At 31.7% G+C, this 72089-nt stretch overlaps 4 protein-coding genes and 1 non-coding gene across 5 annotated transcripts in view; 3 read left to right on the forward strand and 2 right to left on the reverse strand.

The window, feature by feature from the left end:
- LOC110671458 (proline-rich receptor-like protein kinase PERK2) overlaps nucleotides 1–627 on the forward strand; it is a 702-nt gene extending 75 nt beyond the window's left edge. Inside the window, exon 1 of the mRNA XM_021833931.2 lies at nucleotides 1–627. This exon is cut by the window's left edge and continues 75 nt beyond it. Coding sequence (XP_021689623.2) covers nucleotides 1–627 — 627 coding nt within the window.
- Nucleotides 628–8996: 8369 nt separating this feature from the next.
- On the reverse strand, nucleotides 8997–9103 carry LOC131169812 (small nucleolar RNA R71). The gene has a single exon (XR_009140722.1). It is a non-coding gene; the product is annotated as a small nucleolar RNA R71 (small nucleolar RNA).
- A 6083-nt stretch (nucleotides 9104–15186) lies between these two features.
- On the forward strand, nucleotides 15187–15939 carry LOC131183822 (anther-specific proline-rich protein APG-like). The gene is made up of 2 exons (XM_058154525.1): nucleotides 15187–15678; nucleotides 15865–15939. Exons 1-2 carry the CDS (start codon nucleotides 15187–15189, stop codon nucleotides 15937–15939), a joined length of 567 nt encoding a protein of 188 aa, XP_058010508.1.
- Nucleotides 15940–41881: 25942 nt separating this feature from the next.
- On the reverse strand, nucleotides 41882–48820 carry LOC110639641 (proline-rich receptor-like protein kinase PERK1). Its single transcript, XM_058149816.1, has 15 exons — nucleotides 48578–48820; nucleotides 48366–48436; nucleotides 48173–48254; nucleotides 47911–48026; nucleotides 47608–47823; nucleotides 46709–47054; nucleotides 46537–46623; nucleotides 46332–46402; nucleotides 46056–46132; nucleotides 45587–45713; nucleotides 44410–44565; nucleotides 44113–44158; nucleotides 43077–43526; nucleotides 42695–42848; nucleotides 41882–42543 (listed from the first exon to the last, which is right to left on the reverse strand). The coding sequence occupies exons 1-15, from the start codon at nucleotides 48627–48629 to the stop codon at nucleotides 42168–42170; spliced, it is 2427 nt and encodes an 808-aa protein (XP_058005799.1). The 5' UTR covers nucleotides 48630–48820; the 3' UTR covers nucleotides 41882–42167.
- A 6975-nt stretch (nucleotides 48821–55795) lies between these two features.
- On the forward strand, nucleotides 55796–60972 carry LOC110639644 (proline-rich receptor-like protein kinase PERK15). Its single transcript, XM_021790680.2, has 8 exons — nucleotides 55796–56319; nucleotides 57011–57532; nucleotides 58098–58184; nucleotides 58294–58364; nucleotides 58836–58912; nucleotides 59011–59158; nucleotides 59694–59855; nucleotides 60147–60972. Exons 1-8 carry the CDS (start codon nucleotides 55917–55919, stop codon nucleotides 60453–60455), a joined length of 1779 nt encoding a protein of 592 aa, XP_021646372.1. The 5' UTR covers nucleotides 55796–55916; the 3' UTR covers nucleotides 60456–60972.
- The last annotated feature ends 11117 nt before the right edge of the window (nucleotides 60973–72089 follow it).

Raw genomic sequence — 72089 nt, forward strand, 5'->3', positions numbered from 1 at the left:
CAAACGCCGCTACTACCTCAATCACCACCGCCTCAATCGCCACCACTACCTCCAGGCCAAACACCAACTCTCATTCCGCCGACCCCCCTCTCGCCACAAACTGAGCCGCAAAATGAGACACCCATTTTCGACACTCAGTCCCCAGAACCAATGCCTGAACCTGCGCCTACTCAAACGAAGTCTAAAGGTAAAACTAAAAAGGCTGCAGGTAGACCCAAGAAAACCCCTGTTGGAAAACGAAAAAGAGCACCCTCTGTTCCCTTCGACTTAAACTCTCCACCTCAACCTTCCTCTGAACCAGTCAACAAAAGGACTAGGTCCTCCTCGCAAATACCACCACCTGCGGTCGAAACCCCTGTATCTCAGTCACCCTTAAACTCTCCAGCAGCACCTGCGTCATCTGCCAATGATATAAAGGAGGTAATTTCTCCATTACCTTGGGCATTTAGAAACATGGATATGAAAAATGCTTATGACAGTTTAGTTTCTAAACCTATTTTGGCAAACAAATATATGGATGAGCAGATTTTAAAAGAGCTAGGCATTTTTGACTCTGTATTTGCCTATTTAGATGCTATCAGCTGGACTAAGTTTGCTAGGATTAGGGAACCAGTTACAAGGATTTGACCTTGGAATTTTTTAGTTCCTTAAGGCTGAATTTCAAACCAACAGTACCTGAGCATAAGGATGTGATATATTTTCGATGTGCTGGCATTGATAGGGAGTTAGACATGGATGCTATGAATGCAATTTTTGGTTTCCAGGATTCGGGCTATAAAAATATCGAGTGGCAGTAAACTGTTTATGAACCTGTTCAATTCTGGAAAGATATTGCACCTTTTGGGGGTTATTATAGACAGAGGACTACAAAAGCCTCTAGGATAGTTGATCATGTGTTGAAATACCTCCATAGGTTCATTTCTTACACTGTTTTAGGAAGGGGACACGATACTTGATATTGTGGGTGCTGGAGACTTATTTTTCTTGTGGTGCATGAAGGAGAGAAAACAAGTAAGCACAGCCCATTTCATAGCTACTCATTGGCACCAAATTGTCACAAAGCATAACAAAGGTAGTATAGTTTTTGAAGGATATATAACTGCCATAGCCAACTCATTTAGCTTTGATGCTAGTCTATATAAGCTGCTGCCAGTTTCTGGTGAATCATATATAGACAGCACAATGTTGCTGCACATGGATGTTTGTGAGAAAGTAGGCCATACCTATGCTTTGTTATAGCAGCATCCTAAAGCTAGTGGGGTCTGCAATCCTAAAGCTAGTGGTACTGCAGACCCCACTACCTTTGCACCAGCAGAACCCCAACCAACCACTGCCTCGCAGTTTTCAGCAGACATTTCGTCCCTCTTAAGATCCTTAGAATCCAAAATAGCAAGTTTCACTATCCCACCATCTGTTCCCTCATCTGACACCACAGATATCCTTGCTACCTTAAAGAGCTTAGAAGTCAAAATTGATACCATGGGTCAGCAGCAGGTCAACCAAAAGAAGAAGCTAGAAAAGAAATTTAAAAAGAGATTTTCATCTCTCAAGAAGAACCAAAAGCAGCAAAAACTTCAAATGTTGGAACTCTACAACAAATTGGCCCAATCTTATAACAATTTATACCACTGGGGCCAAGACATGCTTCAAGAAATGAAAGACCTCACAAAAAATTTGGAAAGCCTCAAGCTTGGACCACAATGAACCTCTTGCGGAACACAGGCGGACCACGATGCGACAACAAAGCCTTGACAGCAGAGCTTGAACAGTAGCAACAATTTAGTATTAGTTTTAATACAGTACCAATAGCAGTAACAGTACTAGTTTTTCAATTCAGTTTTAGTTTCTGTTTTAGGTTTGTTTTGTAATCTGTTTATTTTAATTTTCAAACTTTAGTAATAGTTGTAATACTTTGGTAATTAGTTTTGGTAATTATACTTGCATTTCTTTCCTTTAGTTTACTTTCTTTTATCTTATCTTCTGCTATGGACATAGTTATTCTGTGAATGCTTTTTGGTTTAATTCTTGATTTAACTGTTAGATCTTATTTCTTTACACTTTTTCATCTTCTTGCACATTAGTTTTGCACTTTATCTTTTTCTTCAATCCTAATTTTGTTGACATTGATGAGTTGCACAATTTTCTTTGAGCCGCATCTGTTTCACATCATTTGGAGGTAACAGCTTACCCTTTTACTATTTATGCTTATGGTATGTTGCCAATGCTTATGCTTTCGCTTTACCCTACGCAGCAGGTTAAGCAACATCTTAAGCAGTATAAATACATACATTTGGGATACTTTTCCACATTTTTCTCTCTAAAGCTTCATTGTTAATATCATTTTGAGCTAATTTTCAAATACTTGAGCTTATGTTGATTTAATCCCCAATTGTATATATCTCATTAATTGATTGGTTCAAACAATTTTGCCCATCTTTGCATTCATTTTAAACATTGAGGACAATGTTTCATTTGAGTTTGGGGATGAGGGCAAAATTTTTGCAAAATTTTTAAATTTTTCTTTAAAATTTTCATTCATTCATTTATTGCATTTCATTCATCCATATATAGATAATCTATACACTTATACATATACCACACACATGTCTATACTCATATACATATATTTGCATATAGTTTTCATATAGATTACACTTAGTTTTAATTTGATTTATGCATTCATTTCAGGATCACGCATATCATAAAAATAATTTTTTACCTTGTCCTTAGAGGATTGAGAATTGCTTTGAAGAGCAATTGAGCTTACTTTTAGAAGGGTTTGATGGATTGAAAGTTTTAGATAGGTGCAAAGTTATTAGATTCTTGCTTTAGTTTATATCTTCTTAGCCAAGGGCCACCCAATCAATTGCATTGACTTTGAGTGCCGAGAGAAAACTCTAGGGTGAGAAGTAGCTAATTGATGTCTCATCAATCCTAGAACAATCTTTCTAAACCTTTCAAGGCGAAATCATAGCATGCACTTGAGAAAGAAATGATCGAGGCATTCTTTGAATTTTAAACTCATATTTTAGCCTTAGCCAACCTCACTTTAAAATTTCCCTTTGGAACCAATTTGAGCCTACATTTATCCCTCTTATTTCTTTGGAACCCACATTAATGCCTAGCCATAAACCCAAACACTTACCTACCCTCCATGAGAATAATTCTTTGAGTGATAGATTCACTTAAAAAGAAATAAAAAATAAAAAATAAAAAGGCTAGCAAATTCAATTATGGTATGTAAAGTAATTCACTACCCAAGTACACAAAAAAAAATGAGTTTGGGGATGAATTGAAAAGGGACAATTGTAATTCAAAGTCAATGTTATTTATATAGTCCCTCCAAAAGCTTAAAAATTATATGCTAGCATTGGTGAATAGTTGTAAAGTTCCTTCTCCCATTTGATTATTATTAAAAAAAAAAAAAAAAAACAAAGAGAAAAAAAAATTTGTGTGTCTTGATCTTTTAATAATTTGATTATTCTCATATTTTGTTACCTTTATCCTTTCCTTGTTAGCCACATTATCACCCCCTTGGCCCCATTACAACCCTTGAAAGTCATTTTGATCTTTTGATGGTGTTTTGCTACATTAGTGGAGATTGGAATAGGAGAATTGCCTATGGGATTGGGATATCATTAATCTATTCATTTACTTCCATCATTATTTGAGACACTTTAGTTTATGGATTACCCTGTAGTCTATTTAGGCATTTGTGATTGATTGGTTTGGGCTTGATGATATGGATAATTGACCCAAAGGCTAAGCGGTGATAACTTTGGTGAGGATTAAACTCTTTGTATCTTGAAAGTGGATATATGGTTTGTTGGTGGCTAAAGGTAAGCTTGAGAGTTTGGATAAGTAATTTTCATAAATTTAAGGTAAGGTGCCCCAAATTGCATTAATTGTTTTAATTTGCTTGAGGACAAGCAAAGGTTTGAGTTTGGAGGAATTTGTTACACTCATTTTATATAGGCATTTTAGAGTAGTTTTACATTCATTTTGCCCTTATATTTTAGTATATTTTATGATTTTAGCTTTATTTTAGCTTATTTGTTAATTTTAGATACTTTATATTTGATTTTCGTAATTTTGTTGTTTTGGATAGGATTTTGTGGCAAATCGAAGATCAATGAGTGCAATAGGAAGTGATTTGAAGAGATTTGGAGTTCTTTAAGCATGGAGGAAAGTTGAAGAAATCAAGCCTTGAAAGAGCAAACCAGCCGAAATTTGCTTGAGACTTTGCTTAAGATCATGCTTAGGGTAAAGCGGCAGCGCTTAAGGTGCAGCACAAGTTAAGCATGAGCAGAAAAGTCTATTTTACTCTAAGTCTGCCGAGATTTGCTGAAGGTCTGCTTAACCTTAAGCGCGACGGTCGACGACTGAAATCTGCTAAAAAGCTGCTTAGGGTTAAGCCGAACCCTAAGCAGACTGCCCAGAACGTGAAAAATACTGCTAACTTGGATAATTTTATATCTCATTTTCTATTCACTCCTTGGCTCTTATTTACTTTTAGGGCAGCTTTTTAGGACCATATAAATTCATCATTTCCTAATTTTTTGCGAGAAGAGGAAAAGAGAGGAAAGACAAAAGGAAAGAAAATTTAATAGAGAGAGAGAGGAGACGCCATTTTTCTCTTGGGAAGGAGCTGCTGCACCAGTTTTTGAGCTCCAGAAACCAGAGATTTTAGTTCTTCTATCTGGGTTTTTCTATTTTAGTCCTTTTATCATGTTTTTCTTTACTTTTCCATCAATCTTTCTTGTAAATACCATCATGAGTGAGTAAACTCTTTAGATTTCAGAGTTGGAAAATATGTTTTAGATTAATTTGTGGATTTGGACTGGGTATTTCCTTATTTTACATAAATATGAGTTTTGATTACTTCCTTGTGTGCTTGATTTACTTGCCTAATATTGGTACCCATTGGGTATTGTGTTAATCTTTGATTGAAGGACCGAAAGGTGAAAGTCATTGATAGATAATCAAGGATTGGAACTTAAAATCACCAAGATTTAGAAATAAACTTGGGTTTTAAGAGGAATTAATGATTGGTTACAAAACTTAATAGGTTTTAAATTAATCAAATATCGTCCGAAAGTAGGTTTGGTTATTTTAGAACATACTTTGGTTTGCTTGAAAAAGAAATCAAAGGAATTTAGAATTAATCACCTTTAAACTCTATTTTTCCCTAAAAATTGGAATGCCCAAGACAAATCCCAATTATTTTATGCATAAATCCCCAACTCTGGAATCACTTTTAACATAATTAGACTGTTATTTAAATTACCCATTGTTAATTTAGTTTAATTGCGAACTAGAATTAGAATTTATTTGTTTGCTCTTTACCCATTTCAATTAGATTAATCAATTTACCTTGCTTATTTACATTTACCATTTATCCATTAATCGTTAGCCCAAATAATCGCTTCATTCATAGTTTGGTACTCAAACAGCAAATCCTCGTGGGAACAATACTTGATTCATCACTTTATTACTTGAGACGACCCGTATACTTGCGGATTCGCCACATCATGACCTGATTGGAAGTCTATTTGGTGTGTTTTGATGCTATGTTTGCTCAAAAAAATAGGATTTAAGGGTTAACCTAAGCATGCTATGTATATGAATGCAATACATGAATAGACCATTTTTTTCTTTTTTTTCTTTTTTTTTGACTTTACTTTTACAAAACCAAAACTGAACCATACCAATAGAACCAAAACCAGACCATATAAACTGAACTAAAATTGGACCAAAGACTGAATTAAAAAAAAAAAATCTCAAGAACTAAATCATCGCCTCCTTATACCTTCAACTCTCACATGCAGGGTAAGAAAAAATTCTATCATAGGCTACGGTACACTGGACACACCAACAGGGGGTGGTCCAGGACGATCTTCCCCTCACAAACAAATGATTTATATCCTTAAAGTTTAACCATATGTAAGCATCCTCATGCTTAACATGGGTTTTGAAATGGACTTGGGCCTATACATACATTGGGCCTATGCATAGGCCTAGGTTCATCTCAACTACCACTAGAACTTATGGTTTGAATAGTAAGGTTATAAATCTAGCACAATAAAAATCTATGGGGTACCTAGGATTGAAATCTATGGCTCATGGGCTTCATTGGGTAGGAAAATGGTCACCCATGCGAGAGCTTGTCCATTAAGCACAACGGCCGGAGCTGTGACTCTTTTATATACTCGAAGGTACGGGCATGGGGTGCTAGCATTCACCAATTCGTCATAGCTTGAGTGAAACTATGGTCTCCTTTGCAAGTACTAGCGGGGCTAAAAAGGGTAAGAGTGATCCGTGTGATAGTGTAGTGCAATGCAAAAAGTTTAACAAATGAATAATATTAGACTAATAGAAACATATTGGAGTAACTATCCATTTAGTCCCCAGTGGAGTCGCCAAACTGTAGGAAGGGGGGCGTGAGGTGAAATATCATCCATTAGAATTATATAAAATACACCAAGTAGTGCCCAGGAAAGATGGTGGAGTCACAATGGTCTCACTTAAGTACCACCTCCTTAGACAGCATTTCCTAGACATGCACTTCATGCAATCCTAATAGAATCAAACCACTGATAAGTACCATCTTCCCATAACACTACCACGGTACTAAGGATTTATGCCACGAAGGCATAGATAGACATGAGTCGCCACCCGGGTAATAACCGGGACATATTCAGTGTTTCTTCTGAGGGTTTGTTATACTCAATTCATATAGGCATTTTAGGATAGTTTTGCATCCATTTTGCCCTCATATTTTAGTATATTTTATGTTTTTAGCTTTATTTTATCTTATTTGTTAATTTTAGATACTTTATATTTGATTTTCGTAATTTTTGTTGTTTTGATAGGATTTTATGGCAAAATCGAAGATCAATGAGTGCAATAGGAAATAATTTGAAGAGATTTGAAGTTCTTTAAGCATGGAGGAAAGTTGAAGAAATCAAGCCTTGAAAGAGCAAACTAGCCGAAATTTGCTTGAGACTTTGCTTAAGGTCATGCTTAGGGTAAAGCGGCAGTACTTAAGGAGCAGCACAAGTCAAGCACCAGCAGAAGAGTCCATTCTACTCTAAGTCTGTCGAGATTTGCTGAAGGTCTGCTTAACCTTAAGCAGATAGTGCGACCAGAGGCTAAAATTTGCTAAGAAGCTGCTTAGGGTTAAGCTGAACCCTAAGCAGAATGCCCAGAACGTGAATAGTGCTGCTGACTTGGATAATTTTACACCTCATTTCCTATCCACTCCTTGTCTTTTATTTACTTTTAGGGCAACTTTTAGGGACCATATAAATTCATCATTTCCTTATTTTTACCACAAGAGGAAGGGAAGAGAAAGAAAAAAGGAAAGAAAAATAGAATAGAGAAAAGGGAGGAGACGCCATTTTCTTTTGGGGAGGAGCTACTGCACCAGTTTTGGAGCTCCAGAAACCAGAGACTTTGGTTCTTCCACTTGGGTTTTTCTATTTCAGTCCTCTTATCATGTTTTCCTTTATTTTTCCATCAATATTTCTTGTAAATACCATCATGAGTGAGTAATTTCTTTAGATTTCAGAGTTGGGAAATATGTCTTAGATTAATTTGTGGATTTGGACTGGGTATTTCCTTATTTTCTATGAATATGAGTTTTGATTCCTTCCTTGTGTGCTTGATTTACTTGCCTAATGTTGGTACCCATTGGGTCTTGTGTTAATCTTTGATTGAAGGACCGAAAGGTGAAAGTCATTGATGGGTAATCATGGATTGGAACTTAAAATCACCTAGATTTAGAAATAAACTAGGACTTTAAGAGGAATTAATTATTGGTTACAAAACTTAATGGGTTTTAAAGTAATCAAATACATACGAAAGTAGGTTTGGTTATTTCAAAATACACTTTGATTTGCTTGAAAAAGATATCAAAGGGATTTAGAATCAATTTCCTTCAAACTCTATTTTTCCCTAAAAATTGGAATGCCCAAGACAAATCCCAATTAATTTATGCATAAACCCCCAACTCTGGAATCACTTTTACCATAATTAGACTTTCGTTTAAATTACCCATTGTTAATTTTAGTTTAATTGCGAACTAGAATTAGAATTTATTTGTTTGCTCTTTACCCATTTCAATTAGATTAATCAATTTACCTTGCTCATTTACATTTACCATTTATTCATTAATCATTAGCCCAAATAATCGCTTCATTCATAGTTTAGTAATCAAACAGCAAATCCTCGTGGGAACGATACTTGATTCATCACTTTATTACTTGAGACGACCCGTATACTTGCGGATTTTCGTACACCAAGTTTTTGGCGCCGTTGCCGGGGATTTGATTTTTGTTTGATATTAAACGATTGTTTGTTTGGTTAATTTGGGCACTTTATTTTATTTTCTTTTTACCATTTTACTTTGAGAATTTGTTTATTTTTTTGTTTTTCAGGTGCTTTATTTTATGAGAAGGACGAAAAGTGAAGAAATCAATTTATTCTTTGACCCAGAAATAGAGAAGACAGCAAAAGCTTTAAGAGTAGAATCTAAGAGGAGAAAAGCTGAAATTAAAGCTCAACAACAACAAGAAAGAGCACAAGAGCAAGAGGAATTACAAGAAGAAATGGCCAACAACAACAATAACAACCGCTCTGTGAAAGATCATGCCTATCCTAACATTGGAGATTTCATGCCAAGTATCACAAGACCAAGGGTAGAAGCTAATAATTTTGAACTGAAGCCTGCACTCTGTCAGATGGTGCAAAAATCACAATTTGGAGGAAATCCAAGTGAAAGTCCACATGTGCATCTAGCACACTTTCTTGAGATCAGTGATATGTTGAAGATAAATGGAGTTTCTGATGATGCAATTCGACTCAGATTATTTCCTTTTTCTCTGAAGGACCGAGCTAGAGAGTGGTTACATTCTTTGCCACCGGGTTCTATCACAACATGGGATGAACTTTCTCAAGCATTTTTAGCTCAATATTTTCCACCAAGCAAGACAGCTAAGCTAAGAAATGAGCTGACTTCTTTTAAACCTAGAGATGATGAGAGCTTGTATGAAGCATGGGAGAGGTACAAGGATTTGCAAAGGAGATGTCCACATCATGGGATTCCTAAGTGGATGCTTGTTCAACACTTTTACAATGGAGTTTCACCAGCCATTAGAAGTACGATTGATGCATCTTCTGGAGGTGACCTTATGGAGAAATCTGAAGATGAAGCTTTTTCTGCTCTTGATAAAATTGCTTATAACAACTACCAATGGAGTTGTGAGAGGAATGAGATCAAGAAACCAGCTGGTATGTTTGATCTTGATGCCATGAATATGATTAATGCTAAGTTTGATGCTTTGACAAGGAAGATGGACAAGCTAAGCATGAAAGTAGATTCTTCAGCCGGAGGTTCTAGTAATTCAGTAGAAGTTGGAGCTGCAAATGTCAATTGTGCAGCAATTTTTCTGCACTTAATCAAGATTTTTCAAGTGAGCAAGTGGATTATGTGGGGAACTACAATCAAAGACCAGGTGGTAACTCATTTTCTTCAACTTATGATCCAGCATGGAGAAACCACCCAAATTTCTCTTGGGGAGGTAGACAAGGGCAAAATCAGAATTTTCAGCAACCTTCTGGGTATCAGCAAAATCAGAATTTTCAGCAGAATAGAGGTCCTCCTCCTGGAATTTCTAAACCTCAAAATGCACCTGCTCCACCTCTACCACAACAAGCACAACTAGACAAGACAGCTAGATTGGAATCTATGATTGAAACTCTACTTGTGAGCCATCAAAGTCAACAAGAAATGATTTCTCAATTAGCATCTAAAGTAGATCAAATGGCAACACACAACAAGATGTTAGAGAATCAAATAGCTCAACAAGCTAGCTCTTCAAGTAACAAAGCATTTGGGAAGCTCCCTAGCCAGCCAGAAAATTCAAGGGAGCATTGCAAGGCTATTACATTGAGAAGTGGAAAAATATTGGAGAATGGAGATAAAAAGATTGAAGAGAAAATTGAAGAAAAGAAAAGCAGAGAAGGAGATGAACAAACTGAAATTAGAATTGAAGCTGAGAAAGAAAATCCAGTGGAAGAAAAAGGAAGTAAGGAGAGGGAAAGCAAAGAAGAAGAACCTAAATATGTTGCACCTAAAGCCTACATGCCACCTTTACCATTCCCACAAAGGTTTCAGAAAGCAAAATTGGATAAGCAATTTGGGAAGTTCTTAGAGGTATTGAAGTCTTTGCATGTGACTATTCCTTTCACTGATGCCTTAGCACAAATGCCTTCATATGCTAAATTTTTGAAGGAGATTTTATCTAACAAGAAGAAATTGGAGGAATTTGAGACTGTAGCTCTCACGGAAGAAAGCAGTGCTATCTTGCAAAATAAGCTTCCACCCAAACTGAAGGATCCTGGAAGTTTCTCCATACCATGTCACATTGGGGATATCAGTATAGATAAGGCTTTATGTGATCTTGGAGCCAGTGTTAGTCTGATGCCATTGTCTATCTATGAGAAAGTGAAGATTGGAGAAATGAAGCCTACTACCATATCACTACAGTTAGCAGATAGGTCTATTAAATTTCCAATTGGGGTGATTGAGAATGTTCCTCTGAAAGTTGGAAAATTTTTCATACCAGTGGATTTTGTGGTATTGGAGATGGAGGAGGATGTACACATACCTATTATTCTTGGTAGACCTTTCCTTGCTACTGCTGGAGCTGTGATTGATGTAAAAAATGGGAGGCTTACATTAGAAGTTGGGGAAGAGAAAGTTGAATTTAATTTGTTTCAAGCAATGAAAAAGAAAGATGATTCAAACTCATGCTTGAGAGTTGATGTGATAGATGAAGAGGTTAGAGAAGTGCTTAAAAAGCAACATCCTAAAGATCCCTTAGAAGCTTGTTTGGTTCATAACATCAAAAAAGGAGATGAGATTGAAGAAGTTGCAGAATATGCTACAATTTTGGAAGGAAATCCACCATTGCCTATGGCTGATATTGAAAAGATTGGGAACTTGAAGCAAGAAACAACTTCATCATCAAAGCTTGAGAAAAGTGAAGCACCTAAGGTAGAGTTGAAACCTCTTCCAACAAATCTCAGGTATGCTTTTCTAGGTCAAAATTCTACATATCCTGTGATTGTTAGTGCTAAATTGACTGATTGTGAAGTTGAAAAATTATTGAGAGTTCTTAGGAAGCATAGAAGAATAATTGGTTATACCATTGATGATATTAAAGGAATACATCCTTCTGTGTGCATGCATAGAATTTTGTTGGAAAATGACCATAAAGCCTCTCGAGATTCACAAAGGAGATTGAATCCAAATATGAAAGAGGTTGTGAAAAAGGAGATCTTGAAATTGCTTGATGCATGTATTATTTACCCTGTTTCTGACAGCAATTGGGTAAGTCCAGTTCATGTTGTACCTAAGAAAGGGGGCATCACAGTAGTGAAAAATGAAAATGATGAACTAATACCTACAAGGATCAGAATCGGATGGAGAATGTGTATAGACTTTAGGAAATTGAATAATGCAACCAGAAAGGACCATTTTCCATTACCATTTATAGATCAAATGCTTGAGAGACTAGCTCATCATTCTTATTTTGCTATTTGGATGGCTATTCAGGGTTCTTTTAGATCCCTATTCACCCAGATGATCAGAATAAAACTACCTTCACATGTCCTTATGGTACCTTTGCATATCGAAGGATGCCATTTGGACTATGTAATGCCCCTGCTACATTTCAAAGATGTATGATGTCCATATTTTCTGACATGATTGAGGGTATTATGGAAGTGTTCATGGATGATTTTTCTGTATATGATAAATCTTTTGATGAATGCTTATCTAATTTGTCTAAGGTTTTGCAGATATGTGAAGAGTTCAATTTAGTTTTGAATTGGGAAAAGTGCCATTTTATGGTACAAGAAGGAATTGTTTTAGGACATCTTGTGTCAAATAGGGGTATTGAGGTGGATAAATCAAAGGTAGAAATTATTGAGAAAATGCCACCCCCAACATCTGTGAAGGGAGTGAGGAGTTTCTTGGGGCATGCTGGATTTTACAGGAGATTCATCAAGGATTTCTTTAAGATTTCTAAACCTCTTACCAATTTATTAAGTAAAGATGTGGAATTTAATTTTGATACTAATTGTATGAATGCTTTTTGCAGGATAAAGGAAGCTTTGATATCTGCTCCTATTATGCAGCCACTCGATTGGTCATTACCTTTTGAGTTAATGTGCGATGCTAGCGATTATGCCATTGGGGCTGTTTTGGGACAAAGGAGAGATAAGAAGGTGTACGCAATATACTATGCAAGTAGGACCTTGGATGATGCTCAAATAAATTACTCTACTACAGAGAAAGAGTTTTTGGCAGTAGTATTTGCAGTGGACAAATTCAGGTCCTATCTTGTGGGGTCAAAGGTAATAGTGTACACGGATCATGCAGCTATCAAGTATCTCCTTCAGAAAAAAGAGGCTAAACCTAGATTGATAAGGTGGGTGCTACTCCTTCAAGAGTTTGACTTGGAAATTAAAGATAAGAAAGGAGTAGAAAATGTGGTAGCGGATCATCTATCTAGATTGAGGCAAGAACAAGGAGATAATTTGGGAAAAGAGCCCCCAATAGATGATTATTTTCCTGATGAGCAACTGTTAGTAATCATGAATGCACAAGTCCCTTGGTATGCAGATTTTGTGAACTATCTAGTGTGTGGAATCCTTCCACCTGATCTAACATGGCAGCAAAAGAAGAAATTTCTTTTTGATGTGAAGGATTATGATTGGGAGGAGCCATTTTTGTTCAAGAGATGTGGAGATGGGCTGATTAGAAGATGTTTAGCTGATGAGGAGATAGGGAATGTTATTAAAGATTGCCATTCTTCACTTTATGGGGGTCATATGAGTGTGACAAAGACTGCAGAAAAAGTTCTTCAAGCAGGGTTCTTTTGGCCACACATGTTTAAGGATGTGAGAAAGTTTGTAAATGCATGTGATAGGTGTCAAAGGATGGGTGATATCTCAAAGAGAGATGAAATGCCCCTCCAAAATATATTGGAAGTGGAACTATTTGATGTGTGGGGCATTGATTTCATGGGACCTTTTCCATCGTCCTTGGGACACAAATACATTTTAGTTGGAGCAGATTATATGAGCAAATGGGTTGAAGCTATACCATCTCCAACTAATGATGTTAGAGTTGTGATTAAATTCCTTAAAAAGTTCATTTTTACAAGATTTGGAACTCCACGTGCCATTATAAGTGATGGAGGTTCTCATTTTTGCAACCATCAATTTGAAAGATTATTACAAAAATATGGAGTGAAGCATAAGATTGCAACACCCTACCATCCACAAACTAGTGGTCAAGTGGATATCTCCAATAGAGAGCTAAAAAGAATTCTTGAGAAAACAGTGAATAGTTCAAGGAAAGATTGGTCACTAAAGTTAGATGATGCTCTTTGGGCCTATAGAATAGCTTTTAAAACTCCTATTGGCACCACCCCATTTAGATTGGTTTATGGGAAAGCTTGTCATCTACCTTTAGAGTTGGAGCATAGAGCATATTGGGCCATAAAGACATTGAATTTTGACTTAAAAACTGCAGGAGAAAAAAGAATGCTGCAACTAAATGAACTTGAGGAACTTAGATTGGATGCTTATGAAAACGCCAAGCTTTACAAGGAAAGAACTAAGAGATGGCATGATAAGCATATTAGGAGGAAAGAATTTCAGGAAGGTGATGTTGTTCTTCTATACAACTCTAGGTTAAGGTTATTTCCAGGAAAATTAAAGTCAAGATGGTCAGGGCCCTACACTGTTATAAAAGTATACCCCTATGGAGCTGTTGAGATAGGCAATGAAACCTCAGGGACTTTCAAAGTTAATGGGCAGAGATTAAAGCATTATATTGTTGGAGAACCCACACAAAAGGTTGTAGAGATTTCATGGCTTAGTTCTCCAATCAGGGATACTTAGGTGAATTGGAGTGGAAGGTCAAGCTTAAGACCTTAAACAAGCGCTTCTTGGGAGGCAACCCAAGCGTATCCTTTTATAGTTCATTAATTTTCCATTTCATTTCATTTTCAGTTTTCACCCTCATTAATCTCAAAAGTGACATTTGTTTATCTTTTGTAGGTCATTCATGAAGATGGGGAAAATTAACACTTGTAGCAAAAAGAAAGAATTGAAGGGGGCAAGTATAAGAAAAATACTGCAATTTATCCAGTACCTGTGAACAGTAACACCTTTAAACCTGTGCTAAATTACTGATATTGCAATCTACTTGATAGCACATGTTTGATTTTGTGTTTTGTGTAAATTCTGTGAAATGCAACTTAGATGAGGATCAATTTTGATATTTAGGACTGATGTGAGCTTTATTGAAGTGCAAAAATAGTGTTTGTTGAGTTTCACCTTTTAGTGTATATATAATTTTGTAGTCTGATAGGAATTTGCATGTTTTTGTTTGAATTGCTGCTAGTTTTTGTAATCTGCAGATTTTGGTTACTGTTTATGCTACTGTTCATGCTGCTTAAAAGGTCAATTTCTATGTCTTTTCTGCAATTTTTGATTGATTGGAACTTATCTCAAATGCTGCTGAAAATGTGCTTTTGGTATAAGTTTAGAAAGAAGACCATTTCATTAAGTGTGCAAAAAGGTAATCATAATTAGTGCCTTAATTGAAAAATGCTTGCATGAGCTAAATGAAAATATATTGTGTTTGATGAGTTCTAAGAGATGATGAACTTAAATCCCTCAATTTTATGGTGTTTGTGTGTATTTGGTAATTGCTGAGGGTCATAATAGAATTCCATAGCTTTTGGACTGTTTTTGGTAAGCAAAACCACAATTTTTACCAAAACCTGTCGAAACTTGCTAATGACATTGCTTGTCAAGCAGAGTCTTAAGCAAATTCTGTTGAACCTTATGCTTAACCCCAAGCATGGCCCATATTACCACAAGTCTGCCCCACAGTTTAAAATAGCCCAAAATGTCCGCCAATTTTCTAAAAGCCTCGCCCACACTCCCGATAAACCTCGTCGACTCCTTTCCCACACCATTTTTTCCGGCAATCTTTATAGGAAGCCGAAAGGTTTCTTTCTTTTCATTAAAATAGTAAGAACTAAAATGTGGTCTTCCCACAAACCCAAACTCAGTAGATTTCGACATTCTGTCAAATCAAAAATGGGTATTCCATTTTCATTACCCACAAACCCTAACCCCAGCCCCAGTCCGTCGCTCCCTCAGTCACCGCCACCACAAACGCCGCCATTACCTCAATCGCCACCACCTCAGTCACCACCACTACCCCCAAGCCAAATACCACCTCTCATTCCGCCGACTCCCCTCTCGCCGCAAACCGAACCGCAAAATGAAACACCAATTCTCGACACCCATTCCCCAGAACCAGTGCCTGAGCCTGCACCTACTCAAACGAAAACCAAAGGCAAAACTAAAAGGGCTGCAGGTAGACCCAAGGAAACCCCTGTCGGAAAACGGAAACGAGTACCCTCTGTTCCTTTCGACCTAAATTCTCCACCTCAGCCGTCCTCTGAACCAGTCAGCAAAAGGACCAGGTCTTCCTTGCAAACTCCAGCCCCAGTGGTCCAAACACCAGTACCTCAGTCTCCCTTACACTCTCTAGCACCTGCGTCATCTACCGATAATATAGAGGAGGTAATTTCTCCATTACCTTGGGCTTTTTAGGGATATGGATATGAAAAATGCCTATGAGAAATTAGTTTCTAAACCTATTTTGGTAAACAAGTATATGGATGAGCAGATTTTGAAAGAATTAGGCATTTATGACTCTGTATTTGCCTATTTGGATGCTGTTAGCTGGACTGATTTTGCTAAAATTAGGGAACCAGTGTACAAGGATTTGACCCTGGAATTTCTGAGTTCCTTAAGGCTGAGTTTCAAACCAACAGTGCCTGAACATAAAGATATGATATATTTTCAATGTGCTGGAATTGATAGGGAGTTAGACATGGATGCTATGAATGCAATTTTTGGTTTTCAGGATTCGGGGTATAAAAATATTGAGTGGCAGCAAACTGTTTATGACCCTGTTCAATTCTGGAAGGATATTGCACCTTTTAGGGGTTATTATAGACAGAGGACTGCAAAAGCCTCTAGGATAGTTGATCATGTATTGAAATACCTCCATAGGTTCATTTCTTACACTGTTTTAAGAAGGGGACACAGTAACAGTATTGTGGGTGCTGGTGACTTGTTTCTCTTGTGGTGCATGAAGGAGAGAAAACAAGTAAGCACAGCCCATTTCATAGCTACTCATTGGCACCAAATTGTCACGAAGCATACTAAAGGTAGTATAGTTTTTGGCGGGTATATAACTGCTATAGCAAACTCATTTAGCTTTGATGCTAGCCTATATAAATTACTGCCAGTCTCTGGGGAATCATATATAGACAGCACAATGTTGCTGCATATGGATGTTTGTGAGAAAATAGGCCATACCTACACTCTGTTACAGCAGCATCCTGATACCACTGGTACTACAGACCCCATTACCTTTGCACCAGCAGAACCACAACCAACCACTACCCCACAGTTTTCAACAGACATTTTATCCCTCTTAAGATCCTTGGAATCCAGAATAGCAAGTTTTACTGTCCAACCATCTGTTCCCTCACCTGACACCACAGAAATCCTTGCTACCTTAAAGAGTTTAGAAATCAAAATTGAAACCATGGGTCAGCAGCAGGTTAACCAAAAGAAGAAGCTAGAAAAGAAACTTAAAAAGAGATTTTTATCTCTTAAAAAGAAACAGAAGCAACATCAACTTCAAATGTTGGAGCTTTACAACAAACTGGCCCAATCCTACAACAATTTATATCATTGGGGCCAAGCCATGTTTCAAGAAATGAAAGACCTCACAGAAAATTTGAACCGCTCAAGCTTGGATCACAATGAACCTCTGCAGAACTCGAAGCAAATCTGACGACACCAAAGCCTTGACAGCAGAGCTTGATCAGTAGCAATAGTTCTAATTTCTGTTTTAGGTTTATTTTGTAATATGTTTATTTTAATTTTCAAACTTTGGTAATAGTTGTAATACTTTGGTAATTAGTTTTTATGATTATACCTGCACTTCTTTCTTTTAGTTTACTCTATTTTATTTTCTGCTATGGACATAGTTACTCTGTGAATGCTTTTTGGTTTAATTTTTTTTATTTAAATGTTAGATTTTATTTCTTTACACTTTTTCATTTTCTTGCACATTATTTTTGCACTTTATCTTTTCTTCAATCCTAATTTTGCTGACATTGATGAGTTGCACAAATTTTCTTCGAGCCGCATCTGTTTCACATCATTTGGAGGTAATAAGTTACCCCTTTTACTATTTATGCTCATGGTATGTTGCCAGTGCTTATGCCAATGCTTATGCTTTCGCTTTACCCTACGCAACAGGTTAAGCAACATCTTAAGCAGTGTAAATTCATACATTTGGGATACCTTTTCACATTTTTCTCTCTAAAGCTTCATTGTTAATATCATTTTGAGCTAATTTTGAAATACTTGAGCTTATATTGATTTAATCCCCTATTGTATATATTTCATTAATTGATTAGTTCGCACAATTTTGCCCATCTTTGCATTCATTTTAGACATTAAGGACAATGCTTCATTTGAGTTTGGGGGTGAGGGCAAAATTTTTGCAAAATTTTTAAAATTTTCTTTCATTCATTTATTGCATTTCATTCATTCATATATAGATAATCCATACACTTATACATATACCACACACATGTCTATACCCATATACATACATTTGCATATAGTTTTCATATAGTTTTCATATAGATTACACTTAGTTTTAATTTGATTTATGCATTCATTTTAGGATCATACATATCATAAAAAATAATTTTTTTTACCTTGTCCTTAGAGGATTGAGAATTGCTTTGAAGAGCAATTAAGCTTACTTTTAGAAGGGTTTGATGGATTGAAAGTTCTAGATAGGTGCAAAGTTATTAGATTCTTGCTTTAGTTTATATCTTCTTAGTCAAGGGCCACCCAATCAATTGCATTAACTTTGAGTGCTTAGAGAAAACTCTAGGGTGAGAAGTAGCTAATTGATGTCTCACCAATCCTAGAACAATCTTCCTAAACCTTTTAAGGCGAAATCATAGCATGCACTTGAAAAAGAAATGATCTAGGCATTCTTTGAATTTTAAACCCACATTTTAGCCTTAGCCAACCTTACTTCAAAATTTCCTTTGAAACCAATTTGAGCCTACATTTATCCCTCTTATTTCTTTGGAACCCACACTAATGCCTAGCCATAAACCCAAACACTTACCTACCCTCCATGAGAATAATTCTTTGAATGATGGATACACTTAAAAAATAATAATAATTAGTTGGGAGTTTTGATTCAAAAAAAAAAAAAAAAAAGGAGAAAGCTAGCAAATTCAATTATGGTATGTAAAGTAATTCACCACCCAAGTACACAAAGAAATGAGTTTGGAGGTGAATTGAAAGGGACAATTATAATTCGAGTCAATGTTATTTATGTAGTCCCTCTAAAAGCTTCAAAATTATATGCTGGCATTGGTGAAAAGTTGTAAAGTTCCTCCTCCCAATTGATTTATAAAAAAAAAATAAATAAAAAAAAATAAAAAAAATTGTATCTTGATCTTTTAATAATTTGATTATTCTCATATTTTGTTACCTTTATCCTTTTCTTGTTAGCCACATTATCACCCCCTTAGCCCCATTACAACCCTTGAAAGTCATTTTGATCTTTTGATAGTGTTTTGCTACATGAGTGGAGATTGGAATAGGAGAATTGCCTATGAGATTGTGATATCACTAATACATTCATTTACTTCCATCATTATTTGGGACACTTTAGTTTATGGATTACCCTATAGTCTATTTAGGCATGATTATTCTTTGTGATTGATTGGTTTGGGTTTAATGATATGGATAATTGACCCAAGGCTAAGCGGTGATAACTTTGGTAAGGATTGAATTCTTTGCATCTTGAAAGTGGGTATATGGTGTGTTGGTGGCTAAAGGTAAGCTTGAGAGTTTGGATAAGTAATTTTCATAAATTTAAGGTAAGGTACCCCAAATTGCATTAATTGTTTTTAAATTGCTTGAGGACAAGCAAAGGTTTGAGTTTGGGGGAATTTGTTATACTCAATTCATATAGGCATTTTAGGGTAGTTTTGCATCCATTTAGCCCTCATATTTTAGTATATTTTATGTTTTTAGCTTTATTTTATCTTATTTGTTAATTTTAGATACTTTATATTTGATTTTCGTAATTTTTGTTGTTTTGATAGGATTTTGTGGCAAAATCCTATCAATGAGTGCAATAGGAAATAATTTGAAGATATTTGAAGTTCTTTAAGCATGGAGGAAAGTTGAAGAAATCAAACCTTGAAAGAGCAAACTAGTCGAAATTTGCTTGAGACTTTGCTTAAGGTCATGCTTAGGGTAAAGCGGCAGTACTTAAGGAGCAGCACAAGTCAAGCACCAGCAGAAGAGTCCATTCTACTCTAAGTCTGCCGAGATTTGCTGAAGGTCTGCTCAACCTTAAGCAGACAGTGCGACCAGAGGCTAAAATTTGCTAAGAAGCTGCTTAGAGTTAAGCTGAACCCTAAGCAGAATGCCCAGAACGTGAATAGTGCTGCTGACTTGGATAATTTTACACCTCATTTCCTATCCACTCCTTGTCTTTTATTTACTTTTAGGGCAACTTTTAGGGACCATATAAATTCATCATTTCCTTATTTTTGCCACAAGAGGAAGGGAAGAGAAAGAAAAAAAGGAAAGAAAAATAGAATAGAGAAAAGGGAGGAGACGCCATTTTCTTTTGGGGAGGAGCTACTGCACCAGTTTTGGAGCTCCAGAAACCAGAGACTTTGGTTCTTCCACCTGGGTTTTTCTATTTCAGTCCTCTTATCATGTTTTCCTTTACTTTTCCATCAATATTTCTTGTAAATACCATCATGAGTGAGTAATTTCTTTAGATTTCAGAGTTGGGAAATATGTCTTAGATTAATTTGTGGATTTGAACTGGGTATTTCCTTATTTTATATGAATATGAGTTTTGATTCCTTCCTTGTGTGCTTGATTTACTTGCCTAATGTTGGTACCCATTGGGTATTGTGTTAATCTTTGATTGAAGGACCGAAAGGTGAAAGTCATTGATGGGTAATCATGGATTGGAACTTAAAATCACCTAGATTTAGAAATAAACTAGGACTTTAAGAGGAATTAATTATTGGTTACAAAACTTAATGGGTTTTAAAGTAATCAAATACATACGAAAGTAGGTTTGGTTATTTTAGAATACACTTTGATTTGCTTGAAAAAGATATCAAAGGGATTTAGAATCAATTTCCTTCAAACTCTATTTTTCCCTAAAAATTGGAATGCCCAAGACAAATCCCAATTAATTTATGCATAAACCCCCAACTCTGGAATCACTTTTACCATAATTAGACTTTCGTTTAAATTACCCATTGTTAATTTTAGTTTAATTGCAAACTAGAATTAGAATTTATTTGTTTGCTCTTTACCCATTTCAATTAGATTAATCAATTTACCTTGCTCATTTACATTTACTATTTATTCATTAATCATTAGCCCAAATAATCGCTTCATTCATAGTTTAGTAATCAAACAGCAAATCCTCGTGGGAACGATACTTGATTCATCACTTTATTACTTGAGACGACCCGTATACTTGCGGATTTTCGTACACCAGGGTCATGGATGGCAACTTACTCCTTGCAGAGTTTCCACAACCGTAATTACCATAGCCCAATGTCTAGGTTCGGGATAGCGGGTACGTAAGGGGAAGGTGTTAGGCACCCCTTACGCCTGGTCTAACCTCGTTGATTCTAGTGCCAGTCCTCTACTAATGTTTCTAGAAGTCTTGTTTATTATTCCTTTATTAAACTTTATCCTAAAAAATGCAATTCTAATCCTACACACGCAAGTAATTCACAAAAGGGTTGTTGTTTACACATAATTTTCATGCACAAATAATTCTTATCTATGGGGTTGCTAATTATTTAAATGATATTTACCAGATAACTAAAATTAATTTATTATTGAGAATTTAATTTACAAACAGATTCAATTTTAAATAACCCTACGTTTCTATTTAACCTAATTAATTAATTTTCACCAAGTTACCCTAAGGAAAATTGAACTAAGTTAATTATGTACATGTGTAATTTATTCTAATATCACATAAGGCCCAAACAATCACAACCTAATAAAAATTTCTAACATGCAAATTTATTTTACAATTACCAAGTATTAAATTAAATTTATTTTACATGCTAATGTTAGTTTAATTTACAAACAAGATTAATTTTAATTTATAAAGTATTTATTTAAATTAATTACATGCAAAAGTCAGTTAAATTAAAAACAAAGTTAATTTTAATTTACCAAATAAAAAATTATATTATTACTACAATTTCATGCCAATGGTTATTCGAGGAGTTTAGAGCTACTTACTTGTTGGTAAATGCAGTTGCCATTGGGACAAGCTACCCTTAAAAAAGGGTCTACTCTTCTAGTATGGCAATGATATCCCTGGCTTACTCCCGTTTAGCTCCACATAAGTATGGCAATGATATCTCTGGCTTACTCCCGTTTAGCTCTACATAAGCTCAACGCAAATGCCCTCTTTGGTACTTAGCTTAGGGCTATTTAACAATTTTATTTGTAATAAAAAAATAAAGAAACTAAAGAAAATAAAAGAAATAAAGAAAATATTAATAACAATTTACATTGGATTCTAACTATAGTCTTCTAAAAGGTTAAAATTCCTAATTAGTTACAACTACCTAATAGTCTAAGTCTTCTAACATGATCCAAACACTTCATAACACTTCTTGAATTAAAAGAATATAAAAAAATAGATCAAATATCAATTAAAACCCAAGAAAATACAAGAATATACAATTTTCAAATTCTGGCAGATTAACGGTAGCAAGAAATCAGATTTTTTAAAAATAGTTAGACATGCCTAAAAATCATAACAAAATTACAGAAGATAGCATACATATCATAAAAGATCATAAAATTTATAAATCAAACAAAACCCTAGCCGAATGGTCTACATAAATCGTAACTTTTCTAAGTGACAGAATCGTACTACTTTTTTATAAAATTCATAACTCATTAACCACAACAGATATGAATGCAAAATCAATTGAAAAAGATTCATAAGATTTTGAAATTAATTTTAGACACTAGATTTACACAAAAATATTAAGAAACAAGGGAGATATGGGCTCCACAAGTTGGGTATCCTGCAAATCGGATTTTACAGGAACCCTAACTTCAAACAGCCATAACTTACAAAATATTAAAGCTTTTTTAGTGATTCTTGAGCCTAAAATTAATAGAATTTCGTATAGAATATAAATATAATTTTTACAAAATTTTTTGCAGATTCAGAAGATAACAAAAAATAATAAAAATACGAGAAACAGAAAACTGAACATGTGCAGAGTTGTGTATCCCCTCAAATTAAACATGATTACATGATTTATATGAACATATAAAATAAATTAAAAACAAAGAACATAGAATTAAACATTACATGGCATAGATCTTGAAAAGAAAATAAAAAAACTAACCTTTAAGAAATATCGCTAGGAAGAAAGAAGAACTAAAAGAATTTTGGCTATTCCTCTCTTTAATTTTTTTTGTCTTCTCCTGTCACACCTCACCCCTCTGTAAGGCATGACATGATCCCGTAGAATACCTAATAAACTACCGAACTTCACCTACCGATAATTCATTAAGTACACTACAAGGGATTTTAAAACCATTTTCTTACATTTTGAAAGTGGTGAGCGTTTTGGTAGGAATTAAAAATCATTTATTCAAAGTTTAAAAACTAGTAAAAATCTTTGTCTATTTTTATTTTACCACAAATTTTATAAAAATTTTGACAGAGTTCCGTTTGTATTTGGAGAAAACAGTTCTTCAAATACCTAAAAAAAACACTTCCAATAATTTTCTCAACTCTCAACCTTCAATTAATCTCAAATCAACTCAATTCAATTCACTTCAAAATAAATTCCACAATCCAATCAAGTTTATCATTTCAAAATATTTAACAACTCCATTCACAGTGCATAAAGTATGAAATTCACAAATATAAATCTTAATTTACAGAAGAAAATCCAAAAATAATATTATTACAATTTATTTTACAACTGCTCAACTTTACATTGATACATAAAACATTGCAATATTTACATCAAAATAACTACAAGGGTATAAAATAATACACGTACAAAAGATCAGTGTGGTCCTCAATTCAATAGCAGCTCACTCTGCTGCTTTTTCCTTACTCTTATCTGCGACAGCAAAATAAGCTATCGCTGAGTATAAAAATACTCAGTGGTGCACAATAAAAATTTAAAATATAATACATAAATCATTCATTGATAAAACACAATTTAAATATTTCTCAATCGCATTTCACAAATTATCAAAGCTCATAATAACACAATTTAGTCAAATAATTTAATAAACACAGTGTTGCCAAAATCATACACAACTTAAGCCATGACACAAAATTTCCGATCAATGCCGTGTTGTACACCACGACAAAGCAATCTACAACCCCATTAATCGAAATCAATGAGGGAGGTGGCTAGCTAGCTAATGAGTACTCATCCGATCTCAACCTCAACTGGCAAGCCAGAGAGGGAGGAAAATAAACGATCTTAACCCCATAAATGGAGGAGGAATAATGTGATACTGTCATACTAAGTGTGAACACAAAGTCAATTCAAAACAATTTATTCAAATAATTTGTGAGAAATCTGATCAATTTTCAAAGTTATATTTGCGATCATAAAATGGCAACACAATACATAATTAATCATAAAAGTCAAATTTTCGAGAATAAAATATTTAAACAAGAATTATTGTGCACAGACCTGACGTGAGTCACCTCTAGGCCTTGACTCAGTCTCTCAGAGCTTCCAAGCCTTTTTCAGCTGAAACACACAGTTTCACGGTGTCTCAGTACCATAACTTAGTATAAATCCAAAAATAAATTTAATTTCACTTTTACCTAGCTTTAATGTACTAAATTCGACGTTCTCGAAGTTTTTGTGTTTCGAGTTACTATTCACTACACTATTCAAGTCAAATTATTGACTTTTTAAGGCTTAATAGGTATGGGAACTCCAACTTCACCCACATACCACATTTTGGTCATTAAATTTGTTGGTTTTGGTCATTTTCTCAAAGCTTAAGTCCTTTAGGCAAAATTGTCAAATTTTCAGTTTTGGTGTCCCTAGTTGCACTGTTCCATTGGTCATTTTACTGTTGGAATTTGGCAAAACTTTCTTCATACAAAATGTTCCTTATTGTCTTAAGTTTATTCTCCTTTTTGAATCACCCCAATTGGAGTTTTTTAGCTCAAGTTATGGCCATTTGAACCATGGCTGCCGGATTAGACTCAACCCAGAATTCTGGGCAATTTTTGGTTCTGGCAGTTTTGGGTCACCAAATTTGGGTGGCCAAACGACTTGGTTAATGGCATAATTTAGGTTTGTGTTCTTCATGAAATTTTTAGGTCTATATCTCATCTAACTACTGGTAAAATTTTAGGTCATTTTGACCTGCCTAGCTCGAGTTATGACCAAATGAACAAACACTGTTCATTTGGTCGATTTATCTGAGGCGACTGCAATTTTTCAACTTTGGTCAATTTGTTCACTAGGTTTTAGTCACTTTTTGGGCATGCTTCCTAAATGAAAATTGTGTCATTTAGTGTCTATTTTCATCCCCAATTGGTCCCATACCAATTGGACTTGTAAAATTTCATTTTTGGTCCTTCAAATTTGACTTGGTCATGCTAATTGAATGAAAATTGTGTCATTTAGTGTCTATTTTCATCCCTAATTGGTCCCATACCAATTGGACTTGTAAAATTTCATTTTTGGTCCTTCAAATTTGACTTGGTCATGCTGCAAGCAGCATGACTACACTCCCTCCGAATTTAGCTTTAATTCCAATCATTCCAACACAACTCATTTGGTCAAAAATGACCATTTTTCACTTTACAATAGGTCAAAGACACCATTTACTCATTTCTCACATTTTTGGTCCATAAACCCTAAGTCCTGAAACCCTAACTTACTAAATTGTTGCATTTAACCACACTTAATGCTTTTAACTATAATCACTAAGCTAATTGGGATTCATATACTCATTCAAATCCATCAAACCATGCAAAACACACTCCCCATCATGCTGGCCGAATTTCAACTTAGTCCCTCAATTTTTTTTTTAAGCATACTACAAGCCAATTCCAACTAAAAACACAACAAATAATCTCAAACTTTCAAATTGATGTGCTTACCTCAACTTTGATATCCAATCTTTAATTTTTCTCCTCTTTTCTTCTTTCTTTCTTGTTAAATTGCTTTCTTAAGGGAAAGGAATAAGGTTTTATGGAGTAATTATGGAAAAAATTGGGATTTGGTAAGGGTTCAAAGCTTGAAGACAAGCTTTAATGGAGGTTTAACTATGGTGAGGGAGAGAGAGATGGGAGGCGGCAAGTTTAGGTAAGGAAGATGGCTTTATTTTTTTTTCTTTTCTTTTCTTTTATTTATTTTAGCTTATGGAAGACCCCAAAAAAAATCAATTTAATTAATTTATTAATTATAACATTTATGGCATCATGCATGATATCATGCATTATGTCATCTCCCTACACCTTTTTCATTTTCTTTCTTTTTTTTCTATTAGTTTTTTAATTTAATTCTCGATTCCAAAATTTTCTTTTCTCCGATTTTATTTGATAGTTAGGTCAGGAGTCAGCTCTCGGGGTCAATTGACCAAATTGTCCCTCGCCAGTTCATCCCGGTTTGCAAATAATTCAATATTTCTTTCGGCTCCCTGACCTAATTATTTGATTGACTTAATAGTTCATTTTTATGATTTTCTCTTTTCCACTGTGTTCATAAGGGTCCTAAGGACCGCAGCGTCACATTTTACAGTTCGAAATTTGAGTTTAAAACGACTTCGCAGTCCTTCTCGAGAAGGTCACCCATCGCTGTGACTCTCGGCTCGTTTAACTTCTTATATTCTGTTTTTCTTATTTATACTTAACTAATTGGCAATTACTAATTATTTGTATTTATGGCTTCTCTAGTTGTCTTAAGTGTGGTTCTAATCCCCTTAATTGTCCGGACCGACACCGGTCACTGAAACAGTGAAATATACCAGGCTATACAAATAGGGGTGTTACAATTCTCCCCCCCTTAAATAAATTTCGTCTTGAAATTTTAGCTGGTATCAATCTCTGAACAGCTGTGGGTGTTGTCTCCTCATGTCCTCCTCTCGTTCCCAAGTAGCCTCCTGGCCCGAATGATGGTTCCACAATACTTTTACCAACGGTATCTGCTTGTTCCATAGCTGCTTCACCCTCATAAGCCAGAATCTTTATGGGTTCTTCTTCATATGTGAGGTCTGGATTCACCTCAATTTCTTCCACTGGTAGTACATGAGATGGGTCTAATCGGTACCTCCTCAACATAGACACATGGAAGACATTATGTATCTTCTCCAACTCTGGAGGTAGTTTCAAACGATATGCCAAATGACCCACTCTTTCCAGAACCTCATATAGCCCAATGAAACGAGGACTCAGTTTCCCCTTTCTACCGAATCTCATAATCCTCTTCCAAAGAGAGACCTTGAGGAAAACTTTCTCACCCACTGCATACTCAATATCCCTTCTTTTCAAATCAATATAGGACTTCTGACGATCTGATGCAGTTTTAAGTCGATCTCTAATCACCCTGATTTTCTCTTCAGTCTGTTGAATAATTTCGGGTCCAATCATTTTTCTTTCACCCATGTCATCCCAACACAATGGGGTTCTACATTTTCTGCAATACAAAGCTTCATATGGGGGCATCCCAATGCTTGATTGGTAGCTGTTATTATAAGCAAACTCAATCAAAGGCAAGTGTGTATCCCAACTGCCCTCAAACTCAATCACATAAGCCCGTAGCATATCCTCCAAGATCTGAATTACCCTCTCAGACTAGCCATCTGTCTGTGGGTGGAATGCCGTACTGAAGTTCAATCTAGTTCCTAGGGCTCTCTGAAGACTACCCCAGAATCTAGAAGTGAACCTAGGATCTCTGTCTGATACGATAGATACTGGCACTCCATGCAGTCTCACAATCTCATCGATGTACAACCTGGCCAATCTGTCTAGAATGTAGTCCATTCGGACTGGCAGAAAATGAGCAAACTTAGTCAGTCTGTCGACAATGACCCATACTGCATCATGACTCTTCTGTGTCTTTGGAAGTCCCATCACAAAATCCATAGTTATTCTCTCCCATTTCCATTCTGGCACTGGTAGTGGATGTAACAACCCAGTGGGTACTTGATGCTCTGCCTTTACTTGCTGACAAGTTAGGCATTTGGATACAAACTCTGCCACATCTCTCTTCATACCCATCCACCAATAATGCTCCTTTAGCCCTCTATATATTTTTGTACCACCAAGGTGCATGGCAAAAGGAGACTCATGTGCATCCTTCAAAATGATCTGCCTCAAATCAACATCATTAGGAACACACATTCTGCCCTGGTGTAGCAATAGACCATCATCTCTTATTGAGAATTCTGGTTTCTTGCTCTGCTGGACTTTTTCCAATAATCTCTGATACTTCTGATCATTCTGAGCAGCCATTCTAATCTGATCAATCAACATTGGCTGTAACATACCATGCTACTGTTGTCTGCCCACCATCATTAATCTCTAAGCTGGCATGCAATAATCTTAACTCATGCACCATAGACAAAGGAGTAACCCGTAGATTTTCCATAGTCTTGCGACTTAAGGCGTCAGCCACAACATTAGCTTTCCCTGCCTGATAGTCTATTAGACAATCATAGTCTTTTATCAACTCTAACCATCTCCTCTATCTCAAATTCAACTCTTTCTGGGTGCCCAAATACTTCAAACTCTTATGATCTGTGTAGATGTAGCACTTCTCCCCATACAAATAATGTCTTAAGAGCAAACACAATAGCTGCAAGCTCCAAGTCATGTGTCGGATAATTCCTCTCATGCGGTTTTAGCTGGCGTGATGCATAGGCAATGACATTTCGATCTTGCATCAATACACAGCCTAACCCATTGTGAGAAGCATCACTATAAACTGTATATTCTTTACCGGTGTAGGTAAAGTCAGGACTGGAGCCTCAGTCAAACATCTCTTCAATTCATCAAAACTTTGCTGGCATTTGTCCGTCCACTGAAATTTCACATCCTTTCTAAGCAGCTTGGTCAATGGAGATGCCAACATGGAGAATCCCTTCACAAATTGACGGTAGTATCCAGCTAACCCCAGAAAACTACGAATCTCTGTGATATTTCTGGGTGGCTTCCAATTAAGGACAGCTTCTATCTTGCTAGGATCTACCTTAATACCCTCTGCTGATACTATGTGCCCTAAAAAGGATATCTCCTTCAGCCAAAATTCACATTTCGACAGTTTGGCATATAGCTGTTTCTCCCTCAAAGTCTGTAGTACAATCAGCAGATGTCTATCATGCTCTTCTGCATTCCTCAATAGACCAATATATCATCTATGAATACCACAACAAACTGATCGAGGTATGGTCTGAAGATAGTATTCATCAGATCCATAAAAGCAGCCGAAGCATTAGTTAACCCGAATGGCATGACCAAGAACTCATAATGGCCATAACGGGTTCTAAAGGCAGTTTTAGAAATACTCTGCTCTTGTACTCTCAGCTGATAATAACCTGATCTCAGGTCAATTTTGGAGAACACAGTTGCACCCCTCAACTGATCAAACAAATCATCAATACGGGGCAATGGATATCTATTCTTTATTGTCACCTTATTCAACTATCGATAGTCAACGCATAACCAGAGGGTGCCATCTTTCTTCTTTACAAACAACACTGGCGCTCCCCAATGTGACACACTAAGGCAGATAAAGCCCTTATCAAGCAACTCTTACAACTGTACTTTCAATTCTTTTAGTTCTGCTAGTGCCATTCTGTATGGCGTTATGGAGATTGGGTCCACACCAGGCATAACATCAATTTCAAACTGCACTTCTCTTTCTGGAGGTAATCACGGCAATTCATCGAAATACATCAGGAAAGTCACATCTGATAGGAATGTCCTCGATCTTTGGACGCCCCACTTGGGTTTCGATCACATGTGCCAAGTTCGCCTCACACACTTTCCTAATCATTTTTACGGCGGTCGGTGAAATGATGTTTGAAGGCAATAGCGCCTCTCCCCATGTATTACTTCATCACCATACCGAGGAAGACCAAAAGTGATCTTGATCTGATCCAATCATGGCGTGATGCCTGGCTAACCAATCCATGCCCAAGATAATGTCATAATCTCTGAAGGGCATTTCAATTAAATCAGATAGAAAAGTGTGTCCTTGGATCACCAAAGAACAGTCCCTATATAGCCTATTTACCCTGACCTCCTGGCCTAATAGACTAGTTACTAGCACATCATAGTCCATTGGTACACACTGAATAGCAGTAGAACACATCACACTAGCACTAACATACGAATGTGTGGAGCCAGGATCAAATAACACATGTACATCTTGGTCAAGGATGGAGAAAATACCAGCTGCTACGTCTGATGTTTCAGCTTCCTCCCTCTGACGCATGGTATATACTCTAACTGGTGCGCCACTGGATACTGGTTGGTTAACAGTGCTTTAACTTCCAGGAGTGTTACCAGGACCCCTACCTCTGCCTCTACCTCTAGCAGCTCACTGTGACCCTCTAGGTGCAGAGACTTGGGCTGATCCCTCAGATGTAGCAGAAGGTCCAGACCGGCACGGACTAGTGCAATCCTTAGCGAAATGTCCGCTCCCTCCACAATTAAAACATGCATCGGTAGCTTTGAAACAAACCCCACCATGAGTTCTACCATAAGTTTCACACTGCCGTACTGATAGAGCTCCTCGGGGTGCTTGCTGGGTCTGCTGACCAGACCGAGGTGGTCTTTGGCCAGAGAATCTGCCTCTGCCGGATCTACGGGAGCTGGATCCCCCAAACTGTTTCCTCTTTCCAGAACCACTCTCAGATGTTTGTCCCGTAGTCTTTTCAGTCTTCTCTTTCTCTTGTGTACCCTTCTTTACTACCCCTTCTGATTCTATCTTTTCCAGTTCTAGGGCCTGTGAGATCAACTCAGCGAAATTCTGATGTCGGAAACCCACAACTTGCATCCTCAAATTCGGCCTTAATCTGGACTCAAACCTCTTACATCTGTCTCTGGGGGTGGAGACTAAGCTTCCAGCATAGTGGCTTAGCCTTGAGAAGTCTCTCTCATATTCTGCTATGGTTCTGTCCCCTTGTTTCAAACTCAGGAATTCTTGTAACTTCATATCCACATATGCATCGAGAACCCACTTCTGTCGAAACTCCCTCAAAAAGTCTGACCAGGTTAACACAGGTGGCTCAACCAGGTTGTGGGGGATGGTCTTCCACTATTCATATGCATCCCCTTGGAGAAGAGATACTGAATACTCAAATTTTAATTCTTCAGTACACTGCAGCTTTCTGAAAACCCGTTCCATTCTTTCCAACTACTGTTCTGCCTCCAGTGGATCCACAGTGCCCTTAAACTAGGTGGCCCTAAATTTCATCAATTTTTCATATTGTCGAGCTGAGGGCTGTGGTTGTGCTACAAGTACTTGCATCTGAGCTTGGGGCGGCACATTTCCTACCATTCGCTGGAAAAACGCAGCCATCTGCTGTACAAACTGAGCAGGAAACTGCGGTGCTGGAGTAGGACCTGGAGTAGTTGACCCACTCACGTTCTGGAGTACTGAGGCTTCCCCTTGAACCTCAGTCTCAACAGATTGTTCTTCGGAATGATCTCCTCCTTCCATTCCGTTTTCTCAAATTTTCTACTTCCTGAGATCAAACACAAGGAGGTTGACCTCCGTTAGTGCATATTCATGATATAAATATGTCATATGTATCAATTAAAGACACTTGAGCAGTTGTACTTATCAAAGAAATATTCATACACATAGTCAAAATTTATTGAAAAACCATACTCTGATACCACTAAAACATGTCACACCTCACCCCTCTGTAAGGCATGACATGATCCCGTAGAATACCTAATGAACTACCGAACTTCACCTACCGATAATTCATTAAGTACACTACAAGGGATTTTAAAACCATTTTCTTACATTTTGAAAGTGGTGAGCGTCTTGGTAGGAATTAAAAATCATTTATTCAAAGTTTAAAAACTAGTAAAAATTTTTGTCTATTTTTATTTTGCCGCAAATTTTATAAAAATTTTGACAGAGTTCCGTTTGTATTTGGAGAAAACAGTTCTTCAAATACCTGAAAAAAACACTTCCAATAATTTTCTCAACTCCCAACCTTCAATTAATCTCAAATCAACTCAATTCAATTCACTTCAAAATAAATTCCACAATCCAATCAAGTTTATCATTTCAAAATATTTAACAACTCCATTCACAGTGCATAAAGTATGAAATTCACAAGTATAAATCTTAATTTATAGAAGAAAATCTAAAAATAATATTATTACAATTTATTTTACAACTGCTCAACTTTACATTGATACATAAAACATTGCAATATTTACATCAAAATAACTACAAGGGTATAAAATAATACCCGTACAAAAGATCAGTGTGGTCCTCAATTCAATAGCAGCTCACTCTGCTGCTTTTTCCTTGCTCTTATCTGCGACAGCAAAATAAGCTATCGCTGAGTATAAAAATACTCAGTGGTGCACAATAAAAATTTAAAATATAATACATAAATCATTCATTGATGAAACACAATTTAAATATTTCTCAATCGCATTTCACAAATTATCAAAGCTCATAATAACACAATTTAGTCAAATAATTTAATAAACACAGTGTTGCCAAAATCATACACAACTTAAGCCATGACACAAAATTTCCGATCAATGCCGTGTTGTACACCACGACAAAGCAATCTACAACCTCATTAATCGAAATCAATGAGGGAGGTGGCTAGCTAGCTAATGAGTACTCATCCGATCTCAACCTCAACTGGCAAGCCAGAGAGGGAGGAAAATAAATGATCTCAACCCCATAAATGGAGGAGGAATAATGTAATACTGTCACGCTAAGTGTGAACACAAAGTCAATTCAAAACAATTTATTCAAATAATTTGTGAGAAATCTGATCAATTTCCAAAGTCATATTTGCGATCATAAAATGGCAACACAATACATAATTAATCACAAAAGTCAAATTTTTGAGAATAAAATATTTAAACAAGAATTATTGTGCATAGACCTGACATGAGTCGCCTCTAGGCCTTGACTCAGTCTCTCAGAGCTTCCAAGCCTTTTTCAGCTGAAACACACAGTTTCACGGTGTTTTAGTACCATAACTTAGCATAAATCCAAAAATAAATTTAATTTCACTTTTACCTAGCTTTAATGTACTAAATTCGATGTTCTCGAAGTTTTTGTGTTTCGGGTTACTATTCACTACACTATTCAAGTCAAATTGTTGACTTTTTAAGGCTTAATAGGTATGGGAACTCCAACTTCACCCACATACCACATTTTGGTCATTAAATTTGTTGGTTTTGGTCATTTTCTCAAAGCTTAAGTCCTTTAGGCAAAATTGTCAAATTTTCAGTTTTGGTGTCCCTAGTTACACTGTTCCATTGGTCATTTTACTGTTGGAATTTGGAAAAACTTTCTTCATAGAAAATGTTCCTTATTGTCTTAAGTTTATTCTCCTTTTTGAATCACCCCAATTGGAGTTTTTTAGCTCAAGTTATGGCCATTTGAACCATGGCTGCCAGATTAGACTCAACCCAGAATTCTGGGCAATTTTTGGTTCTGGCAGTTTTGGGTCACCAAATTTGGGTGGCCAAACGACTTGGTTAATGGCATAATTTAGGTTTGTGTTCTTCATGAAAGTTTTAGTTCTATATCTCATCTAACCACTGGTAAAATTTCAGGTCATTTTGACCTGCCTAGCTCGAGTTATGACCAAATGAACAAATTTGGTCAGTTTGTACAGGGCAGCCTACAATTTTTCAACTTTGGTCAATTTGTTCACTAGGTTTTGGTCACTTTTTGGGCATGCTTCCTAAATGAAAATTGTGTCATTTAGTGTCTATTTTCATCCCAATTGGTCTCATACCAATTGGACTTGTAAAATTTCATTTTTGGTCCTTCAAAGTTGACTTGGTCATGCTGCCAGCAGTATGACCACACTCCCTCCGAATTTAGCTTTAATTCCAATCATTCCAACACAACTCATTTGGTCATAAATGACCATTTTTCACTTCACAATAGGTCAAAGACACCATTTACTCATTTCTCACATTTTTGGTCCATAAACCCTAAGTCCCAAAACCCTAACTTACTAAATTGTTGCATTTAACCACATTTAATGCTTTTAACTATAATCACTAAGCTAATTGGGATTCATATACTCATTCAAATCCAACAAACCATGCAAAACACACTCCCCATCATGCTGGCCGAATTTCAGTTTAGTCCCTCAATTTTTTTTTTAAGCATATTACAAGCTAATTCCAACTAAAAACACAACAAATAATCTCAAACTTTCAAATTGATGTGCTTACCTCAACTTTGATATCCAATCTTCAATTTTTCTCCTCTTTTCTTCTTTCTTTCTTGTTAAATTTCTTTCTCAAGGGAAGGGAATAAGGTTTTATGGAGTGATTATGGAAAAAATTGGGATTTGGTAAGGGTTTCAAAGCTTGAAGACAAGCTTTAATGGAGGTTTAACTATGGTAAGGGAGAGAGAGATGGGAGGCGGCAAGTTTGGGTAAGGAAGATGGCTTTATTTTTTTTTTTCTTTTCTTTTCTTTTATCTATTTTAGCTTATGGAAGACCCCAAAAAAAATCAATTTAATTAATTTATTAATTATAACATTTATGGCATCATGTATGATGTCATGCATGATATCATCTCCCTACACCTTTTTCATTTTCTTTCTTTTTTTTTTCTATTAGTTCTTTAATTTAATTCTCGATTCTGAAATTTTCTTTTCTCCGATTTTATTTGATAGTTAGGTCAGGAGTCAGGTCTCGGGGTCAATTGACCAAATTGCCCCTCGCCGGTTCATCCCTGTTTGCAAATAATTCAATATTTCTTCTGACTCCCTGACCTAATTATTTGACTGACTTAATAGTTCTTTTTCATGATTTTCTCTTTTCCACTGTGTTCATAAGGGTCCTAAGGATCGCAGCGTCATATTTTACAGCTCGAAATTTGAGTTTAAAATGACTTCGCAGTCCTTCCCGAGAAGGTCACCCATCGCTGTGACTCTCGGCTCGTTTAACTTCTTATATTCTGTTTTTCTTATTTATACTTAACTAATTGGCAATTACTAATTATTTGTATTTATGGCTTCTCTAGTTGTCTTAAGTGTGGTTCTAATCCCCTTAATTGTTCGGACCGACACCGATCACCGGAACAGTGAAATATACCAGGCTATACAAATAGGGGTGTTACATCTCCTCCACCTCCTTCCTTTTTCCTTTTTTTCCTCCCCCTCTTTTTTCATTTTTTATCAGTGGGGTATTTATAGGATTTTGTGAGAGAGGTGTGATAGGGTTTGGAGTCCTAGGATGATAAAGTTCAGATAACTTAAATAACTAGGATTGCAGAATTTGGATGAGACTGAAATATGGATGAGGTGTTTCAACCAATGGGAAGTGAATGAAAGGGGAAGGCACCAATAGGGAGTGAGGAAGAGGTGTGGTAGGGTTTGAAGTCCTAGTGTGATAAAGTTCAGATAACTTAAACAACTGGGATTGAGGAATTTGGGTAAGACTGGGATATAGGTGAGGTGTTCCAACCAATAGGAAGAGAGGGATAGAGAGAAATATATATATTTTTTTTAATTTTAATTTTCAAAAAATAAATTAAACAGGTCTTATTTAAAATTCCTAACTAGGCTTTCTTAGGCCCATGGCGCCCAATTAAACTCAATTAGGTCCATTTAAGAACTACCCATATTAAATTTAAACAAAACAAAATTTTATTTAAATTAAATTAATTTTCCAAAAAGCATATTATTTTTTTTTTCAAGATCATGCCACGGAATTAATAATTCAGTTTCATGCCTTCAATTATATCTTACAATCATATAATTTTTCATCATCGGGTTTCTCACGGTCTCAATGCACATACTCATCACAAAATAAGGGTCTACAATGGTATAAAAAGAAAGTGCTTACAAAAGTTGTATAAATAAAATGAAATATCCCCTTTATCCTTAAGTTATTCAGCTCCTAATTAATTTAATTTTTTACCAAAATTATTTCCCTCCAATCATAATCCTTCTCTTCTTTGATCAATCAATTCTCAACAATCTCTTAACCAATTACATCCCACCAAATTTTTAACTAATTAATAGTTTTCCATTAAAAATTCAATCAATCATGTCTAACCACACCAACAATTTAACCAATCACAATTGATTTATACAGGATGTTAGAATCAAATTAAATCAGACCAGTTGAACTTATTTAATTAAGAATTGGGCCAATGACTGATTCGATTCAAGTTTTAATCAATTTATTTAGCAAACTTAGGTCGACTAATCCGAATTAGGTGAGTAACTAGTGAATCAATTAAATTATAAATCAAGTGACTATAATTAATTAGATTAATTAATCAAGTAACTATTAACAATTAAATCAATCAATCAAGTAACTATTAATCGGTTAGACCATAAATCAAGTAACTATATTCAATTACAATATAATCAATTGGATAAATTAATCAACTGTTAATAATTAGATCAATTAATCAATTAGATATTAAACAAGTTACTATGATCAATTAGATCATAATCTAGTACCATTGAGTATTTTATTAATTAATCAAGTTTATCATAAATTAAGTACTATAATCAATTAGATCATAATCAAGCACGATCGGATATTTTATCAATTAATCAAATAAATTATAAATCAAATAATTATAATAAATTATATCATAATCAAGTATTATCGGTTATTTTATCAATTAATAAAGTATATCATAGTCAATTAGATCATAAATCAAGTAACCATAATCAATTACATCATAGTCAAATATTATTAAGTACTTATCAATTAATATAGTATGTCATAATCAATTGTCTCATAAATCAATTAACTATGATCAATCATATCATAATCAAGTATGATCGAATATATTATCAATTAATCGATTAAATCATAACTTTATAATTAAGACTATTCGGTATTTTTATCAATTAATCAAATAGATCATAATCAAATAAATTATAAATAAAGTAACTATAATAAATTATATCATAATTAATTAGATCAATTAATCAAATAACTATTAATGATTGGATCATAATCAAGTATTAACGGATATTTTATCAATTAATCAAGTAGATCATAAATCAAGTAACTATGATTAATTAAATTATAATCAATTAATCAATTAGATAGGGATAAGCATTTTTGGTTCAAATCAAAATAATCGACTGATCGAACCAAATTAATTTGGAAATTTGAATATATTTTTGTTGAAATTCAGTTCGGTTTAATTTTTAGTTTTGATTTTTTTGTTTATTCAGTTCAGTTTTGGAGATAACCTAATATTTTTTTTCTTTTTTTCCTCCATCTTGTGAAAATAAGACTGGCTAATCAATTAGATTATAAATCAAGTAACTATACTAAACTACATCACAATCAACTAAATTAATTAAGTAACTATTAATAATTAGAACAATTGATCAAATAACTATTAATTAATTATATCATAAATTAAGTAATTATGATTAATTACACCATAATCAATTAGATCAATTAATTAAGTAATGATTAATCAATTAATTATGATCAGTTAGATTGTAATAAAGTATTATCGAGTGTTTAATTAATTAATTGAGCACATCATAATTAATTAGATATAAATTAATTAATTATTATCAATTACATCATAATTAAGTATTGTCTGATATTTTATCAATTAATCAAGTATATCACAATAAATTAGATCATAAATCAAGTAAATATGATCAATTACATTATAATTAATTAAATTGATTAATCATATAACTATTAACAATTAGATCAAGTATTATCAAGTATTTTATCAATTAATCAAATAGATCATATTCAATTAGTGCATAAATCAACTGTGATCAATTACAATATGATCAATTAAATAGGGGTGAGTAATATTTGGTTCAGACCAAAATAACTGATTGATCTAACAAAAAAAATTTAGAAACTCGATTCGATTTTTGTAGAAATTTAGTTCGGTTCAGTTTTTATTTTTAAATTTTTCTTGTTTATACAGTTTAGAGATATATAATGTTTTTCCTTTTTTCCTCACTCTTGTGAGAATTGAACCACCTAATCAATTAGATAATAAATCAAGTAATTATAATAAATTAGATCATAATTAATTAGATTAATTAATTAAGTAACTATTGACAATTAGATTAATTAATCAAATAACTATTAGTCAAATAGATCATAAATCAAACAATTATGATCAAGTACATCATAATTAATTAATTAGATAAATGTGAGCATTATTTGGTTCAAATTGAAATAATTAACTTTTAATTTGGAAATTCAGTTTAATTTTTGTAGAAATTCAGTTTGATTTTATTTTTATTTTTAATTTTTTAGTTTATTCTGTTTGATTTTAGGGATAATATAACTTTTTTTTTTTAATTTCCTCTTGTCAAAATTGGATCATCTCCTATTGTTGTAAAACTTGAAGGGTGCATGAGATGGAAAATATAAATTTAGTTAAAAAAAAATAGATACATGAAGAAGATACTTTAGATGGATATGGAATTATGAAGAAGATACTTTAGATGGATATGGAATCTCTTACTTGAAAATAAATTATGAAATTAGAAGTTGAGATGTGTCATTATTAATTAAAATAACTGTGATAAGTTCTGATATAATAAATAAATGGTGGGATTATCTCTTATTGTTTGAATAATTAGTGAAACATAATAGGTTAAAGAATTGATAGTATTTGATTGGATGACTAACAATAGAATAGAGATAAATTGTAAATTTTAAAATTTAAATTATAAAGGGCTAAATAAATATTGCATATAAAAAATATTTAAAATTTATCAAATTACCCTATTTATATGTTTTTGTACACAAATTTTTTTATGCCTAATCAAATCCTTTTTTTAATAATATTTAATATAAATATTAGTTTATAATTTAGACAACTTTGACATTCTTAATTTAAAATTACTTACCAAACATTTTCTTTTTTTTTCTTTTTTTTTAAAAAAAAGACACTCTTTGTATGAAATCAGGGATTCTGCATTCCAGAAAAAAGTGAAATAAGAAAAGAAAATTAATATATATATATATATATATTGAAATAGCTCGGACCTAGGACCTACCCAACCTGTGAAATAGCTCAAAATGCACTTTTATATCCACAAGTCACACAACCATATCTCAATCACATCATATGGCCCCTCCTGGGCCCACCAAAATAGTTAATAACCACAATATTGAAAAATTATATTTTTGTCCCTAAAACTAACTTTTTGCAAAAACCACTTAAACGAGCTATAAAAATTCTAAATTTTACTCCACGGTCCTTAGCAATATTAAAAAGATAATAAAAAATAATTATAATTTTCTAACTATCCACGAATATTTTATGGATTTTTAATCTAAACAGGAAACTAAACAATTAAAGAAACTTAGGGTTCGGGCTTACCTATGCCAATTCTGATACTTGAAACATGTCCGAGATGTCTGACAATGGTGGGGTAGCCTATAACTTTAACCTAATTCTGAAGTCATTTCGGCGGCCTGTCTGTCCTACCCGAAAATGCAGATTCTATTAACAGTCGAATTTTTGCGAAACGAAAGTACCTACGCAAAGCCCATATCACGAGGGTTAGTATATAATTTTTAAGAAATTTATTAAGCTCATTTAAAGTCCGAAAAAATACTGTGAAATTTCATAGGACCTACAAAAAAAATGTGTCAGAAAATTTTGAATTTTATATTGCCGCGAAGCCCTCGTTGTGTAGAGCGCACTGGTACCCTCAGATTCTTCGTAGGGTTCACGATTTACGAGAAATTTAGCTCAAAAGTCAAAATAAGCTAAAACTTTTCGGACAAAAATTAGACAAACTGCTCAATGAAATTTAGTGTTCTTAGTGTCTATGAAAAACTCTCGAGTTGTAGATGAGTTTTGAGACAAGAATCAGTCCAATTGGTGGCTGGATCGGTCGGAATCAGCCTTGAAAGGTGGAAGGTCACGCTAGCGCTGGGGAGGTTTTGGGCACGGTTTTTCGGTGTTCTGGGTGGCGGCCAGCGAGGGGGAGGTGTCCAAGTGGGGCGCCAATGACTGGGGAAGGGCTAGGGGTGGTCGGCCGGCGGTGGGGAGGGGTGAGGAGAGAGAAAACGCAAGGGAGAGGGGAGGACTCTGGCGCGCGCGGGGGAAGAGGGAGAGAAAAGGAGGTGGGCCGGTCCTATTCGATCGGTCCAACCAGGTCCGGTTTGATCAGATCGGTCTGATTCAAAATATCCAAAATTAAATTTTTACTCTACATTATGAATAAAAATAAGGCCCAAAAATTTCGAAAAAATTTTAGAAAACTTAAAAAAATTTATAGAGTCTAAATATATTTTTATTTTTTTCACGTGGACTTTAAATTAATTTTTAAAAATTATCAAAGTTTAATATTCCCTCAAAATCAAACCCGATTCTAAAAGTTCAGAAAATTTCAAATAATTCTTAAAATATTTAATAAAATAAAATACTGATATTTACATATAAAATAATTATTTAAAATTTTTAGAGTGTTACATTAATTATTACTTTATTAATATATCTCTATTTAATATCCATTAAAAAATAAATTAATTAGCTTTAATAATAATTTAATAACATGAATTATTTAATTTTTAATGAAGTAATATAAATAAATGATACATTAGAAAAAGATAAATAAATTTATTATTTTAATAATAGTAACTATATTTTTTTAAACTATATGAAAATAAAAGTAAATATATATTTATAAAATAATTAAAATTGAAAATATAAAATTGTAATTAATTCATTAATAATATAGCATTCAATTCTATAAACAAAAAAAAAATACACAACCTTCAATTCAAAGCTTTTACTGGGAATGGGTAATGGGCTGCTGCAAACAATCATGACTGTAGCTACCTTTTGAAATTTGTTTGGTTACATGCACTTGAAAATGCTAAAGCTATACTCTCTTCTATTGTGTAGGATGCTCATAGTGTGTTTAAGAAATTGCCCTTACAAAATAAAAACAGCAAAGCTGCTACGGGTCTCAACAAATAGTGTTTTTTTTTTTTTTTCCCTCACTTTAGCCCTTTACATGTGCTGCCATATGTGAAAATACGTGTAATTTTTATAACTCTTTCTTGAATTTTGTCTTATGTTTTACTTCTATTCATTAACTTTAATTTATTATTAAAAAATGTATAAAGTTTAATTTTGTTTCATAAAAAAATCACTTTAACTCATAATAGCAGATTTTCATATTAAAAATTTTTTCTAAACCACAGAATAACGTCTAGATATATTCCAGTAAATGATAAATTCTCATCCTTTTCAGTAGTACTTTTTAGTGAAGAATAAATCTCATCCTTTTCAGAAAATAAATCATTGTGATGTTATAGTATTTTTGTGATAGGTTCAAATAATGATTGAAATGACGGAAATTTTTAAAGTATGAGAGAAAATGAAGTGTGTGTAACCTTATAAGTAGAGAGAGGGTAAGTTTATATATATTTTTAAGATTTAATTGGGTATGTTCATCAAATAATTCATCTATAATCAATATTTATTTTTATTAAAATAAATATCAATTAATATCGAATCACATTAAATGAATTAACATTGATTTATATGATAATTTTAATTACCGGTAAAAAATCTCATAGGTTGTTAGAATCAAAGAGATGTTCTTATCTTGCTATCGATAATCAACCACAGTACTAAGCTCGTTTCTATAGAAAGCAACTAAATAATTTAAGATAGAAATCTATAATGACAAGTTTAAAACAAAAAATATTGAACGCATGAAAGGGGAGCAAGATATACAGTCTTCAAATTAACAGTGTTAGTTACCAAAAAAAAAAAAGAAAAGAAAAATACAGTCTTCAAAATCTACAAACCAGGGCTTTTATTGACCTCTTTAGCATGTTAAAAGCAATTATATTCCCATACTATCAGAATAGGGTGTTAATGAAGTATACAGAGAAAGCAAGCAACCATAAAACTAATAATCTAATTTGTAAACAAGCTGGAGCAACACACAGACACCATATCTCACTGAAATTATTAAAAAAATAATAATAATATTTACAGTCTTGCCATTTCACAGGAAGATAGCTCCTATCAAAATTATTTCATTTAATCTGTTATGTTAAGAAAGCAAGCAACTATAAAACAATAATCCAATTTGCAAACAAACTATAGAAAAACATATGTTTTATTTATTTCTCCGAGTATAACATGGAAATTAATTATATTGCATCTATCAAATCCCCAAGCCCATTTCCAAATGTAAGGCTGAGCATTCGATTCAAAATCGAATCGAACTAATATGATAAAATTGAATTAATCAAATTACTATATTTTAAAAATCAAACCGAACCAAACTTTATAAAAAATAAACTAAACCAAAACCAAATCATTCTAATTTGATTCAGTTCGATTTAGTTCAAGCAAATTGGTTCTTGGGCTTCTGATTTTTTTTTTTAATTTAGTTTGATTTTAACATTAATTTAACTCTAATAATCATTAATCAATGAAATCAAATAATTTGTATATACAATAATATATATAATACATAAATTTCCTATAAAAAAAGTAATTTAAAAATTAATAAAATAATTCGATTTAGTTCAATTCAATCGATTTTTTCTCTTCAAAATCAAACCGAATCGAACCAAAATAACATAAATTTTTAAAATCTAAAACCGAACCTATCTGAATTACCTTAAAAATTAAACTAAATTATCGAATTATGACGATTCGATTCGATTTATTCGATTCAAACCGAATAGTGCTCACCCTAATCCGAATGGCTTTTGATTGTAGCAGTCAAGATTGCTGCCATAGCCAACTCCGAACATATCACAGTATCTCTTATAAAACCCAATACGATCTTCAACCCTAGCATCCCAACCCCTACCACATTCAAGACCACCATTGATGATGTTTGTTATCACACCATAACCTGGAGCTCTTCCAGCTGAAATATCGTGGCCGGTGGGTGACCATTGTCCAGTGATGACGTCATGACAAGAGGGCTTTGGAAATTGTGGAGTCATCCAGAACCAAATTGCTGCCTTGAAAGAAATGACTCGATCTGTCGCTACAAGGTCTGGATTGTTCAATAGGTCTAATCCTAAGGCTTGCCCACATTGCCCATAATTATAATTCCTGCATCATTTATAATATATATAATATTACAAAAAAAATTTATATCAGACATGGCTTAAATTACATTTGCAAGTAATTAATTCAATTTTTTTTATTATAATAAAAAATTTATGTGCTTAAAATCAAAATTATGCTGCCAAAGAAAACGTACCATGAAAGTTGGATGGGACCTCTACCGTAATATTTCTTGCCAGGAGCACAAGGATAAGCGGGACTTGGAGAACAGTAAGACGACGCTTGATTTAGCTCCTCCTTGTGGCAATATCCCCAAGCATATGGTCCATCTGGTGCAGTTGGCCACCCTCCTACAGTGCATCACCAACACAAATTTCTCAACTACTACTTAATTATATACTAATTAAGGAGATTAATCTTTAAATTAATTAAAGCTAATTAATTAAATTAATGAGTTTTACCCAATAATATTTGAGTAGCCTTTAAAACAATGAGATTTGGAGTTAGGAGTTCTAAATGAGTTTTAATCAAAACAAACCCTCAAAATGAGAAAAAGAAGGGGTAATAAAACCAAAGACCTGTAGTTGCATGAGATGTCTGGCCAAAGAATGCAGCAATCTCCCTTTTACATGTATCAACATCTCCAGTGGTGCCGAAGGCTGGAAATGCTTTGGCTGCTGATATAAAAGCGTCATAGGTATAGAATCCCTTGGCAGGGCAAGCAGCATCATTTCTATGTTTAAGCATCTCCTCAAACGTTGATCTTGAGATGATACTACCAAGGTCTACGCAGCCACCTTCACCACCAACTCCACCATCACATTGGCTTTGGCAGCCACTGCCACAATATTCAGGTGTGTTAGCACATCCAAGGTCTACGCAGCCACCTTCACCACCAACTCCACCATCACATTGGCTTTGGCAGCCACTGCCACAATATTCAGGTGTGTTAGCACACCAGCCATATTGGCTGCAACATAGGCCTCCTGGGCACAAAGCACCACCAGCTTGCCATCCACATTGCTCTGCTGAGATTCCAAGGAAAAGGGACGTCAACAACAGAGAAAAAACTGTGAAGGCCAAAGCCCTTGTGATATAATAATTATATTTGTAGATGTTGCAGTGAAGGTTAGAAGATGGTTTATATAGGGAGAGTGCTGTGATTTTATGGTTTAGTGAATTGATAAAAATATTTCTAATATGATTATAAAATTATTATTTTCAAAGGAAAGATATAATAATAATCTCGGCCCCCATTAAAAAAATAGTGATATTAGTATTAGTTTTGGATAAGAAAAATGCCAATAAAGCCAAGCTTAACCCATTTTGAAAAAAAAAGGATTTTTTAAAATAATATTTATAGAAATAAATATTTAATTAAATTATAGTTCAAATTTTACTTTGATTTAGATTCAATCAAATTAATTTTTAATTACATAAATTTAATTCCAATTTTAATTTAATTATTAATTCAGCTGAAGTTCCAAGCAAGGGGCATCAACTGCAGGCAAGAATGCAATCATGTCTTTTACCTTTAAAAACCTCCTTCTAAACATAGTGTTAACAAAAATAAGAAATAAAATTTTAAATTGTGCAGGAAATTAGTGTCATTACCAGCCTTATCCTTTGGAAGACCATATCCTTCAAGAGCTCGAACTATCTGCATGGCACATACTTATAAATCAACTGCGTAATCTCTTAATTTTTGAATGCCTTTGACAGAAAAATACTATAATTGCATTTGAATAGGTAGAGGTGTGCATTTGAAATTATTGAGAATTTAGATTTATTAATTATTAATTTTCAACATAATATTAAATTTAAATATTTTATCATTTGAAATACACACCGAACCAAATGAAATTATAGAAAAAAGAGTTTCTAAAATGTGATAATCAAAAAAGTTTTTACCTCTTTCATTTGTGGGCGAGACTCAAAAGGATTATAAACACAAACTGCAGCACAAGAAATCATCCATTCCATTTCACTTCTATCATAGCTTTGCAAATTTGAATCAACAAAGTCTGTATATTGTCCATTCAAAGCTTGTCTAATTCGAGCTTTTGCCTAGATATTGATAAAAGAGAAAAAAAAAAAATTCCATCAAAAGTAAGATACAATTTTCTACCACATTTGCAAATGCATGCTAAACTTAAGAATTTTGTTTAGCATGTAGTTTTTTTTTTTTTTTTTGACAGTGACTAAAATGTGCAACTTTCAATATTTATGCATAAGAGCGTTAGTATTACTATAATTTTTTATTATTCTGTATGATAAATAAAAAACTCAATTATAAATAAATGTCATTTAAAAAGACAGAACAGTCGGAATATATAAATAATTTGTAAATTTTAACATTTTAATATTTAATTTTTTTTCTATTTTCCGTTTAAATAACTACATAAAACTCATACAATTATGATTTTCATTCTATTTTAACTTTAAACTCAAAAAATAAAATACATGACTTTTAGTGATAGATTATAATAGCCGCTAACAACTTGTCATGAAAACTCTTTAGTGACGAATATATTGTAAGGCCGTCGCTAATCTTTGTTATCAGCGACGAAACTATCAATTCGTCGCTAAGATTTTGTTTTCTCGTTGTAATTATTACATGCCGTTATTACTTTTTAGTAAAAGACAGAAGTTTGAATTTAACCCCTCAATAAAATGATTCTAAATTCATCTCTAACAAAAATATATATTAGCTTATAAATCAAATTTTTTATGAAATGAGGTAAAAAAAAAAAAAAAAAAACATGCATTTATCAACAAAACTTCAAAGAACTTTAAAATTTAATATGCTTTGGCTCGCCACTAAATACAAGACCAAAATCTAAAAATATAAAGGCCTATTGGCCAAATAAATCCAAATATTTACATTTGTTGCTGATTATATCTAAATTAGAGAGAGAGAGAGAGAGAGAGAGAGAGAGAGAGAGGTAGAGGAATGCAGAGAGAAAGATGAATCAAATAAAAAAAAATAGAAAGAATATAAAAATATTCAATTATGGTTTGGCTTATGTAAAAGAATATAAATTTTATAGTACTTTAATATTATATAGAGGATAAACTAGTGTCATACCCAACAAACAATGTCAATGCCTTGATATTTAGGTTTTCTTCCAGTGATAAGTTCTAGAAGCACCACGCCGAAAGAATAGACATCTGAGTTACTAGATACCCTTCTGGAATACTCTGGATCTATATAACTACAAGTAAAAGATTTGGGTTAAGAAATGTTTCAAGAAAATGAAAATCCTTGCTTAGAGAAGCCTGAATTAATGAGTTTTTCTTGGTTATAATTGTATTTTTTTTTTTACACTACCAGAAAAATAAAAATTAATCATGAAAAGAAAATGTCCTATAATGCCACATATAGATCATAATGCGACCTAATTCTTCTCTAGTATGGACGAAAAATATAATCATTTTATCTCTAATTTCTAGTTTTCTTATAGTGTTATTATTCCACATATAGATCATAAGACCACCTAAAAAAACACCATAATAGCAATGTAATTAAGTAATAAGAAAAATTAATTGTATCTTACACTTCAGTTCCTGCAATGGATCTGGAGATATGAGTGATAGTATTCGGAAAAAATAAGGCAAGTCCAAAATCAGCAATCTAAACAAAATTATCAAGTACATTAGTGGATTGATTGTGCCATAGATAATATAATTTGGCATAAATACAACAAAAAAAAAGGATAGAATTTTACTTATGAATTACATCCAATTATGAAATTTAACTCCAATTTTTCATTATAATATATAACTAATTATATAGATAACACTTTTGTTTGTAATTAAATTATATATCTCACCTTTGGTTCAAAATTGATATTAAGAAGAATGTTATCTGGCTTGATATCTCGGTGAATAATCCTAGGAGACGCTGAAGATATATAGATATTATGAGTGTAGAAAACTTTAAAAGGAAAGACTAACAACACAATTTAAAAAAAAAAAAAGCCTCAATAGCTCTATTAAAATCCTATAGAATTTAGCGAGCAATGATTGATTACTCACAGTGCTCATGTAGATATTCCAATCCTTTTGCAGAGCCTCTGGCAATTTTCATTCTTGTTGGCCAATCCAAAATCTCCTTTCCTCCTCCTATGATGCAATTTCTTATGTAAGATCTTAAATCATAATTCTTATTTGTGTATATGAATATCTCAGGAAATGAAAAAGAACTCACCATGTAAATGAAATCTCAAGGATTTATTGAGACAATACTCTAAAACAAGCAATGCATTGGCTCCTTCAATGCAGTAGCCAAGCAACTTAACAAGATTACAATGACGAACACTGTTAATGACTGCAATCTCATGGACCAATTCTTCTCTGGTCTGTTCCTCGAAATAGCGAAGTTTCTTAATAGCAAGGATTTCACCATGTAGGGCACCCTTATATACTTGACTAAAACCACCTTCGCCAAGGAGGTACTTGTTGGAGAAATAACCAGTTGCTTTTGATAGTTGTTCATAACTATATTGTGTTGGCCCAATATTACTGGGCATTCCCGAGGGAAAAGCCGTCAAAAGCTGCAAGTATGCAAACCACAATCACTTCAATAAACACCAGGGTGTTTTCTTGCAATTATGCATGCATGCATGTTGCAGGAACAAAGACACCAAACACTCACAACTGCTCATACCATAGTCATTAAATTTGGATCAAACCAGCTAATTGAATCAGTAAATCGGTGAATTAATTCTTAAAACAGTCCAGATTTATAATTAAATTAGATAAGAAAGCAACCCAGCATAATGCAGTCAACTCAGGGTTGAATAATGAACCGGTGTGACCCGATTGACTCGGCCAGTTCAATTATTCAATAGAATCTTTTTTTTTAAATGTTAGTATAATGAATTGAATTCAAAACCTCATAAAAAATCTTTAAAATCAAAATAAATTGAACTAACTTGATAGTTATATTTATTTATTTATTTATATTAATAGATATTATAATTAATTAATTTTATATATTTAATTAATTTTTAATGACCCATTGGTAATGACTCACTTTGGTAATGACCCACTCATTGAACCATTCATTGACCCATTAACCATTAACCAATTGATTGAACTACTAACCCTTTCACCGGATCCATTCGCCGGGTCATCTTTCGGACGGGGTTTAATAACACTGGTTTGTACAGAGGCGCTCAGGCTCCCATCGTCGGACACAGAAGCTCTGGGTGAAGAACCTTCCTCTGACCCTTCTCGAACTGATGATGGTGGTCTAGGAGGAGCAACATAAACAACCTTCAATTTGCACTCTTCAACATGATGCCCTGCCTCTTTATTGAACTGAGAATCAGAAAATAGTAAAAACCCATTAGTGCAAACCATAAATTAAGTTGAATGGACCCAAAAAACGATAAAAAGAGAACTTACCATCTCTGCATTGACATCCTTTGCAGTAGCTCCAGGACTTGCAACGACACTCCGAAGTAAAAACTTGTCCTTGCATTGCATATCAGGAGCCGCCTCCGTTTGTGCTTGCATTGTAACTGATTTAAGTAAATTGACAATCAATCACCAAATAACTTAACACAGAATGAGTGACCATCGCTGATCAGTAAATCAGACACTAATGAAAGAGAAATGTCATCTAAACAGAATGAGGAAATTGGAAAAAGAGGGAGAGAAGAAAGACCTATAACATCACAAGTGGACCTTGGCGGCACAACCCCAGCATTAGGCCTAACACGGTACTGTTTTGGATTCGTCGTCATAACCTAAAATTACCAGCCAAATGAAAATTACAAAATTCTAGAGCACAAGAACTCCCAAAAAAATACCAAAGGATTACAATAAATGCCAGAAAAAATTTGAAACTGATTAAATACCTTGAAAGCCACATAATTTTCGCTCTTATTTAACAGGTGTAGGGAACAAGAGATCTGCTTCCTCAATTCAACTTGTCCGGATAAAAATAAATAATAAAAAAAACAAATTTAGAAAAAAAAATCGAAACAGGAAAAAAGCAAAACCAAGAATGTGAAAACAGAGGCAAGCAGGCAGTTTAGCTAGGCAAAACCTAGTTGTGAAAGGAGCTTACATGGAAATTGGAGCTCCTGAGGCTCGACGCTGAGAACGTAGCCGGTATCCATTCTGCTGCGATCGGCGATAAAGCGACGGAGAAATGAGGGGACCCAAGTAAAAACAAGAGACAAAGAGAGAGAGAGCAAAGCCAAAGAAACAAGGTGCGGAACGGTGTCTGACTCAGCTGGAGCAGAGAGAGACCCAAGTGAAAAAGAAATAATAATAATAATTAAAATAATGGTGGCGACTGTGATGGATGTCAATTAAAAAAAAAAAGAGCAATGTCTGCGCACCTTTATTTTCTTTATCCTCTGATTTTATTCATAGAAATTAGAAATATTTGAAAACATATATATATATAAAAAAAACACTTACGCGTCGTGTAAGCGTAGAACCGTATAAGTCGTAGCGCGTGGAATTGTGGAGTTGGAATTAGTCCAAATATTTTATTACATGAGAAAGAGAATTATCAATAAGAAGCTTCGAATGTCTTAAAATACACGGAACTAGGACCAATTCCAAGATCTTTAATTGTTTGTCCTAATAAATAAATTAATTATAACTCATTTATATATCCAAGAAATCACTGAAAAAATCATTATTAAGAAAATTCTATCATTTATTATCGTTAATCTCTTCAAACTTTTTAAAAATTTTTGTTTTGTGCCCTTAAATAAAAAATATAGTTTTAATTAAGTTAGTAATTTAAAAAGTTTAATTATATTTTTAACTGGTATATTTTTTTATTACAATAGATAGGTAATTATAAGAAATGAATAATCAATTTAAAAAAAATAATAAAATTATTTATTTTTTATATATCTCTATATTATATAGGTGATTGTAAGAGTTGTCTCATTCACCTTTTAAGTACGGTTGATAATTGATTGATATTCAAATAGTTAAATTAAGGTGTTTGATAACTTAAAAAAATATAATTGATAACTAATGAGCAATTGATATGCTATTAACTTTATTTTTAGAATTATTTCTCATCGATTGATATTTAATTTTATTTTATTTTTTATTTAAATTATATTATCATTTTCATGTAACTTGTAAATTAATATTATTAATATTATTTACTTTTTTGTCATTTACAATTTTAATACTTTAATTAATATTACAATTTTATTAAAATATTTTTTAATTGATAACATAAAATATAAAATACTTATTTGTTAAAAAAAATAATTTTTTTTAAACTTAAAATTGTAAGATTTTTTTTCTTTATCAACAATAATAATTACTTTATTATTGTATAACTATATTTTTTAAATTATTTAATTATTTTCTTATTTTGATAATAAAATAAATAATATAATATAATAAATAAACAAATAATTATATTTTTATCTTAATAATATAATCAACTAGAAAATTGCTGATATTAATTATTTCAAATTTTATTTTTATTATTTTTATCTCTAAAACTTTATAATAAGGATTTCGTCATGATAAATAATTAAATCTACCTATATATAATTTACATAACATTAATATAACATAGATATAAGTATATATAATTATTATATATTAATATATTATAACTTAATTTATGATAACGACTGTTTATTATTATAATATTAATAAGATAATTATTAAATAATTTATAATTTATATATAATAAATAATGCCTAACTATGTGGCAATATAGAATCTCACATGTCAGTATTATAAAAGGGAATACTGTGTGATTAAGACTTTTCATTCGTTGATTAATTAATATATTCCATTAATTAAGCAGTAATGCTCCTGGATTTCATTTATTATTTTATATTATCCTATGCGTTGCCCAAGCCTGTCCCAGCATGCAAATATTTTTTTATATACATAATTAGTTTAAATTAAAATTTAATTTAAAAACCATAAAAAATGAGTTGATTATCATTGAGCTGAGTCTCATTAATAACACACAGCTATTTGTGCATATGCGGACACAGGGACTCCCGAATGCATGGTATAAAAAGAAAGTGCTTACAAAAGTTGTGCAAATAAAATGAAATATCCCATTTATCCTTAAGTCATTCAGCTCCTAATTAATTTGGTTTCCTACTAAAATTTTTTTCCTCCAATCATAATTATTCTCTTCTTTAATCAATCAATTCTCAACAATCTCTTAACCAATCACATCCCACCAAATTTTTAACTAATTAATAGTTTTTTATTAAAAATTCAATCAATCATGTCTAACTATATCAACAATTTAACCAATCACAATTGATTTATACAGGATATTAGAATCAAATTAAATCGGACCAGTCAAACTTATTTAATTAAGAATTGGGCCAATGACTGATTCGATTCAAGTTTTAATCAATTTATTTAGCAAACTTTGGTTGACTAATCCGAACTAGGTGAGTAACTAGTGAATCAATTAAATTATAAATTAAGTAACTATAATTAATTGGATTAATTAATCAAGTAACTATTAATAATTAAATCAATCAATTAAGTAACTATTAATCAATTATATCATAAATCAAGTAACTATATTCAATTACAACATCATCAATTGGATAAATTAATCAACATTTAATAATTAGATCAATTAATCAATTATATGTTAAACAAGTTACTATGATCAATTAGATCATAATATAGTACTATTGAGTATTTTAATAATTAATCAAGTAGATCATAAATTAAGTACTATAATCAATTAGACCATAATCAAGCACGGTCGAATATTTTATCAATTAATCAAATAAATTATAAATCAAATAATTATAATAAATTACATCATAATCAAGTATTATCAGTTATTTTATCAATTAATAAAGTATATCATAGTCAATTAGATCATAAATCAAGTAACCATAATCAATTACATCATAGTCAAGTATTATTAAGTACTTATCAATTAATATAGTATGTCACAATCAATTGTCTCACAAATCAATTAACTATGATCAATCATATCATAATCAAGTATGATCGAATATATTATCAATTAATCGATTAAATCATAACGTTATAATTAAGACTATTCGGTATTTTTATCAATTAATCAAATAGATAATAATCAAATAAATTATAAATAAAGTAACTATAATAAATTATATCATAATTAATTAGATCAATTAATCAAATAACTATTAATAATTGGATCATAATCAAGTATTAACGGATATTTTATCAATTAATCAAGTAGATCATAATTAATTAGATTATAAATCAAGTAACTATGATTAATTAAATTATAATCAATTAATCAATTAGATAGGGATAAGCATTATTTGGTTTAAATCAAAATAATCGATTGATCGAACCAAATTAATTTGGAAATTTGAATATATTTTTGTTGAAATTCAGTTCGGTTTAATTTTTAGTTTTGAATTTTTTGTTTATTCAGTTCAGTTCTGAAGATAAAGTAATATTTTTTTTCTTTTTTTCCTCCATATTGTGAAAATAAGACTGGCTAATCAATTCGATCATAAATCAAGTAACTATACTAAACTACATCACAATCAACTAAATTAATTAAATAAGTAACTATTAATAATTAAATCAATTAATCAAATAACTATTAATTAATTAGATCATAAATTAAGTCATTATGATTAATTACACCATAATCAATTAGATCAATTAATTAAGTAATGATTAATCAATTAATTATGATCAGTTAGATTGTAATAAAGTATTATCGAGTGTTTAATTAATCAATCAAGTACATCATAATTAATTAGATATAAATTAATTAATTATTATCAATTACATCATAATTAAGTATTATCTGATATTTTATTAATTAATCAAATATATCACAATAAATTAGATCATAAATCAAGTAAATTTGATCAATTATATTATAATCAATTAAATTGATTAATCATATAGCTATTAACAATTAGATCAAGTATTATCAAATATTTTATTAATTAATCAAATAGATCATATTCAATTTGGTGCATAAATCAACTGTGATCAATTAAAATATGATCAATTAAATAGGGGTGAGTAATATTTGGTTCAGACCAAAATAATTGATTGATCTAACATAATTAATTTAGAAACTCGATTCGATTTTTGTAGAAATTTAGTTCGGTTCAGTTTTTATTTTTAAATTTTTATTGTTTATGCAGTTCAGTTTTAGAAATAAATAATGTTTTTCCTTTTTTCCTCACTCTTGTGATAATTGAACCACCTAATCAATTAGATAATAAATCGAGTAATTATGATAAATTAGATCATAATTAATTAATTAACTTTTGACAATTAGATTAATTAATCAAATAACTATTAATCAAATAGATCATAAATCAAACAACTATGATCAAGTATATCATAATTAATTAATTAGATAAATGTGAGCATTATTTTGTTCAAACTGAAATAATCAACTTTTAATTTAGAAATTCAGTTTAATTTTTGTAAAAATTCAGTTTGATTTTTGTAGAAATTCAGTTTGATTTTATTTTTATTTTTATTTTTTTATTTTATTTTATTTGATTTTAGGGATAATATACCTTTTTTTTTTTAATTTCCTCTTGTGAAAATTGGACATACCTTTTTTTTTTTAATTTCCTCTTGTGAAAATTGGACATCTCCCGTTGTTGTAAAACTTGAAGGGTGCATGAGATGGAAAATATAAATTTAGTTAAAAAAAAAAAGATACATGAAGAAGATACTTTAGATAGACATGGAATCTCTTGCTTGAAAATAAATTATGAAATTAGAAGTTGAAATGTGCCATTATTAATTAAAGTAACTGTGATAAGTTATGATAGAATAAATAAATTGTGAGATTATCTCTTATTGGTTGAATAATTAGTGAAACATAATAGGTTAAAGAATTGATAGTATTTGACGGGATGACTAATAATAGAATATAGATAAATTGTAAATTTTAAAATTTAAATTATTCCACATAAAAAATATTTAAAATTTATCAAATTACCCTATTTGTATGTTTTTGTACACAAATTTTTTTATGCCTAATCAAATCCTTTTTTTAATAATATTTAATATAAATATCAGTTTATAATTTAGACAGTTTTGACATTCTTAATTTAAAATTATTTACCAAACATTTTCTTTTTTTTTTTTTTAAAAAAAAAGACACTCTTTGTATGAAATCAGGGATTCTACATTCCAGAAAAAAGTGAAATAAGAAAAGAAATTAATATATATAGGAATACTAGAACTTTATTGAAAGCTAAGAGGGAAACTCAGAAACCCAAATGAACTCATCTACATCAATGGATAGGGCAAGTTTAATAAGGGAGTAGGCAACACTATTTGCCTCCAGGGAAACATGCAACAAAGAAACCTAAAGAAAATCGTCTGTCAAGCATTGAAGTTGCATAAGCCTTGTTCTCGAAAAGTCCTGTTGCTGAAGCATGAAGACCATGGACAGACATTTTTTTTTTTTTAACGAAAGGTAGCATTAAGATAAAGGAACCTTCAAGGATGCAAAAAACAGATACAAGAGAAGGTCCCTAAGCATCTTCACAAATTCTAGCTAAAAACCATCAGAGTCCAAGGGCCTACAGCATGTAAACTTTAAGCTAGAGTCCATGGCCTACAAAAATAGGATCCTAATAAACTGCTCAAACCAAACCAAGAGAAAGGCCCAATCAAGCATAACTCTAGTGGCTTGGGAAATATCAAACAAGATGAAACCACCTAACAAACAGCGCCTCTGTTACTGAAAAACCAGTTCCGGGCAAGATGAAGACTATAGGAAGCATAAAAGGAGCCATACATGGTAGAGCCACCACCATTAATGGAAAAGCCACCCCTATTATAACAACCCTAGAAACACAAGCAAATAAGGACCCATTACTGCAAACGCCAACAGAGTAGAGCCATGGAAAATTCGGATGATCTGGAAGGCTTGGTAGAATTCCGACATCTCCTATAGCTTAAGAAACCATCGCATGGTGCCGAAGATGCCCCTAATAATAACTATTAGACTCCGATGATAACATTAAGATGCACCTGCAAATAACACACAGAATATAAAAAAAAACTATAAACACAGTCGCAACAAACAGCACTTAAAATAACCCTCAATCCACAAAAATCTGGCTACTCTCCAAAACCAAAAGCTATTTACATCCCGACCCAATTATGGGGAGGAAACCTACATTGGGTCGAGGAAGAAGGGTGGCCTTCCCCTACCTAGAGAGGCAACGGAAGGCAGACGAGCAGCAGAAACAAGGGCTTTAACCTAAAAGAAAAAGAAAAAAAATTGAGAGAAAATTCCTCTCTCCAAAAGGTAGAGAGAGATGGAAGTTGAGGTACTATGGACAGACAATCTGACTTGAATTCATCTCAAGTATTAAAAGATATGGTATGCACAACCACTAAAAAATATGGTATGGACAACAACTTGAACCAGTTTCATTTAGCTAGTGACTCGTCCACACTACCATGCATGTCGATCAACTATTTAAAAGATACAGTTTCCGGAAGATCAGTGGCATGGATATGGATTAGCTTAATACTATTCTTAACCAAAATTATTTGTAAAGGTTTAATATTTGCGTTTTTCTTTATACTATTAATTCAGATAAAAATATTGATAATATTATATTAGGTAGCGTTATTACCAGGATATTTTTATAGAAAATTAAAATGACTTAGTTACTCTTAACCACTCAATAAAGTGTCATAGCACTTCTCGTTGGAAATATTATTTCATCTTTCTTAAGGAACGAATAAAGTCCCTGAACTCAGGCCTTTATTCATTATGTTTAATCGGGGCCCTAAACTCAAGCCATCAAAGCTTTGAAATTGAAAGTCGCATGCCATATCAGGTTTAACAACCAAATCACACACTCTACTATAATTAACAGGATAAAGTTAATCAAATTAAAAATTTACGATAATTTTATATATATATATATATATATATATATATATATATTTCTATAATTAATTTCTATTAAAACTTAAATTTAAGATTTTATAATTTTTTATATTAATTTAGCACTTTTGTTTTTTTTTAAGTTATTAGACAAGATAGCAGATAAACAAAGTAGAATGGTGACAGTCGGCTGCTATATATTGGGCTGATCAGTAGGTCAGCTAATGATAGGATCGTTCTTCTCATTCACCACTCACCAGTTGGGCAGTTAGTTACTTCCAAAGCTGACTGTAGTTAGCAACACAAAGCAACATTAAAACGACGTCACCGTCCTTTAAATGCACGCATGACGCTCCTGGCTTAAGCCGAGTAAAACGACAACGTTAGGCCTTACACAGTAATTCAAGTGGGTCCACTTATCATTCTTCTTCCATCAGCTCTCCTACCCCATCAGCCCATGTGAAAAATGGAAAAAATTGTTGTCTTTAGATTCTGTCTGAATAATTAGCAGCGGAAAAAATTTCGCCGGAATCCGGCAATGTCTTCGCCAGCCCCGGAAACCTCTCCCCCTGTTCCCACTTCGCCTTCCACTGTTCCCACCTCGCCTCCAGCTACGAACTCCACGTCACCTCCGCCGCCACCATCGCAGACTAACTCGACTGCTTCGTCTCCGCCACCGGAGACCAACTCCACTGTTTCAACGCCTCCGGTGACTAACTCAACCTCTTTTCAGCCTCCACCATCGTCGGATTCTACGAATGGCTCGACGACGTCTTTTTCACCGCCGTCTTTTTCACCGCCGTCTAAGGGGCTACCTCCTGGTGCTCTGGCGGGGCTAATTGTGGGAATAGCTTTGGGAGCAATAATTGTACTGATTGCTATGGGCATTTTCTTCATTTGTTACCGGAGAAAGAAGAGAAAGGAGGCACTGAGTTCTAAAGGTTTATTTATGATCTTCGAAGCATACATTAAATAAACCTCCTATTATTTTTTCTAGAAAAAAAAATTCCTTTTATTCTATGTTAGTTTTTTAATCTATTATTACCATTTAACTATGATGCATAGCGTTTTGTTTATTATCTTGTTTCCTGCCTTTTTCGTGGCATCTATTTTAGTACGAGATTTATGGATTGGCTGCGATCTAGTGATCTTCTGCGGGTGCTATTTCGCTATGAGCTTTAATAATGGCCTTTGCTGTGTACTTCATGGTGGGTACTTCTTGGGCAGTCTTTTGTGAGTCTGAACTGAAGGGGTTGGTGAATGTCTCTTGGAGAAGAGAAATGCAGAGGAATTAAATGCGTCTATGATACACCTGAAGCTCTTTTGTAGTCATGCTTTATGATGACAGGATAGCCTATTGAAAGATGTTTAAATTCTTGGATCTCTATTTTCTCAAGTTGTCTTTCCCCTTTTGAAGTTCAGTTGTTGAGATGATTGATCCTACTGGAATGCACATATTATACCGTTAATTTTATACTGACGTTTGTCCAATCTAATAATACTTCTATGAAATTTATGAAGCTGCTGCATGTTTTATTGTTTGATTGATGTTTGCCTATTAATGAGTTTCCTAAAGGCTTTTTGCCCCCCGCTTCCTCTTTTTTTTTTTTTTTTTTTTTTTTTTATCTCAAGATGACCATAACAGACGCCCGCCACAGCATTGGCAACAGAATCACCCTCCACCTACAGACAATAAAGTGACGTCGCTGCCTAACCCTGCCCCTCCCCCAGGAATCTCTTTAAAGCCCTGTCAGTCACCAGTGCTTTGTCCTGCTTCCCATGAACCTCCTTCGACAAGTAGCAGTTTGGGCTTTGAGAAGACATCTCCTGGAATTCTTGGACTTTCACAGGGTACCTTTTCTTATGAAGAACTTGCAATAGCAACTAACAGTTTCTCCGATGCAAACCTTGTTGGTCAGGGTGGTTTTGGTTATGTCCACAAGGGAGTCCTTAGTGATGGTAAAGTGGTTGCAATTAAGCAGCTTAAAGCAGGGAGTAGACAGGGGGAACGTGAATTTCAGGCAGAAATTGAGATCATTAGTCGTGTCCATCACAGACATCTTGTTTCATTGGTTGGATACTGCATTACTGGAGTCCAGAGGATGCTTGTATATGAATATATTCCAAACAACACCTTGGAATTCCATCTACATGGTGAGTGCTTTTTGTTAACACATCTTCTTCATGTATTACATGGTGAGTCCAGAGGCATCGATGAGGACAGGTTTCTCATCTGATGAATGATTGCTTGAGCAACATCTGATTATAAGAATTTGCTCCATTTTATAGTATGTGCGACATTTGTTAGGGAGGCATGACATGACAAATTTTAAATAGCCCTATGGGGGCACAGTTTTTTTGTGTTGGGAGAGGGGGGGGGGGGGGGGGGGCGGAATGTGGGGGTGTTAGGGAGAGGGAGAGAGAGGAGAGAGTGAGTAACAGAACTGATGATTATCATATGTTGGAGTTTTGGGGAGAGGGAGAGAGAGGGAGAGAGTGAGTAACAGAACTGATGATTATCATATGTTGGAGTCACCTCTTGGGTTAAATGACTTTAGTAGGAGAGGCTAGGAGTCTGCTGACCCAGGTCATCATTGCAAGAAGTTCAAAGCATATGGTACAAGAGAATGATATGGTTTACAACTTGTACTATTAAATAACTATCTGTGCAGCTGTAGATATGATATTGTTGTTTTACAAAATACAAATGACATCACAGGAAAGGAGAGACCAGCTATGAACTGGTCAACTAGAATGAAAATTGCTGTAGGCTCAGCAAAAGGATTGGCTTACTTGCATGAAGATTGTGAGTATCCTTAGCTTTTTATGTTTAGTTAATGAGTCTTTCTCAGTTTTTGGATTTGAGTTTGTGGTCTATGAGCATCACTCACATTTCATGGTATACATATCTTCAGGTCAGCCCAAGATCATACACCGTGATATCAAGTCAGCCAATATTCTTCTTGATGATATCTTTGAAGCAAAGGTATAGAGCAAACAAAAAGAATTTCTTCATATGATTCTTGATGATCTTTCAGTATAGTTTTGGTTTCTCTTCAATATCCACAATCCACCAAATGTATTGAAGTTGAATATCATATATTATTGAAGACAATCTTAAATTGCCTCTGTCCTTCCCTCTTTATAAGAAGTAATGAATAGTCCATGTTTCTCTAATTCTCATGTGCCATATACCCTTTTTTTTATGAATGTTTATGAGGATGTGATTTTATCCTTAATGGAGTATATATATATATATATATATATATATATATATATATATATATATATATATATGTTGTGATGATGGTGGAACCACAGTTTGAGTGCTTAATATGTATCCTTGGAAAAGTGAAAATTTTGGACTCATTTCAGGTTGCCATCTCAAACTATATGGTTTAACTTTATTCAATTTGATTCTCCTTAATATCAATCCGCATGTACCTTTTTTGTTAAGGTTGCTGATTTTGGACTTGCCAAGCATTCTTTGGATACTGATACTCATGTCTCCACCCGAGTGATGGGAACTTTTGGGTATGATACAATTTTTACACATTTGCTGATAATTAATTTTCTATTATTATGAGGAAAATTTTGTACTAGTTCTTCTCTTGCAACTTCTGCAAGTGCAGTTATATGGCTCCAGAGTATGCCTCTTCTGGTAAGCTTACCGAGAAATCAGATGTCTTTTCCTTTGGCGTTGTGCTTCTTGAGTTGATTACGGGGCGCCGACCTGTTGATAGGACTCAATCCTTCCTTGATGATAGCATAGTTGATTGGGTACATACTTATTCCATGACACTAGTCTATAATATTACAGTATAATTTAGTATTATTAGACATTATTGCATCCTTAAGTAAGCATGTAGTTGTGGATAATTTTGCAATGTTAAGGATACAACGAAACTTTTTTAACTAACTAAATTCTCTTTAGCTGTGCTGAATTCACGTCTTTTGCTGATTTATTACCTGCATATGTGCTGATATCAATATGCTAGGTGAATATGGCAACACTTGATGTAAAAGGTAACAGTGGTCTATAATAATAAATGATGGTAGCAACTAGCAAATTGCAAACAATGAGGGTATTTGTAGGATAGTTTGTATATTTTCAGGCTCTCCTTGCTTTTGGTATTTATACAATAGTTTTTGTTTAGTTTCTTAAAGAAGCTTTCTAAAGTGTTAAGCTGCCAGATGCTAAACAATCAGGTCCAGAATGTTCACATTGATGGCTAATAATAATTATGATGATGTCGATAAAAAATTCAAAGCTTGATTACCATTGGAAATAACAATTATTTTTGTGAATATTCAGGCAAGGCCTTTGCTCAAACAAGCTTTGGAAGAAGGCACCTATGATGCTCTTGTTGATCCAAAGTTACAGGGGGAATATGATTCCAGTGAAATGAGTCGAATGATTTCATGTGCTGCAGCTTGTATACGTCATTCAGCACGGCTTCGGCCACAAATGAGCCAGGTGATGCCATAGGTGCTAAATATTCTGTTTTGTGTTTTGATTAGGTCCCTTTGCTTTATTAATGGTGCACAGATTGAATGGTCTGGGTCATTTCCTTAAGCACAGTTCCCACATGAAAACTAGTTAATTGCATTTCCTTCTTAGTCTTTGTTGAAGCATTTCAAGACCATTTCTATATGATCCAAGTCACCTTTCTTATAATCAAATTTACTTTGCTTTCATTAGAACCAGAGTTGATTATTAAACTGCATGCTGGCACGTAACCCTTTCTACCATTTCTGTGTAAATCAGATAGTTCGAGCTTTGGAAGGAAATATGCCCCTAGATGATTTAAGTGATGGAATCACACCTGGGCACAGCATGATATATGGTTCTTATGGAAGGTCAGACTATAGTTCTAGCCAATACAAGGAAGACTTGAAGAAGTTCAGGAAGATGGCGCTAGAAAGCCAAGAACATGGTAGTAGTGAGTACAGTGGAGTCACCAGTGAGTATGGTGTACAGCCTTCCAGCAGTAGCACTGAGGGCCAACAAACTACAAAAGAGATGGAATCACAGAGAAAGGAGACAACCACCAAAGATTCCCATGAAATTTTGTGACAGTTTATTATATTGTTCTCAGTTCATGATTTCATGTTGGTGTGCCTGCGGAAAAATCAATATTGGAGTCGCTCTCTGGTGGCAGGTCATGAAAGTGTCTTGAAAAATCAGCTTGGTAAATGAGATCTACAAAATATTAATCTGAAAATGATTGGTTGAACCTATAAAATCTATTATTTCCACTTGATCCATTACTGGGAGATGATGGTAGACTTGATTGTACTGAATGTAGTGAAATGGAGTTGAGATGGGGTGCATGAGATGGGGTCTATTTTGTATTTAGGCAATTTTTCTAGATTAGACAACCGTGTCCTAATTATCTTGTTTTGTGCCTTTATTTATGTGTTCTTTGAGAGTTGGATTAGATAACGTGGAGAAGATAAATTGAACCAGATTTCCATCATCCACTTTGGTGTCCTTTCATGAGTCCATTAATATTGTTGGAACAGTAAACTTCCAGGTATGGACGTCTAAGGCCAACTTCAATTGAAGTTGGTAATTTCCTTGTGGGTTTAAATTTTTCATTCCTGAATTTGTGTACCATTTAACTCTAATTGATCAGTTGATATTTGAGGGCGAAACTCTAAATGGTTATAATCACAATCTGCAGCAAAAGAAATCATCCCTGTGTAACGCACGAAATCGTTATTTCACTTCTATCTTACTTCGCAATTTGAAATCAACCAAGTCTGTATATTGTCTGTTCAAAGCTTATCGGCCTTAACTCATGCAACTTTGACGCGGGGCTTTTTGGCAAATAAGGCACCGGCAAAGCTAGATATTTTGATCAGAGAAGTGGTGTATTTTTAGGAAAATTTTTAATTTGCTCCTTGGATTTTACCTTATATTACATTTTAGTCACTGAATTTGAAAATTTAATTATTTAATTTCTATATTTTACACTATATTACACTTTAATCCTTTTTTAATAAATTATTTATTTAATCTTTAAATTTTATACTATGTTACACTTTAATCCATGTTATTTTAATATATAGAATAATTTAATCATTCCTCTCAACAGATGAAATTGTTATAAACAGTAAAATTATAGGGACTGAATTTTTTTATATATTAAAATTAAAGAGAATAAATAATTAATTTCTAAAAATTTGAGAATAAAGTATAATATAGTATAAAATTTAAAAATTAAATAATTAATTTATCAAAATTCAGAGAGTAAAATATAATATAGGACAAAATCTAAGGATCAAATTATAAATTCCTCTTTCTTTCATTTACACATCAATAATAAAATACAACTTCAATATTTATACATAAAAGTGTTAGTATTACTATAATTTTTAGTATTCTGTGTCAAAAATAAAAAAAATTCAATGTTAAATAAATTTCATTTAAAAAAGTTTTAAAAAATATGATAAATTATAATTTAATCCCTAAAATTTGATAAAGCCTACAATTTAGTCAATATCATTAAAACTTTATTAAATTACCATTAATTTTAGTAAAAATATCAAAATGTTTTTATCTTTGTTTTTAATGTAAAAATGATTTAGTCCTTGAAGTTTTATTTTATTAATAATTTAATCCCTATACTTTTAAAATGTGAGTCCCATTAAATTAAAAAATTTTAAATTTGAATTAATAAAATATAAATCAATTACATTAAGGTTCTTAAAAATTTTGGTTAATTATAAAATCATCTATATATTTTATAAATTAATCCTTAAATATTATAACTATTTATAAATAAGCTCTTATAATTTTATAAAATTCTATTTATGTCATTATTATATATGTGTGTGTTATATTGTTATATATAACAAAAGAAAAAAAAAATAAATATGGATGCAAATTATTATTAAAATAAAACTTCAAAGAGTAAATTGTTTTGAAATTGAAAATAGAGTTAAGAGTATTTTGTTGTTTTTGCTAAATTTAATGGAGTATTAATGTTAATTCTAATGGTAATAACTAACTTGTAGGTTTATTAAAATATCAAAGACTAAATTACTCTGTTTTAAAAGTACAGGGATTAATTTATAAGTTTAACAAAATTTCAGGAACTAAATTATCAATAAAATAAAATGTTAAAGACTAAATTATTTTTAGATTGAAAATAGAATTAAGGATATTTTAATTATTTTCGCTAGAATTAACAGTAACTTCATTAAAATTCTAATGCCAAGGACTAAATTATAGACTTTTGTCAAATTTTAAGACTATATTATTTAATTTTAAAAATACAAATAGACATAAAATAATTACCTATCAATTAGAATATGTAAACAAGATACAAATAAAATAAGATTTGTTTTCTTTTACTTCATCTCTTATATTATAATTAATTATATCTTAATTAATGTGTTAATCTTACGAATACCATTGTTTTTTATATAATCATGAGAGTTTTAATATACTCTATTGGATTAAAATATTTTTACGAAGTCTTATTCACCAATTTTATGTGGATTAAGGGAATAAATAAATTTGAGTGGAGGCAACAAGGAATACACATTTTATCAATGAAAATTCAAAAGACTTTATCATTTGATTGATATGCTTCAATGCCCCTTGAGACTGTAAAAATTATAACGGTGTTATTTAGCTTTTGGGGTTATGCTCTCTACATTTCATTTACAGCCCCTCCTCCAATATTAATCAAATTATTTAGTTTCATTTTAATCCATTAATTTAGTCTCATTTTTATCTAATATTAACCCAATAAGGCTTTCACACAATTCTTTTATTTAGTCTTATTTTGATACACTAATTTTTATAGCTTTTATTAAAAGCCCATTATTATGCCATTAGGCATTCATAATATATGGACTTATTATACTTACAATTATAACATTCATAATATACATTTTCTTCGTGACGTATTTTTATTGACAATATAAAACTTTTCCAATAAAGATGGATTTAAAATAAAAAATTTTCAAAGTAATAAAATACTTCCCTCTTAATGATTTTTATGAAAATTTATTTTATAAAAATTATTATTTTGTTATCAATTATCATAAAAAAAAAATTATATGCCATAATATATTTTATTGTGAATAATTTTTTTTTTAAATGATAACATATTATAATAAATTAAATTGCTCAATTATTAGACGCTGATCATAATAAATTTTGTATTATATTAAAATGCCTCTAATTAAATAGGGTAGTCAATGAAAAAGAAAGCCATAGACCATTTTGATGACTTCATTGCAATTCAGAATCGAAACTCAGATAGCTCCCAGTCCTTGCATCCTTCGATCAGACCTTGGTCCCCTCCTCAGCATGATACAAACAAGGTAAACGTTGATGCAGCTGCAAGTAAGAGGGAAAGAATCGGCGGCTCATTGGCAGCATTAGCAGCAATCACTTGGGGCAGCCATGGGGAAGGTCATGCAAGAAATTTCCATCAGTCATCAGCCATGTATTTCAGCAACGAAGGCTATAAACCATCATAGTCGCTGAATATTTTATTAAATATATAATTTTACAGTATTAAAATTAATCTAAAATTAAATTTAATATGCTTTAATTATAAAATAATTATTTTTAATACCAATTAAACTAATATATAACATGCGATTTTTATAATTATAATCATAGTAGCCAATTGCACCAACTTCAGCGGTAGAAAATGGAGCAATTATGACCTTTCTAATGGTTCCATTTGCTGCAGTTGCATAAGCCGGAAATAATGTTGGTTTTATTTAATGAAAGGGACCACATAAAATGACAAGTCAATCATAAAATGACAGTTAATTAGTATTATATAGCATAAAATTAAATTGTATTCATAGTTTAAAAACAGCTTTTTGTAGATTATGTGTATTTTTTTTTTTTACTTAGTCATTATTCTATAATTAATTTATATTATTTATATAAAATAAATATAGAATAGAAGGGAGGATATAATTTCTCAGCAGTTGGGGGTGGGGGCGAATTTTCAACGCTAATGGAGTATTCATTGCTGTCCCTATTAACGGGGCAGTCATTAGTGCCTTACTGGCTCGCTGTACTCATCAAAGCTTCAGGATCATGGTTATGGCAGCAGACTTTTTCAATGCATCGCATTTATTTAAAACTGCTATCGTCTTTTTCTTAATCAAATGGTGAAAGAAAGAGTGGATGTAAATATTTTTATTAATAATAATGATAATTGCTATGTGAAACCTATAATAAGAAAGTTTTTAATTTTACATTGTGAAGACGAATTGATTTTCTCAGTTGATTGTAGAATTGATTATTTGGATTCCTTAATTTTTTTTTTTCAACTGTGAAAAAAGAAGTTCATTAGGTGTAACCGCCGTTGTTAATGGTACGTATTATTCACTTCAAATCGAATAAATCGAACTAAATCGCTTTAATTTAGTAATTTAATTTGGTTTTTAAGATAATTCGGTTCGATTTTATATTATAAAAATTTCAATTATTTCGGTTTGATTCAATTTTGAAAGCAAAAAAAAAATTATTAAACCGAACCGAACCAAATAGTTGTATTGATTTTTTATTTGATTTGTTTTTATGGGAAATTTATCAATTATATATAATTATGTATATATAAATTATTTAATTTTCATTAATTAATGGTTATTAGGTTCAAACCAATGTCAAAATCAGACCAAATAACTTGAAAATCAAGTCTAAATTAAAAAATCAATAAAAAATCAAAACCGATTGATTTGAACCAAAACAAACCGAAATAAAGTGATTCAGTTCGATTCAATTTTCCATCCATTTCAGTTTGGTTCGGTTTCTAAAATATGTAATTCAATTTTCATGATTTAATTCGATTCGATTTGATTGGAACCGAATGTTCGCCCCTAGTTATTGTTCTCTAGTTATAAGGTTTGTAGTTAGACGGTTTTATAGCCCTTAATTTAACTCGCTCCATAGAGAATCTATTATCAAACTATAGTGAGTTTCAAAGAGTTGCAAGTGTGAACTACCTACAGTCAATTCACCCATCCTATCCACAGAGACAATATTTGGTTTATCAATGCTAGAGCGGAGAATCAAATTAAAAGCAAACATCTCTAACTGCAAAGGTTACCACTAATCCATCACACTTGGTGATGAATTCTTAATTCATATATATAGACTTATAGATTTCTAACAATGAGGATATTCTTCTAACATATGAAACAAATGAGTTAGAAGAATAAATATCACAATTTCTTTTTTATCTTTGAATATTATATCTAAATTCAAATAATCATAATTATTCTTTAAATGTGTTACTGGATTAAAAATTTATTTAAATAATTTATATTATAAATGGTAATAAATAATATCAAGATTTGTGGGTAACAATTACATATAGATATATAGTTATTCAATTTAATTTTTAAAATGTTCTACTTAAATTTTTCTTATATATAAAGAAATTTTTATTTTTTTTTATAAAAATTATACAAATTATTATATTTATTAAATTCATGGTAAATCTATTCAATATCAAAGTAGTGTTATTATTTACGTTAAAAAGGTAAAAAGTAGACGTGTGTGATATATATATATATAATTATGGGCAAAAATATATTAAATTCGAGTTGTTTCATATTATGGTACTAATTTTTTAAAAATATATATTAAATTTTATTTTTTTATTTTAAATTAAAATTAAGGTTGATATTAGGATTGATGCCAGATGAATTCATATTAATCGTGTTCTTGCGTTATGTATGAATTATTATAAAAAATATATAGATAAATTATTTAATAAAAAATAATTACAGATGGGAAAGTATACTTTTAATTTTATTTATTTTATTTTTTAATAAATTAAATGTATAGAATTTTTTATTTTTCCTTGATTTGGTATTTAAAAAAAATACAATATTATGACATATAAATTAAAAAAAAATACAATGCTAGTTAATAATAATAAAAAATAGAAAGTATTATTTATTATATTTCTTTTAGAAAAACATGAAAATTGTAATAAAACATATATATTGACAACTGTACATATTTGTCGCTACTAATATAAATTAGTGATGAAATTTCATCACTAATTGTCTTTAATAATAGTATATTCGTTACTAATATTTTTAGTAATGATAAGCTATTTTATATGAAATCATCACTAATAAATTTTAGTCACTTATTCATCATTAATATAAGCTATTTTATATAAATTTTTTTTTAATAATTTTTAATGATAAATTATCCATTACTAATATTTTTAATAATAAAAATTATTCAATATAAATTCATCATTAATAATTTTTTAATGACAACTTTTCCTCCACTAAATTTATAAATTTTTATTTCATATTACTATAATTAGTATAAAATAAAAATTTAATATTATTTTAGTAGTAATTTCACTTATATTAAAAATCTTATTACAATTCTATATTCTTCATTATGTAAGTATTATTGATTTATTAAAAAAAATATTTAGTTTATTACAATAAAATTAATAAACAACAACAGACACTGAATCTCACCCATACAAATTTTTTTAATTATTTTAAATATTTACAAATTTATAATATTAAAATATAAAATTACTATTAAAAAATAAAAATTTAATTAACATAATTATAAATCTATTATTAAAAATTAACTATGTAATTAAATAAAAAAATTTATATTTGTATATATAAATATAAAATTCTAATCCCATTCAATAATAAATATTTTAATTATTATAAATTTATAGCTATTTTTTTTAATATTTGTAATAGATAGTTTTTCATTTATACACTATATTTTCTTGCAATAAAATTCAAACTTATTTAACTTATAATTTGATTTTTTTTCTTTACTATATTTTTTTTCTTTAACCTATAACCTATAATTCTTTATTTACTATATTTTTTTATTTTTTTTAACAAGCAAAATTTATTTATAAATTTTAAAATTTTTTAAATTTTTGTATGTCATAGATATCATTCTTATGAAGGTAATTGCAGATGAACGTAATCATCAAGATTTTGTTATCATTTTCAATATCAAATAAAATAAATATCTTTAAAAATTTAATGATATTTATATAGGTTAAGATAAATTAATTTTCCTATTTTTTCATTGAGGCATCCTATAATATTTGGGATGATTAATATTATTTTTACATAAAAAAATACATTTTAAACATTTTAAATGTGATTGTTGAGATTTTAATTTTCTTAGATATATTTAGTTTAAATTAGATTAACTAAAATTTATTAACATCTTTATGTGTATGAATATATTTTTTAATTCATCAGTCAATTTTAGTTAAATTGTTGATTTTACCTATGACGTTATAAGAAAATCTAATTATATTTTTATATATATTTATATGAAAAATTATGCTTATCTTAATATTAATTTTAAGTTATTATGTTTTAAATTTTTAAAATAATAAAAATGAGTGAAAGATAAGAAAAGGAAAATAAGAAAAAAAAATTAATTTGACAATTTGAGAGTATTAATTATATAATTAATATAAAATAATTAAAAATGCATAATTAAATTTATATTTATATTGTAATCTACAATGTATTTATAATATATATAATATAATATATAATTTTTAAAAAAATAAAAATATTTGTTAAACGTATTTTCACCCATTCACATTTTTAAACCTTATTATTATATTTTTTATTATATTTTTTTACGTTTAAGTCTATAATTATGTTATTATTATATGGGACAAATAATCTTTATAAGAATATGATCTAATAAAAAATATAATAGTTTTAAATTAATATATATATTTTTTTCACATAATTAATCTTGACCCTATGAGTTCAAAGGAGCATAAATTTTGATGATGACAAAATTCAACTAAAATCAAATTAATCTTGTTTTAAGTGTTGTATTTATCTAAGGATAAAGAAAAATATTCATGGAGTTGATGATGAACTTGTGTCTTAAAGAAATGATAACATTCTAAGATAATACAAGACGAATCAAAGAAGACAAAGAAAAAAAAATTTACCTTCCAAGCTGCATTGAATATCAAAATTGAAGTTACATATAGTTTGAGAATAGTTTAAGGAATTTATGATTGTTTGTGAAAATAATTGAGGATTATAAACCAATGATACTTTTTTTTAATCCCTCAAATTTTTATTTTAAGTTTTCAAAACTTGTTTTAAATCATCAATGGCCTAAAAGTATTTTATTATAATTTGGTACAAAGTTTGTAAAGTTTTCAAAGTTACGCAGAGAAGCTTTCCTAGTATGCTAACTGATTTGCTACTGTTCCTAGTATGCTAACTTGTTTGCTAACTGACTCAACTCTGCACAACATCGCAGAAAATGACAAAATAACGGCTATTTTCTTGAAATTTGAAATTGTAACATTCAAATGAGTTCTTAAATGGTCAGAAACGATTTAAAACTATAAATACACATATCTTTGGCCATTTTGGACTTAGTAAAAGTTTCTCTATTATTCATAATCTCTTAAAATCATTAAAGCTTTCATTCAAAGTGCTCAAATTATTTTTATTGCTTATCATTGGCGTACCTACTCATCTCTTCTTTATAGATTCTATTGTATTTAGTAAGATTGAGTTTTAAACACCTTCTTAGCATTTATGAGAGGTCATTCAAGCACCTATTGAAGCTTGATTATGAAAAGTGTTTAGGACAACACTTGGTAGAAGTGTGAAGTAACTTGTAAAAGCTTTGGTGTGAATATTTGTAAAGAGTTTTTATCTCTTGCCTTTAAAAGAGAATAATAGTAAAGTGAAAACTCAAAGTGGGATCTTTGAGAGAGTGGATGTAGGCTAGTTATGCCAAACCACTATAAAAATTCAGTGTTTAGTTCTCTCAACTCTCACTCTTTAAATTTATGCACTTTAATTTTCTGATTGAATTATTTTTGCTAAGTTGAGAATTGATACTGTTTACTGTTAACTCTGTTGCAAACTGAGAAAATTTGTTTACTGTTGAATTTACTGAGATATGATATAATTTGTTTGTTGCTATATCTGCTGTCAACTGATATATTCTGTCTATTACTTTATTTGCTGTGCTGTGATCTTATTCAGATTACTGATATTTTTACTGAGTATTAATATATTCTGTCAGATCAGTATACTGAATATTTTTAAGCCAAATCTGTATCAACTAATTATTTGAGCAGTATTAAAACTCATTTCATAGTAGAAAACTAGGTTGAACTAAGCTACAATTTTTTAAAGGTTTTGAGCAATAATCGAAAAATTATTTTAATCCAATTCACCCCCTCTTGGACATATTTTGAGACATCAATTAATTAAAATTAATATTTTAATTTAAATAATTAAATATAATATTTATAATCCTATAATAGTATCATATCATATATAAAAAAAAAAACAGACAAAAAATTATATATAAAAATTTAAATCATATGTATGTATAACGAAAACAATAACATGCATTGTTATGAAAAAAAATTAGTATATATAAAAGTATGAATGATGGAGCAAACTTATAAATTATCAAAAATACCCTTATATACTTTTTTAAATTATTTGTAATATTATAAAAATATAAATAAACTAAAAAAAAAGAAACATTGCAACAATAGTATACAAGACAAAATTAAATAGGAGTCCTTTTCTAATAAAATTCTACCCTAATTTCATCAATAATATTAATATATTTTATTATAAAATTACTAATATAAAACAAAAAAAAACGTTATATAAAAATAAAACAGTATAAAAATATTTTATTGTTTCTAAAAAATTATAATGTCATTAAAATGCAAAAAAGAACTAGTTATCAATTATGAATTGACAAAAATAATTATAATATAATTATAAAATTACTATTACTTAATTATTTAAATATGTAAAAAAATTTGATTTTAATTTTAATGTTTATGCTAATTGATAAATTATTAGTAAACATAAAATTTTTAATACAACTCCAATAACAAATTTGTAGCACTTAATTATAAAAAGCTAAAACATTTTTTTAAATACAAAAATGCACACCAACATTTATATATTGCAAAAAAATATCTCCCAAAAATATAATTCTCAAATTACTTCTCTCGTTATTGTGATGAGTGCAACACATAAAAGAAAAATAAAGTTTTCCAGTAAAATCTTGTTAGAGAAATACTTTTTTTTTTCTAGTGCAAAATGTTATATCGTCCCATTTCAAAAGATTATTTTAAGGCTTTTTTTCTTATTTTCATTTTGATTAACTATAAAATTATTAAATTTATTGACATTATTATAAAAATTATTAAATTTATTAATATTATTTTTAAAAAAATAATATTTATTCAATTAAATATTAAAATTAATACTTCATGTTTTAATTAATCGGATAAATAATACTAAACTTAATTTCAAAATAAATGAAATACTTTTACTTAGTTTTTAATATTAACAAAATTTAATTCATCAAGAATGTAACTAAACTAACAATAACGAAAATGCACAGTGCCAACCTTAAAATAAAAGGAAGAAAAATTAATTATATCTTAACTTATTTAGATAATTTATTTATAATTAAAGGAAATTTTATTTAATATAAAATATTTTATATTTAAACAATGAGAAAATATAGAAATTGACAAAAAAAATCTAGAAAGATTAATTAATTAATTAATTTGCACATTAATTCTTAATTAATATGTAATCATAATTATAATATATCAAATGAATAAAACAAATGTAAATTATAAAATAGATTTTCTATAATATTTATAAATGTATAAAAAGGGGATATTAGTTTTTTACAAAATTAAGTTTTATTTATAAAGTAAAATTGCAATTTAAATAGATGTCTATAATAAATTATATAAATTAATTATAAAATAAAATTTTAATTCTTATACGCATATAAAATAATAATTTTTTTTATAAAGCCTCAAAAAGCTAGTATAAATAAAATGTCTTTTATGATGATTTTGATTTTTAATATCTTATTATCTAAAAGACAAAATAACAATAAAAAAAAACTCCTTAAAAATGGTTATTAATTGTGTTTGGTGAATGCCACGTGGTAGCATTGACCCAGACATAAACACTCTTTAAATTTAGTCATTATCATCTCGTTATGTTGACAATTTCAAAAAGAATAAGTCTTACCTAAAAAACTCTTCGTATAATGCTGATAGGGGACATGAATAATATGAGTGGTTGATTATGAAATTAGGCTATAAAAATCGAGACCTATTATTCTACAATGATTTGCGATGTTTGTTTTAAAGTTTAAAGCACTCATTTCTCTTAAATTAGCATTTAAAAGTGAGTTAAGTCTAACTCAGACGTTATAAGAATTTCATTAATAGAATAATAAGATTAATAAATTCCATCCATGCATGCAAGTTGATGGTAAATAAAGTCCATCCTAGGCACGGTTGAGAATTGGAGGGTGAAAAAGATGATAGACTTATTCGAATGAAACTTTATTAGACAGGGCTAGACAATAATTTTACAACTGAAAATGATACTTACATGGCGCTCTTAAAGTTTATTAAGCAATATTAGCTATTTTAATAGTTATTAACTGTTAAATATTAACTGTTAGTGATTAATTATTTATATAGTGATTTAAAGTAAAAGTGTCGAATAAAAATATCTTTTACATTAACCGTTAAATATAAAATAGTGATATAATCTTTTTGATTCTAGTCAAATTATTTTCTCAACTTCTAAAAGTTATAAGGAATAACATTTTATAAATCGCTCGCTTAACCTCTAAATACTAGTATAAATA

The sequence above is a fragment of the Hevea brasiliensis genome, chromosome 1 (assembly GCF_030052815.1).
Source record: "Hevea brasiliensis isolate MT/VB/25A 57/8 chromosome 1, ASM3005281v1, whole genome shotgun sequence".
Lineage (NCBI taxonomy): Eukaryota > Viridiplantae > Streptophyta > Magnoliopsida > Malpighiales > Euphorbiaceae > Hevea > Hevea brasiliensis.

Bases quoted from the DNA above. Each gene is read 5' to 3' on its own strand.
- LOC131183822 (XM_058154525.1), top strand. From the start codon at position 15,187: ATGGGTATTCCATTTTCATTACCCACAAACCCTAACCCCAGCCCCAGT. The intron at 15,679-15,864 runs GTAATTTCTCCA...TGCTAAAATTAG, and splicing joins CTACCGATAATATAGAGGAG to GGAACCAGTGTACAAGGATT.
- LOC110639641 (XM_058149816.1), bottom strand. From the start codon at position 48,629: ATGGATACCGGCTACGTTCTCAGCGTCGAGCCTCAGGAGCTCCAATTT. The intron at 48,027-48,172 runs GTCTTTCTTCTC...TACTTAAATCAG, and splicing joins GTCCACTTGTGATGTTATAG to TTACAATGCAAGCACAAACG. The intron at 45,714-46,055 runs GTAAGATACAAT...TTTTACTTGTAG, and splicing joins TCCATTGCAGGAACTGAAGT to TTATATAGATCCAGAGTATT.
- LOC110639644 (XM_021790680.2), top strand. From the start codon at position 55,917: ATGTCTTCGCCAGCCCCGGAAACCTCTCCCCCTGTTCCCACTTCGCCT. The intron at 58,185-58,293 runs GTGAGTATCCTT...ACATATCTTCAG, and splicing joins GGCTTACTTGCATGAAGATT to GTCAGCCCAAGATCATACAC. The intron at 58,913-59,010 runs GTATGATACAAT...CTGCAAGTGCAG, and splicing joins CGAGTGATGGGAACTTTTGG to TTATATGGCTCCAGAGTATG.